The sequence below is a fragment of the Panthera pardus genome, unplaced genomic scaffold, assembly GCF_024362965.1.
Source record: "Panthera pardus isolate Hobbes unplaced genomic scaffold, ASM2436296v1 HiC_scaffold_11, whole genome shotgun sequence".
NCBI classification, from domain to species: Eukaryota; Metazoa; Chordata; class Mammalia; order Carnivora; family Felidae; genus Panthera; species Panthera pardus.
Genome location: NW_026526666.1, coordinates 41,022,314 through 41,094,402, shown reverse-complemented (window position 1 = coordinate 41,094,402; position 72,089 = coordinate 41,022,314). Strand labels below are relative to the sequence as shown.

Here is a 72,089-nt window from a genome sequence, read left to right as displayed (position 1 = left end):
GGGAAAAAGCTCTCAGTTTTTCCCTGTTGAGGATGATGTTAGCTGTGGGCTTTTCATAAATGGCCTTTATGATCTTTAAGTATGTTCCTTCTATCCCGACTTTCTCAAGGGTTTTTATTAAGAAAGGGTGCTGGATTTTGTCAAAGGCCTTTTCTGCATCGATTGACAGGATCATATGGTTCTTCTCTTTTTTTTTGTTAATGTGATGTATCACGTTGATCGATTTGCGAATGTTGAACCAGCCCTGCATCCCAGGAATGAATCCCACTTGATCATGGTGAATAATTCTTTTTATATGCTGTTGAATTCGATTTGCTAGTATCTTATTAAGAATTTTTGCATCCATATTCATCAGGGATATTGGCCTGTAGTTCTCTTTTTTTACTGGGTCTCTGTCTGGTTTAGGAATCAAAGTAATACTGGCTTCATAGAATGAGTCTGGAAGTTTTCCTTCCCTTTCTATTTCTTGGAATAGCTTGAGAAGGATAGGTATTATCTCTGCTTTAAATGTCTGGTAGAACTCCCCTGGGAAGCCATCTGGTCCTGGACTCTTATTTGTTGGGAGATTTTTGATAACCGATTCAATTTCTTCGCTGGTTATGGGTCTGTTCAAGCTTTCTATTTCCTCCTGATTGAGTTTTGGAAGAGTGTGGGTGTTTAGAAATTTGTCCATTTCTTCCAGGTTGTCCAATTTGCTGGCATATAATTTTTCATAGTATTCCCTGATAATTGTTTGTATCTCTGAGGGATTGGTTGTAATCATTCCATTTTCATTCATGATTTTATCTATTTGGGTCATCTCCCTTTTCTTTTTGAGAAGCCTGGCTAGAGGTTTGTCAATTTTGTTTATTTTTTCAAAAAACCAACTCTTGGTTTCGTTGATCTGCTCTACAGTTTTTTTAGATTCTATATTGTTTATTTCTGCTCTGATCTTTATTATTTCTCTTCTTCTGCTGGGTTTAGGCTGCCTTTGCTGTTCTGCTTCTATTTCCTTTAGGTGTGCTGTTAGATTTTGTATTTGGGATTTTTCTTGTTTCTTGAGATAGGCCTGGATTGCAATGTATTTTCCTCTCAGGACTGCCTTCGCTGCATCCCAAAGCGTTTGGATTGTTGTATTTTCATTTTCGTTTGTTTCCATATATGTTTTAATTTCTTCTCTAATTGCCTGGTTGACCCACTCATTCTTTAGTAGGGTGTTCTTTAACCTCCATGCTTTTGGAGGTTTTCCAGACTTTTTCCTGTGGTTGATTTCAAGCTTCATAGCATTGTGGTCTGAAAGTATGCATGGTATAATTTCAATTCTTGTAAACTTATGAAGGGCTGTTTTGTGACCCAGTATATGATCTATCTTGGAGAATGTTCCATGTGCACTCGAGAAGAAAGTATATTCTGTTGCTTTGGGATGCAGAGTTCTAAATATATCTGTCAAGTCCATCTGATCCAATGTATCATTCAGGGCCCTTGTTTCTTTATTGACTGTGTGTCTAGATGATCTATCCATTTCTGTAAGTGGGGTGTTAAAGTCCCCTGCAATGACCACATTCTTATCAATAAGGTTGCTTATGTTTATGAGTAATTGTTTTATATATCTGGGGGCTCGGGTATTTGGCGCATAGACATTTATAATAGCTCTTCCTGGTGGATAGACCCTGTGATTATTATATAATGCCCTTCTTCATCTCTTGTTACAGCCTTTAATTTAAAGTCTAGTTTGTCTGATATAAGTATGGCTACTCCAGCTTTCTTTTGGCTTCCAGGAGCATGATAAATAGTTCTCCATCCCCTCACTCTCAATCTAAAGGTGTCCTCAGATCTAAAATGAGTCTCTTGTAGACAGCAAATAGATGGGTCTTGTTTTTTTATCCATTCTGATACCCTATGTCTTTTGGTTGGCGCATTTAATCCATTTACATTCAGTGTTATTATAGAAAGATATGGGTTTAGAGTCATTGTGATGTCTGTATGTTTTATGCTTGTAGTGATGTCTCTGGTACTTTGTCTCACAGGATCCCCCTTAGGATCTCTTGTAGGGCTGGTTTCGTGGTGACAAATTCCTTCAGTTTTTGTTTGTTTGGGAAGACCTTTATCTCTCCTTCTATTCTAAATGACAGACTTGCTGGATAAAGGATTCTCGGCTGCATATTTTTTCTGTTTAGCACACTGTAGATATCGTGCCAAGCCTTTCTGGCCTGCCAAGTTTCAAAGGAGAGATCAGTCACGAGTCTTATAGGTCTCCCTTTATATGTGAGGGCACGTTTATCCCTTGCTGCTTTCAGAATTTTCTCTTTATCCTTGTATTTTGCCAGTTTCACTATGATATGTCGTGCAGAAGATCGATTCAAGTTACGTCTGAAGGGAGTTCTCTGTGCCTCTTGGATTTCAATGCCTTTTTCCTTCCCCAGTTCAGGGAAGTTCTCAGCTATAATTTGTTCAAGTACCCCTTCAGCACCCTTCCCTCTCTCTTCCTCCTCTGGGATACCAATTATGCGTATATTATTTTTTTTTAGTGTATCACTTAGTTCTCTAATTTTCCCCTCATACTCCTGGATTTTTTTATCTCTCTTTCTTTCAGCTTCCTCTTTCTCCATAACTTTATCTTCTAGTTCACCTATTCTCTCCTCTGCCTCTTCAAGCCGAGCCATCGTGGATTCCATTTTGTTTTGCAATTCGTTTAAAGCGTTTTTCAACTCCTCGTGACTGTTCCTTAGTCCCTCGATCTTTGTGGCAAGAGATTCTCTGCTGTCCTGTATACTGTTTTCAAGCCCAGCGATTAATTTTATGACTATTATTCTAAATTCACTTTCTGTTATATTATTTAAATCCTTTTTGATCAGTTCATTAGCTGTTGTTATTTCCTGGAGATTCTTCTGAGGGGAATTCTTCCGTTTGGTCATTTTGGAGAGTCCCTGGCGTGGTGAGGACCTGCAGTGCACTTCCCCTGTGCTGTGGTGTATAACTGGAGTTAGTGGGCGGGGCCGCAGTCCGACCCGATGTCTGCCCCCAGCCCACTGCTGGGGCCACAGTCAGACTGGTGTGTGCCTTCTCTTCCCCTCTCCTAGGGGCGGGATTCACTGTGGGGTGGCGTGTCCCGTCTGGGCTACTTGCACACTGCCAGGCTTGTGTTGCTGGGGATCTGGCGTATTAGCTGGGGTGGGTAGGCAAGTTGCACGGGGGGTGGAGGGGCAGGCTTAGCTCGCTTCTCCTTAGGTGATCCACTTCAGGAGGAGCCCTGTGGCAGCGGGAGGGAGTCAGATCTGCTGCCGGAGGTTTGGCTCCGCAGAAGCACAGAGTTGGGTGTTTGCGCGGAGCGAGCAAGTTCTCTGGCAGGAACTGGTTCCCTTTGGGATTTTGGCTGGGGGATGGGCGGGGGAGATGGCGCTGGCGCCTTTGTTCCCCGCCAAGCTGAGCTCTGCCGTCCGGGGGCTCAGCAGCTCTCCCTCCCTTTGTCCTCCAGCCTTCCCGCTTTCCGAGCAGAGCTGTTAACTTATGACCTCCCAGACGCTAAGTCGCGCTTGCTGTCGGAACACAGTCTGTCCGGCCCCTCCGCTTTTGCCAGCCAGACTCGGGGGCTCTGCTTGGCCGGCGAGCCGCCCCTCCGCCCCGGCTCCCTCCCGCCAGTCCGTGGAGCGCGCACCGCCTCGCCGCCCTTCCTACCCTCTTCCGTGGGCCTCTCGTCTGCGCTTGACTCCGGAGACTCCCTTCTGCTAATCCTCTGGCGGTTTTCTGGGTTCTTTAGGCAGGTGTAGGTGGAATCTAAGTGATCGGCAGGACACGCTGTGAGCCCCGCGTCCTCCTACGCCGCCATCTTCCCTAGAAGTTTGTACTTCTTAATCCCCTTCACCTATTTCTCCCATTTCCTTACTCTTTTTCCCTCTGGCAACCACCAGTTTATTTTCTGTATTTATGAATCTGTATCTGTTTGTTCATTTGATCATTTGTTTTGTATTTTAGATTCCACATATAAATAAAATCATATGGTATTTATCTTTCTCTGTCTGACTTATTTCACTTAGCATCATACCCTCTAGGTCTACCCATGTCATGAATGGCAAGACCTTATTCTTTTATTTTAAAGCTGAATAATACTCCCTTGTGTATATATATCACAGCTTCTTATCCATTCATCTACTGGTGGACACTTAGGCTGCTTCCATATCTTGGCTATTGTCAATAACGCAGCAGTAAAAATAGAGTGTACATATCGTTTTGGACTGGTGCTTTCATTTTCTATGGGTAAATACTCAATAGTGAAACTATTGGATCATATGGTATTTCTATTTTTCATTTTTTGAGGGTCCTCCATATTGTTTTCCATGGTGGCCGCTCCAATTTACATTCTCACCAACAGTGAGAAAAGATTTCCTTTTTCTCCACATCCTTACCAACACTTGTTGTTTCTTGTCTTTTTGATACTAGCCATTCTGACTGGTGTGAGATTATGTCTCACTGAGGTTTTCATTTGCATCTCACTGATGTAGTGATGTTGAACATTGTTTTGCGTGTCTGTTGGTCATTTGTATATCTTCTTTGAGAAATGACTATTCAGGTCCTTTACCCTAATCAGATTACTGGTGCTTGTTGGTGTTGAATTGTATAGTTTCTTTACGTATTTTTGATATTAATCCCTTTTGGATCTGTCATTTGCAAATACTTTCTCCCAGTCAATAGGCAGTTTATTTTTGCTTTTGTTTCCCTTGACTGAGGAGACGTATCTATAAAAATGTTACTGAGGCCAATGTCCAAGAGATTATTGCCTATGTTTTCTTTTAGGAGTTATATGTCTTCGGGTCTCACATTTAGGGCTTTAATCCATTTTCAGTTTATTTTTGTGTGGTGTAAGAGAGTGGTCCAGTTTCATCCTTTTGCTTGTAGCTGACAGTTTTCCCAACACTGTTTATTGAAGAGACTGTCTTTTCTCCATTGCGCATTTTTGCCTCCTTAGTTGTAGTTTAACTAATCATATAAGCATGGGTTTATTTCCAGGCTTTCTTGTTTCCCTGATCTGTGTGTTTATTTTTGTGCCAGTACCCTACTGTTTTTATTACTATGTCTTTGTAGTATATCTTGAAACCTGAGATTGGTAGTTAGAGGTGAAACGGTTATAGTAACTGAATCTTGTGGGTGGCAGACTAGCATGGGATTCAGGGACTCCCACTGTGGTAGGGTGGCAAGTGGACCAGAGGTTTAAAGCTTCTAGTGCTGTGAGAGCCAACAGCACTGTAGTATCTTTTCTTCCTGTAGGGTCAGGGTGCTTGGCTTTTCTTGAATTCTCTTGACAACTAACCATGTGCCTATGATTCCTACTTCTGTCGTTTCCATGCATCCAATCAGTTAGATACTCATTAACTGAAATAACTTGAGTAAAACTCTGTATTTTGCCAAAAACCTAAAGCACACACACACATACACAAAATTTATTCACTATTCCATCAACAGTATTCCTAGATTCTAACCAATGGTTTAAAGTGAAACCAAACATTTATGAAATCACGAGAGCAATATCTCTAAATTTAAGGTACGTAATGACACGGAAACCATTCTGAAAGTTAATGAATTGAATGATTCTCACCAAGGTTAATGACCTTATATGGAAGGCAAAAAAAATACTATTCATATTTTGAAAAATAATAGTAAGAACTGTGGAGTATAAAAAAGTTAAGTTCTAGACACTTTGAAATTTTAAATGAAGTCTTGTCAAAAATAATCAAACAAATTTAATATTATATTAGCAAAGATATTAAGATATTAAGAAACTGGAGAGTATAATTCTATAAAATACAATTCTAAAGGATCTTAAAATTTCAAAAATTATAAATTATCTATTAGTTGGAACAAATAAACATAATGTTCATACAGTATTGGATATATGACTTACACACAAAATTGTACTTTCCTGAATAAAGTCAGATTATATGAATCATAGATATAGGATTGTATGAGTCAGGAATAATCTTAATGACTAGTATTTGAGAAACCTAAGGAGATTCAAAGCAAAAGACACTCAGGTGCAATGTTCTCACTGCACATATTTTTAAAGTGCCAAATATTTGAGAGAAGACCAGAAAACAAATTTATAAGTTATATTCCAAAGCCACTGGCTAGTATGTAGTCTGAAGTTGCAACAAACCAATGATTATGACAATGTTGTTCCTCCTCTCTCCTTGTCCAATGGTATGTGTGATCTCATCCCATTTTATCAAAGCTGGCAAATTTTCTATCCAGCTATGTTCAACCCTACACTTATGGAACTACCTTGATGCAAACATTTAAAAAATAATTTTGTTGGGTGATCGAAAAAGGGTGGAGATTTAAATTGTTATGACCACCATCTGTAATTTATGTATGTTTGTGTGGATGTTTTCTCAAGGTCTGTGTCCTGCACTACATGGAAATCTCTGTGAGAACCAGCACCATATGTATTCTGTACACAACTTTCTTCTCAGTACCTGGCTTAGTAACCAGGCACATGCGAGAGTCAGTAAAGATTAAGTAAATTAATAATAATGGAAAATGGTTTAAAAAAATTTCTCTGTCTGCTTCTCCAACCCTGCCATTCCTTATCAGTTGTTAATTCTTTATTTCTTGACCCTACTGGTATAGTTTAGATACACTGGAATCTTCTGCAAGATAACATGGACTATATGAATAATACACATGAAGAGGTTCTTTAAAGTTTGACTTTCTAGAATAGCGAAATGTAAAGCTTGATCAGTATAATTGTCTCAAAATTTTATTCAATTTTCTTGGACAATTTTTAGGAGATTTAGTAAGCTAGAGTTTTGATGATTTGCTGCAGTAGGCATAAAAGCCAGGGTTATTTGTTGATTGGACCTAAATAGAACCAAAGATTCCAACGCAGGCCCTGCCGGCTGCAGTGACTTATTTTCAACATACCACAGTGTTTTCCATAACACGCTATTTACCACTGAATTGAAAATCAGACTTTGAATGATAAGGGAAACTTTTATTTATATACCTATATTTTCTATTATCATTCTCTATCTTTTAATTTTTAAATACTTGCAGGGAGCAGTGTTTGCTGATCTGTTGGAATATGGAATGCTTTTCTTTAATTTCAAAAGGTAAATATATTTATGATCATCTTGTAAAAAGAAAAGAGAGTTTTATTTATAATTATTTTAATATTTGCTATTTTGTAGGTAATTTCCATTCTAAGAAAATACATTTGTTGTCCATGGTACTGTCACTATTAATATATCCTTTTATTATTCTGACTGAATATTGTTTTAATATTTTACTGAACAAACTGTAAAAGTGAAGATTTTATTTACAGCACCTTCAAGATATAAAATCTTTAATTACCATCAGACCTAAATATTTATAAACAAAGCAATATATTTCTCTGTAATCTGTTTCTTTCCTCTTCTCCCTGTCCTTATCTGTCCATTTGTCTGTCTGTCTGTCTGTTTCTGTCACTCCTTCCCTCTCTTGCCTGGCTTTCTCATTATTTTATATTCTGACTAAAATTAAAACATGCTTTTTTATGAGTAGTTTTCTTTAAATCAAAAAGTGAAGTCATTCAGTGAGACTGATACTTAAGTGTTGTCCATTGCCACTTAGGTAAATCTCCCTCTATTTTGCCAAACAGGTTTAGCTGCTAGGATTGACCTGACCTATCAGGTTACTGGAGAAAACAAACTTAAGTCAGGCAAACAATGCTTTTATCTGCCTTATAAAAAAATTGTCAAAGTTTTGGTCTTTGAGCTGGCTTAAAAGTGTTTTTTAAATGGCAAAATTTTGTTTACAGAATCTCTGTTTAATTAATGTGTTTTATATAAATATTAGCATTAGTTCAGGTAATACAAACATGGACACACACACAAAAAGTCCAGTTCCTGATTTCCGACAAGAAATCTTTCCTGATTCCTGCAACTTTTTACTCTCTGGGGAGGGGAATGAGATAAAGGTACAGTATATAAGGCAGGTTAAACTGCACACTCTGTTTTAAGTAATGGCTATTCGGAGACATGTTAGGCAGTGGGGGTTGAGGGGTGAATCTTTGAACATTATCTAAATAAAACCTGGGATATGCATTCTACTAGAATTTCCAAAATCAGCTTGCAGATGGAGAGAGGAGGGGAAAGTAAGGGGCTGAACAAATCATGAAGTGATGGGCGACCTTAGGGAGCCCCTCAATTCTCTCATGTCTAACAGCCATGAAACACCATGTAGGTGTTTAGCATCCAGCCTTGTACGTTCAGAATGGAACCTTTGCATCTGGCTTCCAGATCTGATCTTCCTCAGTTTCCCTTTGGCTCGGGAAATGACACTTATATGCTTAAGCCAAAAATTTAGAAGTTGTTCTTTGTTTCTCTCCTTCTATTAGTCCCTTATACAATCCATCATCAGCAAGGTCTCCTGGCTTTACCTCCAAAGTATTTTCCCTATCTTTTCATTTATTTTTATCTTGACCATCACTACCCCATGCCAGTCCATCATTACCACTTGGATAAATAACCCAATTTTGCCACCTTCCCTCGCAATCCATCTTCTTCCCAGCACCCACAGGAATGCTTTTAATTTATCAAAAGGATCATAGCTTTCTTTCATTGGAAATCTTCAGTGGCACCCTATTACACTTGGAATTAAACACAAACTCCTAGACATGGCTAAGTCAGGTCTCAACTCAAACGATCCTTTTTCAAAGAGGTCTTCCCTGACCACAGGTATCTTTTCTCCCTGTAACTCTTTACTGCCCCAGGCTTGCTTTTATTAGCTTAGCAGAACTTACTGCGATGTGATGTTAGCTTGCTAATTTGTTTGTTCACATATTTATTTTCCATTTTTTTAATGTTTATTTTGGAGAGAGAGAGAGACAGAGGGAGAGAGAGAGAGAACAAGCGGGGGAGGGGCAGAGAGAGAGGGAGACACAGAATCTGAAGCAGACTCCAGGCTCTGAGCTGTCAGTGCAGAGCCCAATGCGGGGCTCCAACCCATGGACCCGGACCATAAGATCATGACCTGAGCTGAAGTTGGATGCTTAACTGACTGAGCCACCCAGGCACTCCTATTTTCCATTTTTATCCCACTGAAAATAAGGCTTCTTGAAAGTAGGAACTGTTTGTCATATTCAAGGTCCCCATCCCCAGCTTCTAAAAAGTTCCTAGCATCTTGCAGGCACTTCATATATGTTTGGCGAATGAATGATTGAATGAATAAATGAACAAACTTATAAAGGAAAGCAATTATCATCAGGTACCATCATAAATTAGTCAAAAAAGAGGTCCTGCCAGAAAAACCCAGTTCTCTTTGTGAAGTAGGTTTGCTAGATCCAAAGACTTAGGTCATGCTGTAGACGTAGGATATATGGATTTCAGGAAAAAAAAAAAAAAGAATAAATGCTTAAAAAAATATAGAGACAAGACAGAGAAATGTAAATTCACTTTATAATCATTTTGGATTCAAATTGTTCTGTTCCTAAATATATTATTTCATCAAATTGATGAAATGAATATTATTGAGTATTACTTTATGCTAGACTCATAAGATATGAGACATTCAGTATATTTGTGTCTAACCTAAGATTTGTGGAATCTAGCTTAATAATTGAATCAGATTGAAAATATCATAATAGGCTGAAATGATTGTCTAACCTTAACAGAAAGCAAATAAGGATTAATGTAGGAATTAGCAGAGCCCTACAATGTGGATTATACAAATGGTTTCAATATGACGGCCCTCAGAAAAAAACCCATCTGTGGGTATCACCCAGTTGTCTGTTCAAGAGCAGAGACAAGATGTAGGTGATAAAAATACTTCAGTTGCCTTCATAGTTTATACTGTGTCAAAAACAGAGGATTTGGTCATAAGAAGCAAAGGAAGAACAAAATCTAGAAAAGACCAGGAGTAGATTTAAATATCAAATTAGGATGCATTTTTCTAGTAATCAGATATAGGTTTTTGGAGAAACATGTTCCAGTACTTGTTGGATGACTATTTTCAGAGTAATTGTGAAGAAACTTCATGCTTTATATTGTATTCTGTACATTTATGGATTTCAGCAAAGGGTGTGCCATGTTGAACCCTTCAAAGATAAACAGGTAAAATGCATTGGAACACCAACACAATCTAGAAAATATGTACTGCCATAAATAAAGGAGTGTAGCAAGAGAACCCCCTTGTGGCCAGAGAATATTTATTCCAAATGAAGACTGCAGCTAGAACTGGATTTTTCCTACCACAGACCCAGTACACTTAAATCATGAGTTCATTATACACCATTCACTAATTTGATGTCATCCTATTTTCTGGTTTTGTTTGCTTTTCTTTTCTCTCTTTTAAAAACAATTTACTGAAGTATATAACATACATACATACAGAAAAGTATATGTCACAAGTATGTATCGTGCAGTGAATTACCACAACTTGAACACACCTATGTAACCAGCACCCAGATCAAAAATAAGAATATACCCAGCACCCAGCACATTTCCTTCATCCCTGCTTCTAGTCACTATCCCTGCAATGGCAGCCACTATTTTGAGGATTAACGCCACAAGTAAGTTCTGATTATGCTTGAACTTTGGGAAATCACCCAGTAGGTATTCTTTTTCCCTCTGGCTTCTTTTTCACTTAACGTTATATTTGTGGTGCTCATGTATGCATATTGTGTTGTAGATGTGGTTCTTTTGTTCTCAGGGCTGTACAGTATTCCATTTTGTGCATATACCATAATATATCTGTTCTATTGTTAACAGGCATTTGAGTAGTTTTTAGTCTGGGAAATTATCAACAGCAGTGCTACGAACATTCTTGTGCATGTCCCATAAGCTTATGAGAACACATAGGTAGTAGAATTGCTAGGTCATAAGCTATGCACACACTCAGCTTTCATTGATATTGCCTGTGGCCTGTGAGTTTTTATTTTTATTTTGAGAGAGAAAGAGAGAGAGAGAGAGAGAGAGAGAGAGAGAGAGAGAGAAGGGGAGAGAGGGGCAAAGGGAGAGAGAATCTTAAGTAGGTTCCACGCTCAATGCGAAGCTCGACACAGGGCTCAATCCTACAACCCTGGGATCATGACCTGAGCCAAAATCGAGTCCAATGCTCAACCTGACTGAGCCACCCACGTGACCTGCCTGTGAGTTTTTAAAGTAACTGTACCAGTTTCTAGTTCAACCAGAACTGCCACTGTGCCACATTCTTGCTAACATGTTGTTGGTCTTTTTAGTTTTTGGTGAATAGTGGTATCTCTTTGCGGTTTTACGTTTTCATTTTCTTGATGACTGACAAAGTTGAGTACCTTTGCATATGCCTATTGGCCATTTAGGAAGCGCTCATTTTTCTCTTGGTTTGTTTATTATGATTTGGGGGTGTTTTTGAAATATTCTGGAGATGAATTCTCTGTTGAATATAAGAATTGAAAATCTCCTCTCCAAATTTGTGGGATATATTTTCATTTCCACTGGTGTGTCATTTGATACAAAATCCTTCATTTTAATATTTTTCACTTTATCAGATTTTATGGTTGGCACTGTTTGCATGTTATATAAGAATGCTTCGTCTACGCCAAAGTCTGGAAATGTTGTCATGTAATTTTCTTCTAAAAGTATGATTGTTTTACCTTTCACGTTCAGATTTGTAATGCATTTGGAATTGATTTCGGAGTGGGATCAAAACTATTGTTTTTTTTCTGTAAGCCTATCTGGTTAACTCAGAACCATTTATTGAATAAATCATCATTTCTTATCTGTACTGCAGTGTGAGTTTGTCACTAATCAGGTGACTAAGCATGTGTGAGTCTGTCTCTGGACTCTCTTCTGTTCAATTGGTCAGTTTGTCTCTCTTTCATCAATAACACATTGTCATATTTATGATGGCTTTACAATAGTTTTATAATAATGATCCCTCAAGTTTTGTTGTTATTCTTCTGTTCCTGTTATCAGTTTATTGTCTCTTAGTTCCACATTTGTCCTTCATGCTTAGTCTCTGAAATGGAAATGGTCTCTTTAAATGTTTTTTTTCCCCTTGCCTGCCGGCTCAAAGTTCAGTTTTGTCAGTAGAGGGCGCCAGAGAGACATTGCAAGAGAAGGGTTTGGCTTCCTGGTTCTGCCACTTCTGAAACACGTGGCTTCTGTGGCGGGCAAGGCGGGGTAGAGAACAGGTCCTGCTACCCAGCGCCAGGGCCCTTTGGTGCCTGGTGGCCAGCAGCACCCAGAAGCCTGCTGCTTCCCCAGTATTCTCCTTTGAGGGGTTCTATGGTCGCGTGACTCCAGTGAGACACCTTTCTGAGCCTCTTTCCCTAGCCCTGTGAATTTCCAGCAGTTTTCACTGCCCCACCACAAGCACTCTTTTTTCCATTTTGTGAGCCAAGGTCATAGTAAGGTCTTAGACCTGCTGGGACATCTTCCTGTGTGTTCTGTTTCACCCTAAGGGTAAGATTATTCCTCACATCTGCTATCTCCTATAGTTTTTAGTTTTTTACTTCTAGCTAATTACTGTAAATAGTTCTTTGAATTAAACTTTCCTAGGTCAAATTACTGTGTGGTTTCTTTCTCTTGATTGTATCCAGGCTGATATAACATCTTTATAATAATGTTTTAATTAATTAATTAATTATATTAATTGATTAATTTATTAATTAATAATGATGTCTTCTATAATAATGGTGTATTTTTCTGTTTAGTTAGTTCTGTTCCTGTAAATCATATGATAGATTTATTCCTAAATTTTTCATGTATATTGATGTTATTGTAAAGAGTATCTTTTGCATTTGTTATTAATTTTGCGGTTGTTTGAGACAGAAATCTAATAGATTTTTGACAATTTACCTTTTATCCACTGAGCTTGCTAAATTCACATATGAATGCTAATAGTGTATTTGTATAATCTTCCTTATTTTTCTCATACACAATCATGCTTATGCAAAGAACTAGGTTTATTTTTTCCTTTCTAACCCTTACACTTTTTATTCCTGTATCTTGACTTATTGCATACCTAGATTTGAGACCTTTGGTACAATGTTGAATAGAAGTGGTAATAACAAATACTTTGCTCTTCGAAAAATTTTTCATTATAACACCATTAAATATGCATGTTGTGTTTGTTTATTACTAGATAGGCTGTTGGATTACGGAAAGTTTATTATATTTCTGGTTAAGTTTTTTTTTTTTAAATCACGAGTGGGTGTCAAATTTTAGGTATTTTCCCCTTGAATTGATAGCATCATATTATTTTTATCTTTTTTGTTCATTAATATGCCAAATTACATTGTGTTTTCAATGTAAAGACACCATGCATTACTACAATGAACCTGTCATTGTTATGTACTATCCTTTTTATTTATCGGTAGGTTCAATTTGCTAATACTGTGTTTAAGATTTTTGTATATATATTGATATTAGTTTATAGTTTTCCTTTCTTGTCGTATAATATCTTTGTCAGTTTTGTATATGGGTTATCCTGATGTCAAGAGTTTGGAAGTGAGGAAGTGAGGAAGTAAAGCAGATAGAAGGAAAATGAAATCTTTAAGGCAAGATAGTACTGGGAAACAAATGACCCCAAGTTTGTAGCAGGGAGAGGCTGCAGAAGAAGAGCAGGAAGAGCGATGAAGGAGAGGAAAACAGAGTCAAACCTTAATGTCCTTCAGGTGAGATAGCTCTGGCTCCCTGGTCTTCCTGACCAGCCACCCAATATGGGCGATGCTCACTGCTTTTAGAGGTGGGCCCCTTATCTAGCTACAGGAACATCTCAAGTGACAAAAAAACCCCACAAAACTTAGGCCATTTCAGTACCTGGGGCCTGGAGTACAGGGCTTAGGGCTTTTCTCCACACAGATCTGGCAATAATTTTATCCACTTATTGTTACTACCACCCTACGACTTGGGTGATGGGACTATCCTGTCTTCATATCTCTCCATCTTCCATTTTTCCCCCTGTAAACAGCCCCCCAAGTCTTTTTAAGATGATTTATTTCCATGTAAATATATAGTATTCTCAAAAATTTATGAGAATATCAGTATATTTTTATATATGTGTATTTTTTTTCAAAAAAATTTTAATTTATTTATTTTTAATATACATCCAAGTTAGCACATAGTGCAATAATGATTTCAGGAGTAGATTCCAGTTATTCATCCCCTATGTGTAACACCCAGTGTCATCCCAACGAGTGCTCTCCTTAATGCCCATCACCCATTTAGCCCATGTCCCCACCCACAGCCCCTCCAGCAACCCTCAGTTTGTTCTCTGTATTTAAAAGTCTCTTGTTTTGTCCCCCTCCCTGTTTTTATATTATTTTTGCTTCCCTTCCCTTATGTCCATCTGTTCTGTATCTTAAATTCCACATATGAGTGAAGTCATGTGATATTTGTCTTTCTCTGACTTATTTCACTTAGTATAATACCCTCTAGTTCCATCCGTGTTGTTGCAAATGACAAGATTTCATTCTTTTTGATTGCCGAGTAATACTCCATTATATATATATATATATATATATATATATATATATATATATACACACACACACACACACATACCACATCTTCTATATCCATTCATCTATTGATGGACATTTGGTCTCTTTCCATACTTTGGCTATTGTTGATGGTGCTGCTATAAACATTGGGGTGCATGTGCCCCTTCGAAACAACACACCTGTATCCCTTGGATAAATACCTAGTAGTGCAATTGCTGGGTCATAGGGTAGTTCTATTTTTAACTTAAAAAATTTTTTTTAATGTTTATTTATTTTGAAGGAGAGAGAGACAGAGCATGAGTGGGGGAGGGGCAGAGAGAGAGAGGGAGACACAGAATGTGAAGTGGGCTCCAGGCTCTGAGCTGTCAGCACAGAGCCCAATGCAGGGCTCAAACCCACAAGCCGTGAGATCATGACCTAAGCCGAAGTCGGACGCTTAACTGACTGAGCCACCCAGGTGCCCCTATTTTTAACTTTTTGAGGAACTTTAATACTGTTTTGCAGAGTGACTGTACCAGTTTGCATTCCCACCAGCAGTGCAAAAGAGATCCTCTTTCTCCGCATCCTCGCCAACATCTGTTGTTGCCTGAGTTGTTAATGTTAGCCATTCTGACAGGTGTGAGCTGATATCTCATTGTGGTTTTAATTTGTATTTCCCTGATAATGAGTGATGTTGAGCATCTTTTCATGTCTGTTGACCATCTGGATGTCTTTTTTTGAAAAGTGCCTATTCATGTATTTTGACCATTTCTTCACTGGATTATTTATTTTTTGGATAGTGAGTTTGATAAGTTCTTTATAGATTTTGGATACTAACCCTTTACCTGAATGTCACTTGCAAATATCTTCTCCCATTCCGTCGGTTGCCTTTTAGTTTTGCTGATTGTTTCCTTTGCTGTACAGAAGCTTTTTATCTTGATGAAGTCCCAATAATTCATTTTTGCTTGTTTCCCTTGTCTCCGGAGACGTGTTGAGTAAGAAGTTGCTTTGGCCAAGATCAAAGAGGTTTTTGCCTGCTCTCTCCTCTAGGATTTTGATGGCTTCCTGTCTTACATTGAGGTCTTTCATCCATCTTGAGTTATTTTTGTGTATGGTGTAAGAAAGTGGTCCAGGTTCATTCTTCTGCATGTTGCTGTCCAGTTTTCCCAGCACCACTTGCTGAAGAGACTGTCTTTATTCCATTGGATATTCTTTCATGTTTTGTCAAAGATTAGTTGGCCATATATTTGTGGGCCTATTTCTGAGTTCTCTATTCTATTCTGATCTATGTGTCTGTTTTTGTGCCAATACCATACTGTCTTGATAATTATAGCTTTGTAATATATTGTGAAGTCCAGGATTGTGATGCCTCCAGCTTTGGTCTTTTTTTTTTTTTTCAGGATTGCTTTGTCTATTTGGGGTCTTTTCTGGTTCCATACAAATTTTAGGATTGTTTGTTCTAGCTCTGTGAAGAATGCTGGTGTTATTTTGATAGGTATTGCATTGAATATGTAGATTGCTTTGGGCCGTATCAACATTTTAACAAAATTTGTTCTTCAATCCAGGAGCATGGAATGTTTTTCCATATTTTTGTGTCTTCTTCAATTTCTTTAATAAACTTTCTTTTCAGTGTATAGATTATTTCACCTCTTTGGTTAGGTTTATTCCTGGGTATTTTATGGGTTTTGGTGCAATTTTTTTTTCATATTTTTAACTGATGAAAGGTATACACAGCAGATCTTGTAAGTACCGTAGTAGCTCAAAAAAGATGGCCATGTTACTTCCTAATTCAGCCTATATGGTATTAATTCATCCTGTGGGTTTTCTGTGCAAGTAGCCTTTTCACATTCCATTGCCTAGTGTCTAATAACTAAATACAGATATATGTTTTTAAAGTTTATTTATTTTGAGAAAGAGATAAGTAGCACATGGGAGGGGCAGAGAGAGAGAAAGAGAGAATCCTAAGCAGGCTTAGAACTGTCAGTACAGAGCCTGACGTGAGGCTTAAACTCAGGAACTGTGAGGTCATGACCTGAGCCGAAACCAAGGGTTGGATGCTTAACCATCTGAGCCACTGAGGCATCCCATAACTAAAAATATTTTTAAAAGAACCAAAAGATTATTGTATTTGCCTTAAATTCTTTATTGCACCTAATCCTAACTTTAAGTTCAGTCATTGCCTCACCTAATCTCAATTCACATTGTTTTTTTTTAATTTTTAATTTTTTTTAAACATTTATTTATTATTGAGAGGCAGAGAGAGATAGAACATGAGCATGGGAGGGAAAGAGAGAGGGGGAGACACAGAATCTGAAGCAGGCTTTGGGCTCTGAGCCGTCAGCACAGAGCCCGACGCGGGTCGAACTCACAAACCGTGAGATCATGACCTGACCCGAAGTCAGATGCTCAACTGACTGAGCCACCCAGGCACCCCTCATTCCACATTGGTTTAATGTGCGTATAATCTATGTCTGTTTATGTCCCCAGAGTTTAGCACAAAGTTTGGTATACTGGTGCTCAATATATTTTTTTACTGAAAGAAGAAAGAATGGATGGATGAATGGATGAATGAATGAATGAATGAGTTAATGAGTAAATGCAAAAGGCTAAAAACTAGTCTCTTTGATTCTAGTCTTGTCCTTTGTTATAGTCAGAAATCTATGGTGGCCTCCCAATGGCCTACCTCCTTGTACAACTCCCTCCCCGTGAGTATGGCAGAAATCCGAAAATGATGGGATATCACTTCCATGATTCATTTATTGTCTTTAAGAAAGAGATTATCTTCAGTGACCTTGAAAAAATTAGGTGTAGGTGAGCCCTTATAAGAGAGGGAAATCTTTCTGAAGGCAGAGACTCAAGGCATGAAGGAGGTTTGACACAGAGAAGATTCTGCTGCTGACTTTGGAGATTCTGTTGCTGCCATGTTGTATAAGATGAATGCAAAAGCCATTGGCAAGAAACTGGGAGTAACCTCTAGGAGCTGAAAGTAGCTTCAGGCTGGCAATCAGTGAAGAAAAGGAGACCACAGTCTTACACTTACAAGGAACTAAATTCTGCCAATAACCCGAATGAGCTTTCAATCAGATTCCTTCCCAGAGAAAGATGGGACTGACGTAGTGTCCCCTCCCTAAGGAAAGAAATGAAACGAAACAAAACAAAACAAAAACCTCAAGGCAACCTGGTTATACGTGTACGTGACAACATCCCTCACGACCTTGTAACGTGAGACCGCTTAATCAGACTACATATTTGTGTGTTACCATATATGGGAGACAAAGAAGTAAAATGTATAAAAAAAACTACACCACATGGTGTTTGGGGCTCAATTCTTTGGGTACAAACCCAACTGAGTTGTGCCGGCACATAAAGTTGCTTCCTGGAGAGAAAAGCCTCCGTGTCACGACTCTGCAAGAATCCTGCTACAGGAGACAGTTGGCCAATACCTGGAGTGAGAGACCCTGAGCAGAAAATCCATTTGAACCTTGCTGGGTTTCCTGATCCACGGAAACTGTGCCATAATAAATGTGGGTTGTTTTAAAGCCTCTAGGTGTATGATTATTTGTTACAAGTCCAGAAAAACTAACTCTTCTTTCTCTGACATTCAGTTTTGATCATGCCGTTACTCTGCTTGGAGTCTTCATATTGTCTTCGTGATAAAATCCAACTTAAATAAAGACTTTTACAATCCTAATCAGCCCCCTTGCCTCATTGCCTGCCAGTTCGATGCAGTTCAATCCATTCCAGCCACGAAAAATGTGTGGAGGCCCCTGATGACACTACGCTTTCTCTTGCTTCACTTCTTTCTTGGACTTTGTAGGGGCCCCCGGTGGGCTGCCCCCAAATGTACCACAATGACATACTGATTATTTTGAATTGAAGCTACTTGCGAAATAGCCGGTGTAAGGACACTTACACCCTTAGACCTCTGACCCCCTGAAAGCAGAAAATAAACCTCTCGTATGAAAAAATATCCTCCCTGTACTAAGAAGTAAAAAGACATCCTTATCACCAGAGATAAGGACTTTAAAGTCAAGAAAGCAGAAGAAATAGACCTTGGTATGTGTATGTGTGTTTACTAATCTATAGCTACCTGGCCCAAATTCCACTTAGAATTCCTTACTAATTAAAGTTCCCAAACATCTGTTTTCTTTAGCCCATCGAGTTCTCACAAATTGATTGTCTTTTTGTCTAAATTGTATAAAAACTGCCTGTTTTGTCATTTCTTTGAGTCTCAATTTTATTATTGGGCCTCCAGGCACACATAATAAAACTTTGTTTTTTCCTTCTGTCAATCTGTCTCCCTTCAGTTTAATTCCCAAACCAGCTGGAAAAACCTTGGAGGAAAAGAAGGAAGTTTCTTCCTGACTATAACTTCATGTCTCAGTCTGAACTTTGCTTTGCTAGCTTTTACTAGTGCCCTAAGGCTGGGTGAGGCCACTGTCACTCCGGTCCCCAGGGGATCTTGTTTTTACTCCTCTTGCAGCATTTGGAACACTAATATACCTGTCTGTGTACCTGACCATCTCCCTGATTGCACAGCATACGATTTGAGGGCACTATTTTTATCTTACTCAGCATTATCCTTCTCCAGGGTCTAAGCCCTTGTTGAATGACTGAATGTGTAAATGGGAAAAGAAGCTGTGCACTGCCTTATAAATGAATTAGGGAAGAGCCAAATTTTCATCTGTGTGTTCCAGTGTAGAAAGATGGTTTTAAATACCAGCCAGTGCTGTCGCTCTGTTAGCTGAATTAACTTGCATACTTAAGTTTCATTTGCATGCTTTGAGAAATAAAGATACTAAGAGTGTTTACCGTGTTTGGAGAAGACACTAGGAAACGCGAGCAGTTGCACAGTGCCAAGCACATAGTAAAATGTGCAGAAATGTTGGCTATTGGTTTTATTGCAGTTTTTATTAATTATCATTTCCTGAGTGCCTACATGTGGGCTACAGAGGGGACCAAAGATCTTTCTGGTGGGTTTGGCAGAAATCTTAGTTTCTTTTTCCTTTTCTCTCTTTCTCTCTAACAAGGAAAAAGAAACCTAATGACGTTCTCATGCTGGCCACTGATTGCTGCTGAGTTTCACTTTCCTTTCTTTCAAACACAGATGCCACAGATCTCGGCAGAACCTTCTGTCTCCAAACTGTGGCTGCTGGATCCAGCTAAGACTACATTTAAGCTTCATCCAACTCTTAAAACCAGGTAAGTGATTTTTTTGCCATCTGATGCTTCCTAGCTGTGTGTAAAGAAAATTGCCTGTTTTCCTTTCTTTGAAAATGAATTCAGAGTGAAATGGCTGCTAATGGCTGCTAATGATCATACTTTTCTCTTTCATTTGTTGTGTTTTTTAATGAAAATTTTAAATACAGGGAATGCTAGAGAGTAAGTTCTATCAGATTCTTAAGATGATTTATCTAATTAGAGTAGTTTTTTCCTCCTGAAAAAACCAAAAGCATTACAGATAATGTTGAAGTTACCTGTGAATCTCTCCTATACTCCTTTCTCTTCCCTTCCTTGCCAGAGGGAAATATTATCCAGACTGCGGTATAATTATTGTTGTGCTTGTTTTTTGTGCTTTTGCCACATATACCTCTGTATCTGAACATGATCTCTAGTATTGCTTTGTGTTAACAGTTTATATGAATGCTATCATACTAAGTGTATTGTTCTCAACTTGCTTAGTCTTTTGAGCTTTATTAAGGTTGATACAAATAGGCCTAGTTCAGTCACTTCAGTGCTCTTTAGTATTTCATTGTGTGAATATGCCAAAATTTGTATATCCAGGCTTCTAATTTATCCTAAACAAAGCTGCCATGAATATGCTTGCTCCTCAAAATGATATATGTCCATCAAAACAATGTGAATATTACTGAATCTCCATATTTGGGTCAACTTGGTATTGCTGGCCCCTTGTTGGATGTAAACTGCTATCTCATTATTGTTTAATTTACAGCTCTCTTTCTAGAACAGTTGAACATTTTTTTCATGTGTTTATAGTTGATTTGAGTTGCCTCATCTGTGAATGTCTTCATATACTTTGACTACTTTTCTATTAGAGACAGTTTTTCCATTAGATGTGAGGTACACACACACACACACACACACACACGCACCGTGGAATATTACTCAGCTGTAAAAAGAGATGAGATAAGCCATTTGCAACAGCATGGATAGATCTAGAGGGTATTATGGTACGTGAAATAAGTCAGAGAGAAAAGTGCCATCTGATTTCCCTTATGTGTGGAATCTAGAAAAACAAAACAAATTAATAAAGAGTATGGGTTTATTTCTGTATTTTGCTTTTTCTCTTGGTTTTCTATCATGTTCTTTCATTTCCGGCTTTGTGTTTCTGATGAATGTGAGTCACTAAATCTAAAAACATTGTGGGGGTAGTTTGAAGCTAGAAAAATGTTCTCTTCATCCAGACAAGATTTGTTTTTGCTCCTGCCTTACAACTAGAGGCACAGGCAATCTTCATGTATGTGAACCCACTCAGAGACTGAAATTACCAGGAGATGGAATTAAGTCTGTACATTTTTAGGCCACCCTTTTTTCTTCCCTGTAGCTCTTCAAAATCCTTGCCCACAGCTTGGGAGGAAGATTGCCAAGGCACCCTCTTTCTTGCACTATATTCCCCTAGCTCTGTGAGTCTAACAAAAGTTTTGCCTAACTTCTCAGCATCTCAGGCACCTCTTCTAAAGTTCACAGACGCTCCTCAGGGAAATGTGCTCCCAAATGCCAAGCTTCCCTCTCCGTCTTCACTTCTTTTCCAAATCTTAGCCAATGACATAGTCTTCACTCCTTTGTTATCTCTTCAATGCTTTCAAATATATATATTTACAGTTTAACCTGTGTTCTAGTTTTTGAAAGAATTGAAAGAATTGGCATGATGACTCATGGTCTATCCTGCCACTGTGGGACCTCCATGTCTATTAACTCCTCTCATATTTCAATTTCTTGCTCTGTGAACTGTTTTATGTATAAATTCCCCTTTCCTATCTTCTAATTCATGGGCTGGCAAACCATGACCTGTGTACCACCCACTTGTTTTTGTAAAAAAAAAAAAACCTTATTGGAACATAATCATGTCCATTTGTTTACATATCATCTATGTTTTTGCATTACATTGGCAATGTTGAGTTAATTATGGCAGAGATTATATGTTCCCCAAAGCCTAAAATATTTACACCTGTCATTAAGAAAAAGTTAGCTGACCCGTGTTCTAATTTATTAATTTTAATTTTGCTTTATTCTTTATTTAGTTGCCCATTTGTCTACTGACTTAAAAAATTTAATGATATTTTAATGATATTTTTTATTTCTAAATTATCTGGGTTTTTTTTTTTCATATCTACCTACTATTGTTCTATCTCTGGTTTTTTTTTGTGTGTGTGTTTTGTTTTGTTTTTGTTTTTTTGTTTTTTTACATTGTAATCCAACCAACGTGTTTTAATTGGATCGGAGAAAAAAATAACGCACTGGAACTAGAAGAAGCAGAAATCTGTACTTTAAGCCACTGTGGTATACTAACTAGCCTCTCAACCTATTATTGTTTTTCTATCAGATACAGAAAATCATGGCAGTGACAACGAGATTGACATGGAATGAGGAGAAAAGTCTGCAAAAGCTGCTTGGAAACGTTTCCTTGAGACTTCTTTATAAGTCTAGTGTCCATGGACATACAAGTTTTAGTTTGCTTGATAGGTGCCAGCTTCAGGGATCTACTATAACAATTCTTTACTTTTATAATAAGATTATTGGGGTCTTTATACCTGGGCATTATCCTGCACCAGGTAAAGAGTTTACAGAGCCAATCCCCTCCTTCTGTTTTTCATTTCAAAGGAATAAAGCTACAGAAATGGCAATTGCAGTTCTAGAGGCAGAAGTGAAAATTGCTTCTGGGCAACTGACATTTTGTTCCTTTGATCAAGAGATGTTCTGTATAGATTCAAGCAAAACCAAACTTTCTATACATCCTTTGTTAAGCTCTGAATTAGGAGTACATATCTCCTCTGACCTCACTTATTTGGAAAATGAAGTCTTTCGAGTTGAAGGTATGTTAAATGAGATAATCCAACATTCTGGTTCTAGTCTTTCTTTGTATTTGTTGGTCATCACTGAGCTACAAGAACAAGGATAAATGAGAGGAACAGTCAGGTTTCATGCCATCAAATTACTGTTTCATAAACTGCAAAATGTAACCTGGGAAGAATAAAGGTTATGATGTATTACCCAGAAGGTGTAGACAGCTTTGAACAGAGTCAGTTGAGGAGTGAAAGTGGAGAGATGGAGATGGAAAGTGAGCGATAGCAGGGGTTTGTTTTGATATATGACCCCTTTTGGGTCAGCTCTAGGACCTCTGGGTATACTTATGTGAGAGTTTGCAGAGTAAGTTAATTATCCTCCCTAGAAGGGGGGTAATTTTCCTTTCTCTCTTCACTAGGGTTACCAACACTAACTCCTAACTGGACAGCTCGGCCCTGGTTTATATAAGCAGACTTGCTGCCCCACTGAAAAGGTTGACTTGGCATATTTAGCAAGACAAGTTAAAAACCTTATTATGCTATGTTTATTTCCTACAGGAATTAAGGATGATACAACCTATATGCTCAAGGTAACAAGAGCCTCAAAGTAAGTTAGGTTTTTGGACTATTACTCACTTTATTTAGAACACTTCTATAAATGACATTGGAAATTAAATAATAAAATAAAAAAATATAACTTGGGTGATAAAAATGAATTATAATATTATTTAAATAATATGTTTGAGGCAATTTACAGCAACAGCAAAAATAGAATGACTACCAACTGTGAACCTTTAAAAATCTACCTGACAGCAATTTGACTTTCTTTTTCACTTGAGCTGGCTAGATCCAAAGTTTTCCAGACAGAAATTTCTAGATGACTATTTCAGATAATTCCTTTGAAGCCTTTCCTTGGGAATAAAGTTTTGGGGGAATTTCAGTAAGTTTTAAAAGCAAACATCCGGGGCACCTGGGTGGCTCAGTCAGTTAAGCGTCCGACTTCAGCTCAGGTCATGATCTCGCAGTTCATGAGTTCAAGCCCCGCGTCGGGCTCTGTGCTGACAGCTCAGAGCCTGGAGCCTGTTTCAGATTCTGTGTCTCCCTCTCTCTCTCTGACCCTCCCCCATTCATGCTCTGTCTCTCTCTGTCTCAAAAATAAATAAACGTTAAAAAAATTAAAAAAAAATAAAAGCAAACCTCCTTTCCCCAATTTATAAATATCTGTATTGTATATATTTTATTTCTCCTTAATATAATATTATTACTGAGATAACACACATCTTCAGTGTTGCTGATATTTCTCTGACTTGTGTTGTCAAGGCTAATAGTTTAACAGTGATTTGGTTGCTGGTTAATGTTTAGCTTTATTAAGATATAGATAAATGCATTTTCTTCAAGCACAAAATGTGTAACCATAGACCATTTCACATCAGATGAGAGATGGGCATTAATACCCAAATAATACATAAGTAATTACAACATACTTGTAAAAGGAAGGAACGAAGGTCCAGGAGAATTGTGCTGTTGTTCCTCTGGGGGTGTGGCTGTTTTAAGTTCTGCATGTTATTTCACAGGCAGAGGAATCAGCTTCTAGCAGAGCTCAGAGCCTTCAAGCCCAAAGTAGACTTGATTTCAGAAATTTGTATTCTCTTGCTGGGTCCAGTTGGATCTGGAAAGTCTAGTTTTATCAATTCAGTGAAGTCTGTTTTCCAAGGCCGTCTGACTCGCCAAGCCATAGTGGGGTCTGATGACACCAGCATTACTGAACAGGTAAGTTACTCAAGGATTTCCTGAGGGTTTTGTTTTATTGATTACAATTATTAGATTTGTTCATTTCTTTGCCATTCTCTGGGAATGTTAACCTTCTCACCTACAAGCAATTAAATGCTAAATCAAATGTAAAACAGGAGTAAAAGCTGAATCTGAATTGCCTCCATTGAGTTGTGTTTTACTGAGAGGCTTTTCATTTTTATGCACGCAAGAAGCACTTATATTTAGAATGCTTAAACTTGTAAAATACAACACTAAAATTTAAAAAAACTTTGTGTAAGTCTTTGTCTGTTATATTAGAAATGTGTTTTTACTTATGTCCCGTATGGTTTTACCTGGATTGAAATTCTTTTCTCTTTTTTTTGTAATAAAAGAATGAAACCCTTTCCATTTTACAAAACCATTTTATAAGAAATGATCATGAAAAGCAAGGCAACAATTCACTTTGGTGAGTCAACCTTCAAAGGGTAAATCTATCAGTGCTCCTGTGAACACAATCCTATTTGTAAACAAATAGGAGTACTAATACCATTTTTAAAACTGTTACTCCAAAGACCTATAAATTATTGTGGAAAAACTTTCTCCCATTCTGTGCTTCTCAATGTTATACAATCAAACAAAAAAATTAAGGGGAATGAATAGGACATTTCATAATCAAACTGTATTTTTCCGTGATTGCTACAACCTAATATTGTTATCTTCTGATTGGAAATGTGCTGTGCACCGTCAGTACAAAATTTTGCATCGGACAGACGTGGCTCATTTTAGTTTTGTGTCACATTTAATAACTGAAAGCATTTTCTATGATTTTCAAGAAACACATTTTATTTCTTGAAGTTGGCTAGATTCTATCTACTTGGCTGGCTTCATCTTGATGTATTAGTCTAGCCTCAAAAGCCAAAGCAAGATACGGCAACAGCAGTTCAATACATTAAGCATTGATGGAAATGTTTCTGTTAAATACTGTGTTGGCAGTAAAGACCTAAATACAAATAATTGGTCTTATTACACAGGGATTTCAATGTAGATAATAAACAAATAAGTACTATTCACTGTGATAGGTGCTGTAGTACAGGTACTCACCAGGACAGGATTCATCTCCTTCCTTTTCACATTACTTTAAGAGAAGATGTAGATCCTGAAGTCCAAATGAAATGCAAATACTACTATATAAACTGAAGGAATACAGGACAGAATATTTATCAAGGAAACAGAATGTATTTTTTAAATGATTTATTTCTTATTTTGAGAGAGAGAGAGAAGGGAGGAAAGGAGAGAGAGAGAGAGAGAGAGAGAGAGAGATCTCAAGCAGGCTCTGTGCTGGCAGTACAGAGCCTGAGGCAGAGCTCAGTCTCACCAACCTTGAGATCATGACCCGAGCCCAAATTAAGAATCAGATGCTTAACTGACTGAGACACACGGGCGCCCCAAGGAAGCAGGAGTTTATTGCTCAGGGACCCTTCTCTTTGAAGAACTCAATTTGTGAAGGAAACAGATTAATGAAAACTATGAATGTGCCTACTGATACTAAAATTACACAATGCACTTTAAGTACGTGACTCTACTGCTTTGTGTAATTCCTTTCCAGTGGAGGCACCAGTAAAGTCCCATTTACTTAGATCAAAATATCCAGTGATATTGCTCCTAGGCATTGGACTTATGGACCAATGGGAGCTTTTGACTTCATTACAGATTCCTATAGGTCATAGAGGGGTTCTCTGCTTCCTGGTTGGGAATGGGAGAATTGTGATTCAAGTTGTTGTTTGGTATCTCGGAGTTAGCATTTTTCTTTGTGTTTCTGCCTAAATCTTCCATAGTTGTGCCTATTTGGAAGTATATTTGACCAATAAAGATTTTTCAGAGTTCTGAGAAATCCTCTTGGTATCAGATTGAGTGTGTTTATTAAGGAAAGACGATTTGTTAAAGCAGAGCTTCCCAAAGTGAGGTTTGTAGACCCCTGAGTGTCCCTGAGAGAATTTTATGGGGTCTGTGAGTTTAACATTATTTTCATAATAATACTAAGATGGTTTTGCTTTTTGTAGGGTATGGACATTTGAACTTATCATACAAATGTAGTTTTATTTGTTGCTTGGCACCTTTGCACAAATCAAGTAATGGCACCAAACACTGTTAGTAATCATTGTATTCCTTTCTACCACTCAGCTTGCAGGAAAAACAAACAAAATGCTTTCACTTAAGAATGTAACTGATGAATAAGTAACATGGATTTTATTTAAACTCAGCTTTTGAGAACACATTATTTTAATATTTTGTGTGATGAAATGGGAAGTACATATAAAGGGTTTCTAAGGCATACCAAAATGTGGTGGTTGCTGAGCAAAGACACTGGTGCAATTGAGTTGTGAGCTGAACTTTTCTCAGGTAACATCATTTTTAATTGAGAAGACAATTGGCAGGCTTGCTTATTCATACGTAGCTATTCAGTAGAAATTCATGGAAAATGCACTAACTGAGCATATCACTTCAAGAAAAACAACCAACCAACGATGTTTGTTGCCAATGGTAGCATTTGAGTTTTAAAGAAAATTAGAACTTTGAGCAGCTTGTATCTACCATTTTGAGCTTCATAACTTCCTAAGACTTAAAGACTTATCTGGTAAGATTAGCGGTGCTAGTAAAAAGTATGATGTTTTAATATTGTCCAGTGAAATGTGCCAATATTTGGAAGATCTAGGTAAGCCAGTGAACCAATATTTTCAAATAAACAAATGCATTGTGTTACTAAGCCATGCATGGGTACAAAGTGTATTCAAAGTGTAGGATAGATCAATGAATTTAATGTAACTGAGTATGAAAATATCACAGATTCCACATTACAGCTAACCTTTGAGAAATGATCACTTGTTAAGCTTTGATGCATTATTAATGAGGAATATCCACAATTTTCTGAAAGCTGTTAAATTAAATACTCTCTCCTTTTCTTACTACATATATACACGTGAGACTAGGTTTTCTTCATATACTTCAACCAAAATGATCTATCACAAAAGACTGAATTCAGAGGCAGGTATGAGAATCCTGCTATCTTCTATTAATCCAGATACTAAAGAGCATTGTAAAAAGTAAATTGATCCTGCTGTTTTTAATATTTTTTTGGAAAGTAATTTTTTTGTAAAAATGTTATTTGGGTTAACATGCAATAAATTCATAATTGTATTTTAAAATGCTTTAAGAAATATTTAAAATTATTTCAGTTTCTAGTATGTTAAATGTCAGTAGATATGATCTACATAAATAAAAATCTCTTCGAGATTCTCAGTAATTTTTAAGAGTATCAGGTGATCCTGAGACTAAAATGTTTGAGGACCAGTGTTAGATATTAACCACCCTGTGTTCTTCCTATTGTCATGTCTTGAATGCTTGTTGAAGAACGAATTTTTACATTTGATATACTTTGTTTTATAGTATAGGATTTATTCCGTTAAAGATGGGAAAGATGACAAATATCTGCCATTTATGTTGTGTGACTCCATGGGGCTACATGAGGAAGAGGGAGTAGGATTGTGTGTGGATGATATACCCCACATCTTAAAAGGCTGTGTGCCAGACAGATATGAGGTAAGAATTCTCCAATCTCGAAAACCTTTCAAATCATTTCCATCAATGCTCTTTGTTAAATTTTTACCCTATGAGACAATTTCAACTGTTATAAGGTGTTTTCAACATCAACCAACACTACTCTACTTTTAAATGAATAAATGTTCATATAAGTAAAGTAGAAGAACTTATTTTCTATGGCATCAAGAAATATAGGCTGGGGTGCCTCATTGGTTCAGTTGGTAGAACTTAAGACTCTTGAACTCAGGGTCATGAATTTGAGCCCCACACTGGGCACAAAGATTACTTAAAAAAATAAGGTAATCTCAAAAAAAAGAAAGAAATACAGTCAAAAGCAGTATTTTACTTATACAAATTTCAGAAAACGTTCAGGAAAAGATTGTTCCTATATCACTTTTACAATAATGTAAAATAAGTAGAAAAGTAATAGTTTAACCTCATGCACTTTTTTGATCACTTAGACAAAATATTGGAACATTTAACCACTTTTTGTTTAAGTGTGATATTGTTATACTATAAGTACTTACGTTTCACCACTTAAATGCCACCTAAATACCTACATCCAAAAGTTGGCTTTGCCACTAATTAGATGTGTACTCATAATGAAGTTACATATATGTCTCTGCAAGTCTTACTTTTTTATGTGTGAAATGTAGGGAATAATAAAGCCCATTTTGTAGAGTGCCTGCAAAGATAAATGAGAGAATGTACTTTAAATGCTCAAAAAGTCAACCATTATTATCACCTTTCTTTTAGGCATTGGGTGTGATACAATCAGCCTCAATTTCTAAACGTGACTTCTGTTGCTGCTCAGTTGTGCTTGATTGGAAACCTTAACTATGGACTCATATATTAAAAAAAATTATTAAAAACCTATTTTGTTACAGATGCTATGCTAATTGAAACACATAGTTAACTAGGAACGTAATTCTCATCCTCACAATTTACAGAGACATAAGATACAAGGAGGTGGAACAGAGCAGAGAGATTGGAGAACTTGTGAGCCTACTAACACCTTCGTTTTTCACAACAGAGAGGCAATCTACTCAGTTCAGCATTGAAACATATAGTTAAAAAATAATGAACCTGTGCTCGCTTCGGCAGCACATATACTAAAATTAGAACGATACAGAGATGATTAGCATGGCCCCTGCGCAAGGATGACACGCAAATTCGTGAAGTGTTCCATATTTTTTTGTTGTATGGAAACCAATTTGACAATAAATTTCATATACTGAAAAAAAATTACTAGAAAAGCACAGAGGGAAATAAAGTTACTTGATATTATTCGAAAAAAAAAAAAAAATGAACCTAGCCCTGTACTGTAGTTTTAAATCTATTTTCTTAATCCTAGAAAGATTATCATTCTTGGTATGAAGATGTTAACTTAGAATTTGGGATTTTTCTTCTGTTTCTCTTTAGTTTCTTTTTCTTCTGTAAAATTAAAGAAATTATGTTATTTTATTTTTTTAATTTATTTTTTTTAGTAATCTCTACACCCAACATGGGGCTCGAACTCATGACCCTGAGATCAAGTTGTGTGCTCTTTTTTTTTTTTTTAATGTTTATTTAGTTTTGAGAGAGAGAGAGAGACAGAGCTCGAGCTGGGGAGGGGCAGAGAGAGAGAGACGAAGACACAGAATCTGAAGCAGACTCCAGCTCTGAGCTGTCAGCACAGAGCCTGATGTGAGGCTCGAACTTATGAGCTGTGAGATCATGACCTGAGCTGAAGTCAGATGCTGAACTGACTAAGCCACACAGGCACCCCTAATTTCAGTCTTCTGACTGAGCTGAACAAGCACTCCTATAGCATTTTTTTTTATTTTATTTTATTTTGAATGTTTATTTTATTTCTGAGAGAGTGTGTTAGCAGGGGAGTGGCAGAGACAGGGAGACAGAGGATCTGAAGCGGGTTTGGTGTTGACAGCAGAGAGCCTGATGTGGGGGTCGAACTCACAAACTTGCAAGATCATGACCTGAGCTGAAGTCTGAGGCTTACTGGACTGAGCCACCCAGGTGCCCCCTATGGCATTTTATTTTAAATGGCATTTCCCATCCCCCCTCCGTTTTTCTCCTCTATTCATTAGTCCATTTAAGTATGCAAAATGTTTAAAGTCTTAAATGATGTGTAACCAATGTCAATGGTCATTTTTTTTTTTTTTTTCTGGAGACTCGGATTTGAAATTAGCTTTTTAAAAATATATTTATTTATTTATTTTGAGAGAGAGCATGTGTGCGTGGGCACTCGTGCACACAGGAGTAGGGAAGGAGCAGAGGGAGAAGGAGAGAGAGAGAATCCCAAGCAGGCTCCATCCTGTCAGTGTGGAGCCCAACTGTGGGGCTCCACCTAAAAGACCATGAGATTATGACCTGAGATGAAATCAAGAGTGGAACACTCACCTAGCTGAGTGACCCAGGAGCCTCTGAAGTTAACTTTTTAAACAAACATTGTTTGCATTTTTCTGAAATAGTTCCATTATGGATAATGTAAAGTATGGATACTTATAATTTTTGCCAAAACAATGAGGTGGTTTTTCTATACGAAAGATATAATAACATTACACTCCTAGTGGAGAGGAAGTATGGAAGGGGGATTACTAATTAACCTGGGGAAAAAGTGGCTAGGGGGAGGAAAGTTTTGGGTTGGAGGTTAGTGGTAGTTGCATTTCAAGCATGGATGTGTTTTAATGAAGTCAGCAAAGACTCTCTAAATGTTACCTTATGTTTCTATAACAGTTTAGCCCCCATAAATCAATTACGCCAGACCATCCTATGTTCATCGCCTCTCCGTCACTGAAGGACAAGATTCACTGTGTGGCCTATGTCTTAGATATCAACTCTATCAGTTCTATCACCTCTAAGGAGGTGGCAAAGTTCAAAGAAGTTCAAAAAGAGGTCTTAAGCTGTGGTGAGTCTCATTGTCCTTACTAAAAGAAACTTGTATTTTGAGGGGCACTTGGGTGGCTCAGTTGGGTAAGTGTTCGACTTCCGCTCAGGTCATGATCTTGCAGTTTGTATGTTTGAGCCCCAAGTCAGGCTCTGTGCTGACAGCTCAGAGCCTGGAGTTTGCTTTAAATTCTGTCTCCCTCTGCCCCTTCCCCACTCGTGCTCTGTCTCTGTCTCTCAAAAATAAATTAAAACATTAAAAAAAATTAAAACACCTTTTATTTTGAAATAATTATAGATTCACAGGAAATTGCAACGAGCATACAGAGAGGTCCTATGGACCCTTTACCGAATTTCCTGAGTCCTAGATTGGTTACTGGCAACAGTAGACAGAGATCATTTACATATTTTTTTGTCACGTGTGATTTTCCAGTGGCTTGATAGTCAAGTCACCTCCTCATATTACTTGACCTGACCAGGAAGATCAAAACCAGAAAATTGCCACTGTTATGTGTGTGTGTGTGTGTGTGTGTGTGTGTATAGCCCTGTGTTGTTTTATCACATTTGTAGATTTAAACGTAGTTAAGTGAGTCACCCTCATTTATGGTCTGGGTGCTTTTCAGTCTGTTGCTTTCTCACTGGATGTCAGGGCGACTGGGTTTGTGTGGGGCCCTTTAAGATTGAGATCTGTGTTGTTTATAATTCTGTGATTCCCCTGGTCTTAATCCCCATTGTTTTTCAAGACCAGACATTTTGTCTTTCTGGTGTCAGCCCCCAGCATTGGGGTGCCTGATGTGGGGCACAGTCCCTTCATTCCCTTGAGAAAGAGTTTGTATTTTTTTGCATCCCACCTGATTGTGAGGTCACTGCATCTGGAGTGGGATCCTGGGCAGTGTCTCTGCCTCTCATACCCTTCTGGATGCACTACTTTTGTGTTTTTTTTTGTTGTGGACATGCTAGTCATCTAGTTCTTAGGTCCTTTTCAGAGGACAGTGATTCCATACGTAGCTGTAAATTTGTTGTGTCCATAGGCAGAAATGAGGTCAGGGTCTTCCTATGTTGCCATCTTTAACTCATCCTCCATGGGAATTTTAGAATTACCTTGTCTATTTCTACAAAAAATCTTGCTTGTAATTACATTACATTAACCACATGTATAATTACATTAACCACATGTATAACAGTAACCACATGTATAAATTTTGGGGAGAATTGACATCTTTACTCTGCTGAGTCTTCCAATCCATGAACATAATATGTCTCTCCATTTATTGAGATCTTTGATTTCTTTCACAAGTTCTCCACAGTTTTTAACATTCAAGTCCTGCACATGGTTTATTAAATTTATACCTACATATTTAATTTTTTAAAAATGATATCATATTTGAATTTTGGCTTCCAGATGCTTATTCCTGGTACATCAATTTACAATAGAATTTTGTATGTCAATCTTGTTTCTTGTGACCTTGCTGAACTCACCTATTAGTTCTACAAAAGTTTTTTTTTTATTCCTTGGGATTTTCATACCATCTTAAATAGGGATAATTTTGTTTTTAATCTGTATGCCTTTTATTTCCATTTCTTGTCATATTTTTCTGGCTAGAAGTTCCAGTACTGTGTTGAATAACAGTGGTGAGAGCACATACCCTTGTGGTGTTTTGATCTTATGGGGAAAGTATTCAGTGTTTCACCATTATGATGTTAGCCATATATATATATATATATATATATATATATATATATATATATTTTTTTTTTTTTTTTTTTTTTTTTTTTTTTACAGCTGTGCTTTGTCAATTTGAGGAGGTTCTTTATTCCCAGTTTTCTGAGTTTTTTTTCCTTCTTGTCCTGAATGGATGTTGAATTTTATCAAATAATTTTTCTCCATAGATTGATATAATCATGAAAAAATTTTCCTCTTTATCTTCTTAATATGATGGGTTACATTGATTTTTGAATCTTGAGCCAGTCTTGTCTCCTTAGAATAAATCCCATGTATTATGAAACATATTTTTTTCATATATTGCCAAATCCTATTTGATAATATTTTATTAAAAATTTGGGGCGCCTGGGTGGCGCAGTCGGTTAAGCGTCCGACTTCAGCCAGGTCACGATCTCGCGGTCCGTGAGTTCGAGCCCCGCGTCAGGCTATGGGCTGATGGCTCGGAGCCTGGAGCCTGTTTCCGATTCTGTGTCTCCCTCTCTCTCTGCCCCTCCCCCGTTCATGCTCTGTCTCTCTCTGTCCCAAAAATAAATTAAAAACGTTGAAAAAAATTAAAAAAAAAAATTAATGAAGGATATTGATTCGTATTTTTTTTTCCTGATGCTTTGTCAGGTTTTGGTGTCAGGGTAACACTGGCTTCATAAAATGAGTTGGGAAGTGTTCCTCTTCCATTTTCTTGAAAGGATTGTGAAGAATTGGTGTTAATTTCTCTTTAAATGTTTGGTAGAGTTTTCCATTGAAATCATCTGAGTCTGGAGATTTCTTTTTCAGGGGTTTTTAAAAAACCAAAAATTTAATTTTAAAATAGTTATCAAGCTATTAATCTATGTCATATTAGGTGAGTTGGGATAGTTTGTAGACTTTAGTTCATTTCATTCCATCTAAGTTGTCAAATTTATGTGGATAGAATTGTTCATAGCATTTCCTTATTATTCATTTTATATCTGTAGGGTCTGTAGGGATATCTCTGTGACCTTCCTGATATTGGTGATTTATGTCTTTTGTTTTTCTTTGTCACTATTTCTTTTTTTTTATTTTATTTTATTTTATTTTTATTTTTTTTATTTTTGATTTTTTAATATATGAAATTTACTGTCAAATTGGTTTCCATACAACACCCAGTGCTCATCCCAAAAGGTGCCCTCCTCAATACCCATCACCCACCCTGCCCTCCCTCCCACCCCCCATCAACCCTCAGTTTGTTCTCAGTTTTTAACAGTCTCTTATGCTTTGGCTCTCTCCCACTCTAACCTCTTTTTTTTTTTTTTCCTTCCCCTCCCCCATGGGTTTCTGTTACGTTTCTCAGGATCCACATAAGAGTGAAACCATATGGTATCTGTCTTTCTCTGTATGGCTTATTTCACTTAGCATCACACTCTCCAGTTCCATCCACGTTGCTACAAAAGGCCATATTTCATTTTTTCTCATTGCCACGTAGTACTCCATTGTGTATATAAACCACAATTTCTTTATCCATTCATCAGTTGATGGACATTTAGGCTCTTTCCATAATTTGGCTATTGTTGAGAGTGCTGCTATAAACATTGGGGTACAAGTGCCCCTATGCATCAGTACTCCTGTATCCCTTGGATAAATTCCTAGCAGTGCTATTGCTGGGTCATAGGGTAGGTCTATTTTTAATTTTCTGAGGAACCTCCACACTGCTTTCCAGAGCGGCTGCACCAATTTGCATTCCCACCAACAGTGCTCTTTGTCACTATTTCTAAAGGTTTGTCAATTTTATTGTTCTTTTCAAGGAACCATGTTTTTGTTTATGTTTTAAATTGTTTTTCTGTTTTAGTTTGTTCTTTGATTTCTGCTCCTTAGGGTTTCTTTCATCTTCTTGATTTGGATATAATTAGCTTTCTTTTTTCTTGTTTTTAGAGGGGAGGAACCCCTTCCCTTCCTTTTCCTTCCCTTCCCTTCCCTTCCCTTCCCTTCCCTTCCCTTCCCTTCCCTTCCCTTCCCTTCCCCTCCCTTCCCTCCCCTCCCCTCCCCTTCCCTCCCCTCCCCTCCCCTCCCCTCTCTTCCCCTTCCCTTCCCTTCCCTTCCTTCCCTTCCCTCTTTTAACCTTTTGTTCCTTTCTTTCCCTTTCTTTTCACCAGTTCCAATTAGCATTCCTTAGTTGTGCACTTCTCCAGCAGCCAATATAGGCTATTTGAAGTAAAAAGAAAGCCTAGAGAACTCACCACCATATTTTTCGTTGGATCCTGTGGTCCTTAGCCAATTTCTGTTATTTTGTTATTCTCTCCACATTTCAATGTTTGTGTTTGATTTATAAATAATGTCTAGTGTTTCTAGTTGTATTTAGAAGGAAGAATAGGGAAAAGTATATTGGCTCCATTTGGTCCAGAAGTGGGAGTCCTTTCACTGAATTTCAGGAAAAAAAAAAAAAAGACCCAAATAAACACAACCAGAAATGAGATATTACAACTGATACCACAGTAACACAAATTATCATAAGAGACTACGATGAACAATTATACACAAACAAAATTAGAAGAAATGATAAATTCCTAGAAGCATACAACCTTCTGTTGTATCCTTCATGAATCATGAAGAAATAGCAAATCTTGACAGACCAAATATGAGGAAGGATATTGAATCAGTAATCAAAAAACTCCCAACAGACAAAAGTCTAGAAACAGGTGGCATCACTGGTGGATTCTACTGAACATTCAAATAAGAATTAACAGCAATCCTTCTCAAACTATTCCAAAAAGTAGAGGAGGAGGGAACTCTTTCAAACTCATTTTAGAAGATCAGCATTACCCTGATATCAAAACCAGGCAAGAACACCACAAGAAAATAATATTACAGGCTAATATTCCTAATAAGCAGAAACATAAAAATCTTCAACAAAATATTAGCAAACTGAATTCAATGATAGATTAAAAGAATCATATACAATAAACAAGTGGGATTAATTCCAGAGATGTAAGGATGATTCAACATTCACATATCAATCAATGTGATACACTACATTAACAAAATGATGGATAAAATCATATCAATAGATGCAGAAAAATCATTTGACAAGCTCAACATCCACTTATGATAAAAACTCTCAACAAAGCGGGTAGAGAGGGAATATCTATATCATATATATGACTCATATATATGATTCATGTAAGGGGAAGATACTAAAAGCTCTTGTAAAGAACCTCAGGGATATTCTTGAATGGCATTTGGAAATCTTAGTTTTATAATATTTTTTCCTGGGGAAGCAGGTGTTAGTAAAGAGGCTTTTGATTCGGTTAGCTGCCTATTGGGAGAGGGCAAGAAGTCCTTAGTAGAACTGTGAAATCAGTGTGCTTTGTTTTTACAAATACTCTCACACAATCTTCACTTTCTGGGGTCTTTTTTGCTCTTCAATATCCAGCAACCACCCTGCCTCCCACCCCACCTTATCACTTTAAAACACACTATTTGGAGTGGTAGATGATTGCAACATGGTGTGAATTCAGTTGCATTTAGAAATTATATCTCACGTTGGAAGAAAAGATCATTTCTCCTATTAGAAGAACTTCAGGTTCCATATTGACATTTACTGGGGATATTTCATTCTCTAAATCTTCACCCCACAGAGAGTTGCTTTCACACATACTGAATTGCCTTGTTGACACATTACTGTTTATGATACAAAATCACTGATTTATCTCTTTGATATAGGTACAGCACTTGTGGTCTTGCTTACTAAAATTGATAAGTGCAGTGAAATTCTTCAAGACAACTTTTTAAACGTGAATAATTCTATGACGTCCCAAAGCCAGGTAAAGAATATATTTCTAACCAGGAATTATTGTAATAGTGTTATATTATGTGTGTGTGTGTGGGGGGGGGGATGTATGGGTGTTGTGTGTGTGTGTGTGTGTGTGTGTGTGTGTGTGTGTGTATGTGTTCACACTACAAATGTGAACAGGCAAATGAAGAAGTGGATCAATTGCCTGATTAATTCAAGTTTATGTCCTACTTTAAAATAATAATTATCTGCATTATAATTATATTCAGAAGATAATTTATCAAGCTATTGCTTTTTCAGTTTCTTTCTTGAATTATATTTGAATTTAGTCCTTTTTCAGATATGAGTTATGCTTATTAATTTTTCCACAGATAATAGAAGTCAGCAAAATGCTAGATATTCCTATTTATAATATCTTTATGGTTGAAAATTATTCATCAGAGTTGGAGCTAGACCCTTTAAAGGACACTCTGATCCTGTTTGTCCTGAGGCAGATGTTACGGATAGTGGATGACATTTTAGAGGATTTGCCTCTTGAAACAGGTAATCTGGCCCCTTTTCCACTCTTGTCATAAAGCATTGGTATTTTTTGAAAATCCCTGAGTTCTACCTTACTGGGCGGCTGGTGCCCACTTGCTTGCTCTAGACCTGACAACCATGTTAGGATATGTGCTTTGTTTCTATTCTTTTCCTTTTGTTTTCAGGTAAAATTGTCACAGCTCTACATGTGACATCAGTTGCTTTGATTTTGATACTTGGCCCAAACCTGGATTGGCATGCCCTGGTTAGAGTCAGTCTCTGCTGACAGCCTCTTTATGACTTCTGCTTTCACTCATGTTTCACCTTCGGTCCCTGACAGCATCTAACTGACAGTTTCTTCTAGGTCCTCAAGCTGAAAGGACAATCCTGAGCACTGGTGGGCCAAGATATGCCCCACTGCAGACCACCCTCTGGATTCCTGCACTATTTATGATTTTAATTTCTGTGACACCTTTTAAACCTCCCCAGCAAAATTAACTGTCTCCTTATGTATTTGTCTATAGCTCTGTATTAAAAGCTCTATGTGAGTACTAATACATTGAATAATAGTTTAAACATGATTACATGGATGTCTAGTTCCCTAAATAGATTGTGAGTTCTTCAAGAAGCAGGGTTTGGATTTTACGCACATTTGTATGACAGAGTTTAGCACAGTGCCTGACAAGGAGTAAGCGCATCCCTCCCAACTTCCCCAGAGTGATAACATGTACTTAAATTTTTCCTCCTTACAGGGAGGAAGGCTGGAAGAAAATCAAATGCCAGAGACAAGAAATGGACATAAAGGAGGGAGAATGTTTCATTTATCTCTGGATGAAGATATGAATTTAAGGGAATTAAAAAAAGCAAATATTTCTTAAGGACTTACGTGCTATTTCTGTGAAAAACAAACAAACAAAAACAAAGCTTCTTCCTTTAATGAACTCATGCCTGATTTTCATTAATTGAATTCCAAACCATCCTAGCCATGTCTCCCAAGTAGAGTGATCAAATGAGGCTACTTACTAGTGAAAGGCAATAAGAAGGTTGTCTTTAAAAAAAAAAATTATGTTTATTTACTTTTGAGAGACAGAAAGAGAAAGAGCATGAGTGGGGGAGAGGTAGAGAGTGAGGGAGACACAGAATCCCAAACAGGCTCCATGCTCTGAGCTGTCAGCACAGAGCCCGACTCAGGGCTCAAACCCACCAACCATGAGATCATGACCTGAGCTAAAGTCCAGCACTAATGGACTGAGCCACCCAGGCACCTCAAGAAGGTTGTCTTTTACAGGTATTCCCAAATGATTCTAAATTCCTCTGGGTAGCTGTGAAGTTAGGACTAGCAATAAATAAATAAAGAATTTCTGAAGACAGGTTTTAGGTTTTTTCTTCCATAAAACCCTAACTCTCTTCTCCAAATTTCTTAGTATTTTTCAGATGAATATGCTTTGATTCAATAGTTACCTATATTAAAGTAGTCGAATATACTTTTAGTCAGAATTATTGTCTTCTTTGGGAAGTCCTGGGTATTATCATGGCAAGAATTCCTTAGGGATAGTTGTGGAAAAACAACTATTTCCTGAAGCAAAGCTACAGGTGAAATGGTGCCCAAATGAATGTTTGATAGCGTGATTCAGAGCAAGAGATAGATGGTATCTTTAAAAGAGACAGAGGAGTAGGATGGTGACAGATATTGAGGAGTAGAGCCAGAAGTAGATGTTGGGAACAAAGAGTTCCAGCCGGGATGGTTACGTCATGGACGTAGGCAGCAACGGGTCCAAAGGGTAGTATGTGTTCGTTTCCATGTAGTCCACGATACAAACAAGCCACAGCTGTAATTGGGTAGAAGACTGAAGGTGATTGAAGACCCACCGTTGTCCTTTACTGACTATAGGGCCATAACTCATCAATCTTCATGTGGAGTCAGCAAAAATCTGGTCAGAGGAAGGTTTTGCTACATGCAGAAGTATATTCAAGATGGAACTTCCTTACTCTGTTTGAAGGGTAGTGTGGAATACCTCATGAAGGAGATGGGGACCCTGAAAGGAAGAAGAGTAATGGAGAGATCAAGAGAGATAAACCATAAGAGACTTAACAGTGCAGTAGTTTATACTGGAAAGTTGCTAGGAGAGTACATCTTAAATGTTCTCACCACATGTGCAAAAAAGGTACTTATTTGAGGCAATGGATGTTTTAACTAACCTTATTGTGGTAACCAGTTGCAATATATACATGTTATCAAATCATTACACTGAACACCTTAAACTTACACAATGTTATATATTAATTATATCTTTTTTTCCCCTGGGGATTTTAATTTATTTATTTAGTATTAAAATCCACTGATTCTTGACTAACACATGAAGTCTGAAACAATCAACTTTCCTGAGTCTTATTTCTTTATATTTTTTATTTTTTCAATTTTAATTTTGGTTACTTTTTTTGTAGTTTCAAACTTTTATTGAATTCCAGTTAGTTAACATATAGTGTACTATTAATTTCAGGAGTAGAGTTTAGTGATGCATCACTTCCATACATCACCCAGTGCTCATCACAAGTGCCCTCCTTAATCCCCATCACCCAGTTAATGCATCGCCCCATCCACCTCCTCTCTAGCAACACTGTTTGTTATCTATATGTAAGAGTATATTTATACAATTATATCATAATAAAACTGGAAAGTAAGTAAAAGTGGCTGTTTCTGACAGAAGTTTGTAGCATTATACAAATTCACCCAGCATCCACCTTAATAAAATACCAAGAGTCATTATGGTAGGTGATGTGTAAGCCTGTGTCTCTTTTAGAAAGCTAATTTTATTTTATTTTTATTTTTTAAAAAAATTTTTTTAATGTTTATTTATTTTTGAGACAGAGAGAGACAGAGCATGAGCAGGGGAGGGGCAGAGAGAAAGGGAGATACAGAATCTGAAACAGGCTCCAGGCTCCGAGCCGTCAGCACAGAGCCCGACGCGGGGCTCGAACTCACGAACTGTGAGATCATGACCTGAGCCGAAGTCGGATGCTTAACCGACTGAGCCACCCAGGCGCCCCTAGAAAGCTAATTTTAAAGATTATCATGTTGCTTCTTCATAAAAAAGGCAGGCCCAGGGGCTCCTGGGTGGCTCAGTCGACTAAGCATCTGACTTCAGCTTAGGTCATGATCTCACCATTCGTGAGTTCAAGCCCCATGTCGGGCTCTGTGATGACACCTCAGAGCCTGGCACCTTCTTCAGATTCTGTGTTCCTATCTCTCTGCCCCTTCCCTGCTCATGCTCTGTCTCTCTTTCTCTAAAAAATAAATAAACATTAAAAAAAAATTTTAAAGGCCGTCCATATATAATATGGTGAAATTGAGAGACTCAAGTAAGCCCCAGATGCTTCAGAGACCAGCTGAAGAGTAATCATCTTGAAGTGACAGAACTCATTTTAATGCTAAAGTCACTACTTGACAGCAAAGCTGGTTGAAGCCTTCATGGTATTCCTAAAAGCTGTGGGAATTTGGAAGTTCCCAAATCCCATCCCAAGGTGATGAATCTCTGAGCCAATTAATGGAGGACAGTAGATTTAAGATCTAATTTTTGCCACCAATTTAAGCAAGATGGAAACTTGCATGCTAATCACAATTTTTTTTTCTGATGTTGGAGAAAATGCAGACCACTGGGGTCAGCCAGACAATAGAATTAGAATTATGGCTAATATCCAACTGCATGCCCCCTCACTCCTTTCCCAACACAGCTCACATAATGGATTTGAGCTGTTCCAGACTCCAGGACAGGAATGATAGTGGAGGTGAAACTGCAGGTAGAGATTGTAGGAATGGGAATAGAGATGGGGAAGAAGAATAACAAGCTATGTTAAACAATGTTGTAAAGATGGTATTTATTTATTTAGAGAATGTGTGTGTGGGCATGCGCACATGCATGTGAAAGCAGGGGAGGGGTAGAGGGAGAGGGGGAGAGAGAGAATCTTAAGACATGGGGCTTGAACTCACGACTGTGAGATAATGATCTGAGCCAAAATCAAGAGTTGGGATGTTTAATAGACCGAGCCACACAGTCATAATTTTTAATTTTTAAAGTTTTTAAAACAATAGATTTCTTTTGCACATTTCATGATAACATCTATCTGACAGTAATTTAAAAAATGTAAGAGTGCCTGGATGGCTTAGTTGGTTAAGCATCCAACTTCTGCTCAGGTCATGATCTCATGGTATGTGGGCTTGAGCCCCCCCCCCCCCCCCCCCCCCCGCCGTTGGGCTCTGTGCTGACAGCTCAGAGCCTGGAGTCTGCTTCAGATTCTGTTTCTCCTTCTCTCTCTCTCTCTCTCTGCTCCTCTCCTACTCACTCTGTCTCTGTCTCAAAAAAATAAACAAATAAATAAACATTAAAAAAATTAGAAAATGCAAGGAACATATTTAAGCCTTTGAACTTGTTTGTCTTCCATTTTGGTGTTGAGTTGTGGAAGCAATTCAAATTTGAATGGACTACTACAATTTAAATAAGCATACTAAGACAAATACATGTGTGGTATTCCAAGTGTATGAGACTCTCCTGTCTGGCAGATAATCAGTTAGTGTTTCTGTTCTGGTTGTTAGATATAGACAGAGGGGGTTTCAGGGGGAAAAAAGTAACTTATCTGCATCATAAGACTTGGAATATATCAAATGGACACTATGTGTGGTTAGACAACCCCTTAAAATAGCAACTTTTATATTTTTTCTGTACTTCTTTGCATATAGTTCTTCCCCTATTTACAGAATCACTCACATTGTCCTCCTGAGAAGATCGTTTAAACCAAAGAGTGAAGAAAAAAAAACCTGAAACAATGTTTAGATTTTCTTTAGTTTCCATAGTAGACCCCTGAGAGTCCAGACCATGAAAGGACCTGAACATAGAATTTATGGAATTCTATGAATTAAAAAGGTAACAGAGGAAAAAAATAGAGGGAAGTTTACTTTTCCCATTTCCATAGAAACTGCAAAATAGCCCCCCTGCTGGGAAGTAAAGGGGAAGAGAAATTTGGCATAACTTTGGTAGAAATATGAAAGAGGAACAGAACTGGGGGGCCCACAGGAAGTGTGTGGTCACACCAACACAGGTCTCTGCATGGGACTTATGACACCTCTGAACTCATGTGGGGGGCTGGTGTCTTCCAAAAGCTCAAGGAAGGGAGAGCTGGAAGTAACCATTTGTTGAAGGTGCTGGTTCATTCAAATGACATACTTTATGGTCAAGGGCTACCTAAATTATTGGATTATTTGTATGTGTAGGAGGGTGTGGGGAAGGTTTGAAACTGCCAATTCTACAGGGTCTCTTAAAAGAATATGAGGCAAGTACAGACTACCAAATGGTCTCTGCTACCATCTCCACATCTTGTTTCTTTATTATTAAGGAGCTAGGCCTTTCTATTTCCATTCCATTGATGATACAGGCAACTTGTCAATTACTCTAACATTCCTGGCTTCCTTAATGAACTGACAGCTGTTTGCCAGGCAATGTGAGACAGTCCTGCTTCAGTCTGAGTTCTTGAGGCAGTCTGCAAAATGACAAAGAGAGAACCTCCTGCTGTTTTGAGCCTGTTGGGGAGCAGTGGGACCTGACTGAGGAAGGTGTTCAGATGGTGGTGACATTGTCCTTATACTTACTGGTCTCCAAAATCCTTATGTCCTACCCCAGTGTTCTCTGTTTGAGATTGTTGCTCCTCTGTCACAGCTTATCAGAAATCGTCACTCTTTTTTGCTGCAACCTGTCTTACCACCAGTGGTATAGAAAGCAGTGGGCCCTGATGAAAATAAGTTGATTGTAGAGAAGTGGATGAATCTGGGGCATGTGTCCTGGAGTCAGATTAAACAGCATGTGTGTGTGTGTGTTTGTGTATGTGTGTGTGTATTTCAACATACAGAAACTGACTAAATTTTTCTTTAAAAAAGTCCACTTAAAAATCTGGCAAGCTGTTAGCTTTTCTTTTCTCTGACTTCAGTTCTTTGGCTCTCATATTTTTATGTGACTTTACTTCACAAATTTAAGCGGATCAGCTTGTGCTCCCTGGAAGAAGGAAGCTGGCACTCTGCCGACTGGGCTGGGCCTTACTAAGTTTCAGTTTCCTTTTCTCTGAGTCACCGAAGCCTCCACATTGCTGAAGAATTTTTTGCTCCTATCGTGTGTCTGCTTAGCTGTCCAGACAGAGCAGCTACGCTCCACTTCAGTCCTTGTACAGATTCTACAAACAGGTAAATGAGTTGCTGCTTTCCACTTTTCCTAGCCACTTGCAAATTATAGTCTTCTTTTTTTAATTAAAAGAAATCCTTTAGAATGGAAAACTAGTCAATGATTTTTCTTGCTGTCTGTTCATCCTTGGTTTACTCTTTCAATGTATAATGTAAAGTAGAGAAGAGGAACAAATGCAAGCTTTGTGACAGTATGTGTTACCCATTTTTCAATACTTATTGGAAAATGTATTTGATTTTCTGCTAGATCGAGAAGTATGGCGGTGAGAACTCGTTTGACATGGATGCAAGAAAAGAATCTGCAAACTTATTTTGGAGGAAAACAGTTTACCCTTCTCTATAAAGCTAGTGTTCATGAATTCTCTGCATATTATTTGTTTAAGAGATGCTGTGATCAAGGGCCGATTGTGGTGGTGATTTATAAGGAACACTATGTTGTTGGCGCATATATGAAAACAAGTTGCAAGAAAGAGGAGAAAATTCCCATCGTCCTTTTTGCTCTTGAAGAGAATACAATTTCAGAATGCAAAATAAGCTCATATGTACCAACTGAATTGTTTCATGATGGTAGTAGAGGAAGGAATGACTTAGAATTCCACATAAATATGAGGAAACAAGTGATGACTCTGAACTTAGATACAAGTGAAAAACTTCGATTACCTCATATGCAAGCTTCTCCCTTTCAGGAATGTGAAGTTTTTCGATGTGAAGGTAGGTTTAATTAGATAACTTATATAGAGTTCTCTCCTGAATGTTCGGAGGATTTGAGGTGACCCATTTCTTTAAGGAAGAATGTCCTTGTCTCTGGGTGACCCAGACTGAAACCTGGCCACACATTGTTTGCTGAGACACAACCACGGTCAAAAGGAGCATATACAGAGTTTTCTGGAGGGTGTTTGTGTGGGCAAAGGGTAGGGGAAGGGGAGGAAAGGTAGAAGAAGAAGAGAGAGAGAGAGAGGGAGAGAGAGAAAGAGAGAGAGAGAGAGAGAGAGAGAGAGAGAGAGAGAGCAAACTTGAAGAGGGCTGCTCTTGGAATGAAACCAAAGCTTGAACTTCTCTTGATTCGTTCTAGATCCTGCAGTTTCCCATTATATCCATTATATCAAAAGACCAAAATTAATTAATTTATTTTTCTTCCAGAGGACATTGTTTCCAATATCTGCTGTTATAAACAGTGCTTTTATATAATATCTTCATGCATATAACTGTGCACACAAGAAGTTACTTCTTTATAGTAACTTCCTGGAAGTGGGATTGCTGTTTAAGAAATATTTACATTTGCAGTTTGACAGACACCTCTCAAAAGCTTCAGTTGTCTATACTATTCCCAAGAGTGTTATAGAAATGCCTATTTCCCTGTCTTCTTGCCTTTATTTGATATTATCAAACTTTAGAATATTTGTCAATTTGATGGTCAAGGAGGGCTTTTCGTTTTCTTTTTTGCTTATACCTAATTACACGGAAGTCTGTGTGTATCAACCATTTACATTTCTTCCATGAAATAGTTATTTATGTCTATCCATTTAAAAGAAGAAACCTGGGAATAACTCTCTGAGTATTTTCATGTTCCAAACTAATTGTCTGTGGTCTTCATACTTGAATTATTGTCAGAGTATGTAATTCTTGAATCACATTTTATTGTCGGGGATTTTGTAATGTTTCCACAGCATTGATATTGCTGTGGAAAACACAGGTACAGACTTACTTATTTGTCTTTGTTGTTTCTCTTTGAATGATTTGATCTTTTTTCCTGGCTGCTCCAAACATTAAAAATTCTTTTGTTGATGTCTGGTAAATTTAATTGGATATGTCATGATATTGAGCATCCTGGATCAGTTAAGTAAACTTTTTATTGAAGTATAACACATAAACAGAAAAATGCACAATTGATAAATGTACCAATTAATAAACTTTTATAAATTAGACGCACTAAGGTAACCACTACTTAGATGAAGAAATAGATTATTACCATCATTTCAAAAGACTCCTTGCTGATTCTTCCTGGTTATTGCCAGCCAAAGATAACTATTACTTTGGCTTGTGTTGACACTAATTACTTCTTGTTTTTGAATTCTATATAAATGGAATCATATCAAAATATGTATTCTTTTTTGTCTGACCTCTTTCATTCAACATTACGCTTGAGGGACTAAACTAAACAAGGTAATGGATTCTAAAATCAGACCTCTACGAATCAGGTATCTCACCCAGTATAAAGTTTTACTAATAATTTCAAAGATAAAGATAATCAGAAGTCTCAGAGAAGGCAGAAAGGGTACAGGAATATTCTATGTGGCTCCTAGATCCTTCTTTTGCATATTAGACATATGCTTTCTGGCTAAAAACAACCAGCAGGATTTTATTTTAAAGTTTATTTGTTTACTTTGAGAGAGAGAGAGAGAGCAGGGGAGGGGCAGAGAGAGAGGGAGAGAGAGGAACCCCAGCAGGCTCCACACTGACAGCTCAGAGCCCAGTGCAGGGCTTGAACTCATGAACCGTGAGATCAAGAGCTGGACACTTAACTGACTGAGCCACCCAGCCGCCCTACCAGCAAGATTTTTAAATGAAGTTTATGGGCCACTTTACATATTGAAGAGTGGTTAAGTTTTGGAACATTGGTATGTCAGTGCTATGGATTGAATGTGTCCCCACCCCCCCCAACTCCCTCACCAATTCGTATGTTGAAACCCTAACCTCTAATGTGACTATATTTGGAGAAGAAGCCTCTAAGGAAGTATATAAGGTTAAATGAAGTCATAAGAGTGGGGCCTTAATTCAATAGGATAAGCATTCATATAAGAAGGGGACACCAGAGGGCTCGCTCTCTCCACATGAACACACGAGAAGAGGTCATGGGAGAACACAGTGAGATGGCGGCTACTACAAAGCAAGAGAAGAGTCCGTGGAATTAAGTCTACCTTGCCAGACAGTGATCGCAGACTTCTCAGCTCCCAGAACTGGGAGAAATACATTTCTGTTGTCCCAGTTAATGGTATTTTGTATGGCAGCCTGAGATGACTAAGACAAGCAGCCTACATGACATTTCCCATGAAGATGTGCCTCATAAATCCATAGAATCTGTATTTATTTATTCTAATTAATCCTTAGCCAGGAACATCTTATTAAGGGCATTCAAGAGGTACATCCTTTCCTTGTAGGAAACATCATTAGTCTATATACCAGGAGATAAGATTATTAGCAAATTTTTAAGGAAGTTAGGCTGGGTCATTTTTCTCTTTTTTCCTTGAGGGTGTTACTTGCTACAGTGAGTGAATGTATCTCAGGCCAGCTGCTTTAACTCCTACCTCTCTACTGATTCATCATATTATTGTATGTTGCACTAATTTGTTCCTTTTCATTTTCATATAGGATTTCATTGTAATGATTCCATCATACTTTTTCTTAATAAAATTACTGCTGGTGGACATTTTGAGTTTTCTAGTTTGGGGCTATTACAAATAATGCTGCTATAAACAGTCTTGTACATGGTTTTTTGGTTCACATGTACACATATTTTTGAAGAATATAAATATAAAACTTCAGGGTCACTGGAAACATATATGTTTGCTTCAGTGGACACTGACAGAGCTTTCCAACATAGTTATATCAATTTTACCCACCACAAGAAGTGCATGAGAGTTTCTGTCACTTCTAAATTTTTCCCAACACTTTTTATTGGTTATATAGTATGTAGTCATTTAGGTATGTGAGCTGTAGCATGACATTTTGTGAATTTGGCTTTCTTTGATTAGACTAGTCTGTAATTTATTTTATAGTTTAAACCAATCCATTACTATATTAATTTACCCTTTTCTTAATTTACAAAATTTGTCTTGTGTTTTTGTTAATTCCTTCTTATATTTCTAATTCCTTTCTTATATTTCTTTATTCTTTTCTGTTTCTCTTTTTTATTTTCAAAACTTTCCTTCTTTCTTGCTGTTAATGAAATGTATTTTTAGCACAAGATTGATATAAAGTGTTTATATTTTTGTTATTGTCAATATATTTACAATTTTGATTTTTAATTTCTTGTTAATGTTAAGAGAGTGATTTGTAAAATCCCAAGAGGTTGGTTTTCTCTTTGCTTACACTTATTCTTTTCTAGTTTTATTATATCATAGTAATTGTAGGTAGTCTTCAGTATTTTTACTTTGGTAATTTAAAGAGGTTTTCTTTCCATACATATAGCCTTATTTATTTATTTTATAAAGAGAGTGAGAATGCATGGGGGGGTGGAGAGAGAGAGAGAGAGAGAGAGAGAGAGAGAGAGAATCTCAAGCAGGCTCCATGCCCAGTGCAGAGCCCAGTGCAGGGCCTGATCCCACTACCTTGGGATCATGACCTGAGCTGAGATCAAGATTCAGATGCTTAACTGACTGAGCCCCCCAGAATCCCTATATATAACCATATTTATGAATGTTTCACATAGTATTCCTCTTTGGTAGTGTAGAATTGCCAGCAACACTCCTCCTGTTCCTTTCAGTTTTTTTAATCTAAATTAAAAAAATGTGTATTTATTTTTGAGAGAGAGACAGAGACAGAGACTGAGTGGGGTGGGACAGAGACAGAGGGAGACACAGAATCCGAAGAAGGCTCCAGGCTCTGAGCTGTCAGCACAGCTCAGGGGCTCGAACTCACAAACTGTGAGATCATCACCTCAGCCTAAGTAGGACGCTTAACCTACTGAACCACCCAGGTGCCCCTCATTTTAAACCCACCACCACAGAATGTTTCTTCACAGGAAATAAATACTTCTTCACCTAGTCTCATTGGTTCAAATAAAATCCTCAGCTGACTCCTGAACCACTCACTGTGCTCTGATTGGGTAGGGATGAGTTCTACATTCTCTTCAGAGCTAAGTAGAAAATCAATTGGACTGGAAGTTCCAGGAGCCCCAGTTGCAGATACTAGGTTTTGGAGAAAATCTGGTGTCTGTGGGTTTTTTTGTGTGTGTGCCTCTGTATATTTTCCCTTTCAGACCTATTGCATTATGGAGAGGAACTATCTTAAAGTATTCCCACTCTTTCCCTGGCCTGTCCATGTCTCTTCGCTTTGCTTCTCTGATTCAGAAAGTGTCCCAGTTCTCATTTCTGGTGATGGAGCAAGCCACATACTACTGCTGGGTAACTGGGTAAGAAAAGATTTGTAGACAATCTAGTCTTACAGTGCCCACCTTGCCTCTAGCTCTAGATTCTGCAAATGACATGTTTAGGAGATTTGCCATAATTTTTTCCACTTGCTTTCATTATACTGCACTGTTATCATGGAAAAGCTATTTTTGTATTTTTCCCTAGTGAATGCATTGACATTCATTCAGTCAGCCAGTCATTCAACAACTTGTAATTTTCATTTTTCTTTGATTATTTCCCTAGATTTGTTGGACAGAAGGACTCTGGAAGGAATTAATGAGTAAGTCAATGTTCTGTTATTCTGTTAATGATCTTAGACTTATTCTAAGTTCTGTCAATAAATCGGTAGCACAAATTATAACATAACTTGTGGATTGTGAAGAATAAGCTGTAACTATATTTATAATCATAAAACTATTTGATAATACTAATGTTAAAACAGAAAGAACACCGAGGAGGGGGAACATTCCTAATGCTTTTACATAAGTGGAGGAAACTAATTATTTGACTGCAAGTCTACACTTTTGCTTAGAATTTTTGCAGTTACCGTTTCCACTACTTTAGGGAATCGCTTTGGAAGTGGTGGTCGGTAGTTGGAGAATACTTATAGAGCTTTAAGAACATGCCAGAAATTATTACTTCCATAAACTCCAAAAGTCACATATTATGCTGTGTTTTTCAAAGTTTATTACCGGTAAGTTATTTTCATGTTCAACATAGCTCATATTTAGCACTAGTTTTGTTTGGTCTGGTTGCTTAAATCTGAAAGGTTGTATGTCTGATTGACTTTAGTTACAAGTGTTATTTTTCTTCTTTTTCAGTAGGATGTGAGGTAGAATAGTTTCATGCCCTTTTAATAGGAAAACAAGTTGCTAATAGAAAATAAATGATAATACATAAGAAAAGAAAACAAATTCTAGAAAAATTTATGGTAAGTTCTTGTGACCTACCCTCATTCAATTGTTAACATTGTCTTGTCTGTACAGGCTCCACGAGAGATTATTGTCAGCCGTGAACACTTACAAACCACATAAAAACCTCGTTCCCCAAGTGCGAATTCTGCTGCTGGGTCCGACTAGAGCTGGGAAGTCTAGCTTTTTCAACTCAGTGAAGTCTGTTTTCCGAGGCCATGTCACACACCAGGCTCTGGTGGGCTCTGAAGCGACTGGGGTATCTGACACGGTATGTCCATTCAGGGCCACTCAGCCTTTGCTTCTTTGGTCCAGTTAATTGGGTTCGAAGTCTTTTGTGATCAACTTCATTACATGTAGACTTTATCTCTGTTTGTAATTTTTAAAATCTTATTATTTTTTAGTGTTTATTTATTTTTGAGAGATAGAGACAGAGCACGAGCAAAGGAGAAGCAGAGAGAGAGGGAGACACAGAATCCGAAGCAGGTGCCAGGCTCTGAGCTGCCTGCACAGAGCCCAGTGCAGAGCTTGAACTCACGAGCCGTGAGATCATGACCTGAGCCGAAGTCAGATACTTAACCGACTGAGACACCCAGGTGCCCCTCTGTTTGGAATTTTTAAAAAAGTGTACTCTTAAAGTTCCTTTTTCTCATCTGTAGTACAGGACATATTCCATTAAGGATACGGTGGATGGCAACTTCCTGCCTTTTGTTCTGTGTGACACAATGGGCCTGCATGAGAGAGGAAAAGGGCTGTGTGTGGATGACATAGCCTACATCTTGAAAGGCCACATTTCTGACAGATACCAGGTATGATTGGGCCAATCACTGAAATATTATAATTGATATTTAAAACGTTTATTTTTGCTCACTCTGGACAGCAGCAAATGCCGATCTAATTTGATGCATCATCTTTTATTTTCTTCAAGTGTACTCATTCAAGATCGTTTGCTTCTTCTTGATATTTTATTTTACAAAGAATTAAAACATGCAAACAACTCTTCTATCATAGCTGTTATAACAACTCTGAATGCTGTTACACATTCAGCTGCCTTGGGCTACATGAAACACAAATCCAACTAACATCAATTTACTAACATTGGTCATTTTTCTTATGTAATAGGAAGTCTGAAGGTAGGTGGCTTTGTGTCAGTGTGGAAGCTCTCTGAGGTTATTAAATTCAAGGGTCTTTCTAACTTTCTGTTCTGAGACCCTCAGCATGGGGTGCTATGGATTAAGTATTTGTGTCCCCCTAAAATTCACAGGCTAAAGCCCTAATCCCCAGTGTGATGGTGTTAGGAGGTGGGGCCTTTGAGAGGTGATTAGGTCATGAGAGTAGAGCCCTCATGAATGGGATTGGTATCCTTGTAAGAAGAGACCTAAGAAAGATGAACTTTCTCTCTGCCATATGAGGACACAGTATGAAGGTGGCTGTCTACAGATCAGGAAGGAAGCTCTCATCAGATGCTAAATCTGTCAGCACCTTGATCTTAGAATTCCTAGCCCCCAGAATTGTGACAAGTAATTTTTGTTGTTTAAGCTACCCCACAAGGTAATTTATTATAGCAGTCCAAGCTAAGACATGGGGCTTTCATCATTATGCTCTCCAGATGTTCATACTGAGCCTTGTCGGTGTTCCAGGCAAGAAAGAGGAGGAGATTAAAGTGAAAGCCACTTTAGTCTATCAATTTTTGTTTTAACTTTCTAGTCCTTTTATTTTATTTACTTATTTTTAATGTTTATTTATTTTTGAAAGAGAGAGAGAGAGAGAGTGCAAGTGGGGAAGGGGCAGAGAGAGAGAGGGAGACACAGAATCTGAAGCAGGCTCCAGGCTCTGAGCTATCATCACAGAGCCCGACATGGGGCTTGAACTCATGAACCGTGAGATCATGACCTGAGCTGAAGTTGGATGCTTAACTGACTGAGCCACCCATGTGCCCCATAACTTTCTAGTCCTTTTGATAAACATTTAAATTTTGAATTAATCATTAATTCACCTTGTTCCAAATGATTAGTCAATTGGGTCAACATCTTTTGTTGAATGTCTTTGCATCTTTTCCCTACTAAATATAGGGATTGGTTTTTATATTCTCTAGCTTGTTCTATTGATGCATTTATCAATTCTTTTATGATATTCATTTTGTTACCATATCACTTAATTGTTTTAATTACCATAGCAATCAATAATGTCTTAATGTCTCACTGGACAAGTCATATTCATTATTTCTTGTGTTTTTTTCTTGACTATTTTCACGATATACTTTTCCAAGTGAGCCTGTTTGTGTTTTTTTTTTTTTTTGATTGTTTGTGTTTGATTTGTTGGTGCTTTGATTAAAATTACATTAAAATTTTATACCCAAAGTTGTTTTACATCTTTACGTATCCGGTGTTCTTATCCAGAAACACGGCATGTTTTATTGTTCTATTCATGCAAGGGCTTTTCATTCTTTAATATAGCATTATCTTGTAGAGGTAAAGCTTTTTAAAAAAAATATTCTTTTTTTTTAAAAACAACTTTATTGTAGAGAATGTTAAATCTATGCAAAAGGAGACAAAATGATTTAATGACTTCTCATTTACTCAGCTTCAACAATCTTTGGCTCATAGCCTATCATCTCTGTCTATTCACTTTCTCTTCTCCTACAGTATTTGGAATCAAATTTAACATGTCATAACATTTAATCCATAAATGCATAATGCATAATGGATTTATCTATGTAAGGATATATACCTTTTGTTATAGATAGCTGTATACCCTTCTCATATCTAAAATTAATCATTGTTTTTTAATTTATCAACTATTACCCAATGTCCAAGTTCCTAATTGTTGTATAAGTATCATGCTTTTAAAAAATTTGTTTAAGTTTATTTATTTTGAGAGAGTCAGAGACAGTGTGAACAGAGGAGGGGTAGAGAGTGAGAGGGGGAGAGAGAGAGAGAGAGACAAAGAGAGAGAGAAGCCCAAGCAGGCTCTCCACTATCAGCTCAGAGCCTGACACAGGGCTCGAACTCGTGAAACCATGAGGTCATGACCTGAGTTGAAATCAACAGTCAGACGCTTAACGAACTGAACAACCCAGGTGCCTCAATATCATGCATTTTAAAAACAGCTTATTTGCGAATGATTGAAATAAATTTATTCAGACTCTTAACCTGTACATTCTGCCTCTATCTCTTTTGGTGTTTTTCCTTGTAATGTGTTTTTTTGTTTGTTTGTTTTTCTTAGAAATCCCATTGTTCTGTAGACTTCTCCATAGTCTCAACTTTGCTGTTTGCATCCCTTGATGCAGTTTCCTGTGGTCTTTTGTTTTCTATGCACCCTGAAAATTGGTAATTGAGTCTAGAAGCATGTTCAGATTCAGCTTCCACTTTGTAGAGGTGCTGTGCTCTTCCATGAGGAGACACACATTTTGTTCTATTTGATTCTTTTTGCTTTTCTAATAATGCCGATATTCATTAACGTTCAATGCCTAGATTCATGTGTTTATTAGGGTGTGAACATGTGATATTCTATCTTCATCATTCTTTTTTTATTTTATATTTATTCAATGAGGAGATAAATGTCTCCTCATCTACTGTTTGATTACCTGGTGGCACAGTTAACATGGGAGAGGCAGGATTTTTTTTCTTTACTACAAGCTTCTGAAACCATAAGGTGGTTTCTTTGTATCTGCCAATAATGACCAGTGATTATTTTATTATCATTATGAACCCCTGAACTGAACATATTTAATGTGTTTCAATCCTGTGCCATTTTCTCCATACTTATATTACATTTAACATATCTGACCAGTGGGAGCCTCTACAAGTTATATCGTGAGTCCTTTTGACATGAACCTAAAAACCTACTATATTCCTTGATTTCTGGTATGAGAGATGTCCAAGCCACATATTATATATTTCTAGTGCCTGATTTTGAGTCAATTATTTCTCTAAGATGTCTTGGTTTGGCTTATTAGAATTGTTATTGCTACATGGTTGGTCATTGATTCTTGCCATTTTTGGTGGACAGAGGTAAGTAATAGATCTTTTTATGATAAGGTGCATTATAAATTCATATAGAAACTTCTCTTTCAAATTCAGTACTAGGTAGTTTTTACTTAATCTTCTTCTGTCTTGCTTCTCTATCTGCTTTCTCTCAGGGTCTCTATTCTAAAGGACTCCAGAGATGACAGAATGTCATGTCACAACTCATTTGCTTTCTCTCACAAAATATTCACTGTGATCTCAGAATAAAACTCTAATAGTACCGGGGTGCCGGGGTACCTGTCGGTTAAGTGTCCAACTCTTGATTTCAGCTCAGGTCATGATCTCACGGTTTGTAAGATCGAGCCCCATGTCAGACTCTGTGCTGGCACTGCAGAGCCTATTTGGGATTCTCTCTCTCTCCCTTTCTCTCTGCCCCTCCTCTGCTCATGCTCTCTCTCTCTCTGAAACAAACAAACAAAAAAACAAATTCTAACAGTACCATAAACAGTTTAATCATAACCACTTTTAGTATAATATTATAGTATAATATTTTAGTATAAATATAACATAATCATAATCAAAATCAGAAAGAGTTTAAAATTTGAACCAGATTATTTATTTATTTAATTTTTTATTTATTTAAAAGTATTATTGTATTTTACATTTAGGGTGTATCAAGTAGTAGGAGTATACAAATTACTGTGCTTTAAAGTCAATCAGAAAAAACATACAATCAGAAATGGTCTCTCTTTGTGTAGTGAGGACCCCCAAATGGAGGTAAAAGTTCATTTTGTTGATTTTAATTTAGGGATGGGTTTTTAAATTTAATTATGTTTTATATTTATGTTTATAATTTATATAGCTCTCTTTTTCCTCTTTGAATATATTTATCTTACACTAGACATCTCCATTCATTTTTATTACCTACCAGACCTCTATAAACACATGAGTTTGTGACTGCTGCTATATACATTCTCCAAGCCATCATAGAAAGTACACCAAAATTCTGATCAAAAGTATGGAACCCACACTTAGTGGTCAACTAAAATTTGCCCAAACCACATACAATTTATTTTGGTGTACTGAAATATAGTTTTAAACTCAACTTTACAAAATAATGTATATTCAAAGAATTCATTTTCTTTCTCTGCCCCTTCAAATACATTTCTCCCCTTTTCTTATAAGCAACCATATAAAAATTTTTCATTTACTTTCATTTTTTTACTATATAAGAAATACTTACAGATTTGTGGTTCCCCTCTTTTTAGAGAAGTCATGAAATACTCTCTGCTATTGATATATTAGAATTTTGCCACTACAAATAGTGCTGAAATTAATAGGCTTGTACATACATCATTTTGTATTTTTGCCAGTACACATGTGGGACAGATTCCCAGCAGAGGGATTGCTAGTTCAAGAGTAAATGCATCCCATTTTGAACTATTTTTCATCCCTGGTTTCTGTGTGATGATACCGGATTTCTTTCTGTATGCTCTCACCTCCGCCTTTGCCCACATTGCTTCTATCTAGAACACCGTCTGCCATACCTTTATTCCTTTTATCAAACTCCATGTACTTTGTAGCTCCCAGATTATGTGTCCCTCTGTCACAGAAGCTTTACCTGACTGCATGAAAGGGTTGATAGCTACTTGCATAGACTGTCTTCTCTGCCAGATTGTTATTCTCATAATATTAGAGACTTGCACAGTGCCTGATACATCGTATGTGCTCATAAATATCCATAGAATTAATGTGTTGCATTTTGTTTATCTTATAGTTTAACTCCATGAAACCAATCACACCAAGTCATTGTAACTATATTCACTACCCGTTGCTGAAGGACAGAATTCATTGTGCGGCATTTGTGTTTGATGTCAACTCTGTTAAATACATCTCTCATGAGATGATAGCAAAGATCAAAGCAATTCGAAGGCAATTGATAAAGTGTGGTGAGTCTCATTCCACTTTACTACTAAGGGTAATGTATTAGACTATATTGTAGAACGGTTTCAGAACAGGATGAAAAACTTAAGAAATTGCATATGTGAATCTTCCCTGGCCCATCAGTGTAGTTCAATCAAATCCAGCACTTGATAGTGTTATAACTTTGTGCAAGTGAGTTAAACTCTCTATGTCTTAACTTCTAATCTATAAAATTAATATGATAATAGCACCTAACTCAGGGATTTATTATAAGGATTAAACAAATCAACATATATGAAGAGTTTGGCACAGTTCTCATTACCTGCTACCACTGTATCCTAGCACGAATTTATTTACAAAAAGTTCTAGATTTTCCCTTGAGCCTTAAGTGATTAGAAATGGAAAACAGTATTTCAGTAAGAAAAAGCATCAGGGAAGTAAGATGTTCAGTAGGGAAGGGATAGTTAAAAGTCTTAGGAGAAGGTAAATAGGATTAGAGAATTATGGTGTCCCATTCTGTTTTTTCTTGGCCTTATCCATTCTGTCTGGGAAAGAGCAAGTCTACCACACTTCTAACTTTGATTAAATTAGAAGCATGGAGTGATTTACTTGCTCTCTGAAATTTAAAGCCTTGTAAGGGTGGTGTGCAGGGCGATGCTTGCTAACATTGTAACAGAAGACCAACTTATTTGTGATGCTTTGACACATCTGTTGCCTTCTTGAGGCCTTTTCTCCCCCATCTTGTTTATTAGGTGTCTTTTCTCTAGTCTCCATGAAAACAACTGTTTGGAGAGGAAATGAAACCTATCACCAACACTGTAGCATCAATTTTAGTTATCTCGTCCAAGAGGTGGTTTCATTTGAAGTCTCATACCACGGAAAGCCTTGAAGGGAATTTCCTATGTCAGAGGAATTCTGAGTACTAATGAGTAGTTAGAGGGGGGTATTTTTGAAGGGTGATGGCCCTTCCCAAATATCTGGAATTGCTTCATTGGTAGCCTATTGCGTAATTGATAACTGATTAACTGAAAAGTACTGATGCTGTCTATAATGATCAAAATGACACGTATCTGTTTGACCTAGGTATGCCACATGTGGTTTTGCTCACTCATGTGGATAGCATGCAGCTGATTACAAAAGGTGACCTTACAGACATATACAGATGTATTCCTGTGAAGCACAAGGTAATGATGTCCTTCTTTGTAGACACACTTTCTAGGATATGTCACTATAATCGCATGATATTACTGTGTGTAAAAATAAAAATGGACACCTACTGAACTTAAGAATGAAAACAATTACTTGGATAATTCAAAATCATATCCCAAGATTTAAAAATTAAATATATATTCATCCTTACATGGACACAGATTATTCCATTTATTATAATTTAATTCAGTTAGGTTCAATTCAACAAATATTTATTGATTACCTTTCATAATCGAGTCAGTGTGCTAGTCTCTAACCAGACACAGATAATTAAAACAATTTCCTTGCACTCAAAAGCTTACAGTTTTATCAGTGGAGGTGAGGGGATGGAGGAGTCAGAGGAGAAAAAGATGACAGAGTATGATTATGACAATGTCATGAAGTGACTCAAAATAAAATTGAAAGATTAAAGGAGGAAAATATTGTGTTAAAGTGTATGGGAAAGATTTCATTACTGGAGTGTCACTGAGAAATAGCTTTCAAAGAGAAAGAGGATTTCAGGAGGTGAAGAGACTAAAAGGCGAAAACATTCAGGCCATGAGGATAGCATAAGTCAATACAGCAGTGTCTAGGGGGAGCATGGAGTCATTCAGTTTAGTGGAGGGCTGAATCCTTGTAGGGGGAGATAGAGTATGAAAGTTATATTTGCATGAGGTGACTTTACTTAATGATGTGCATTATGGGGAATCATACCAATTTTTTCTCTTCTTTTTAAAAAAAACTTTTAATTTAAATTCCAGTTAGTTCACATACAGTGTAATATTAGTTTCAGGTGTACAGTATAGCAATTCAAGACTTCCTATACATCACTTGGTGCTCACCCTAACAAGTGCCCTTCTTAATCCCCATCACCTATTTAACCCATCTCCCCACAGGCCTCCCCTCTGGTAACCATCAGTTTGTTCTTTATAAATTAGAATCTGTTTCTTGGTTTATCTCTCTCTTTCTCTCTCTCTCTACCTCTGTGTGTGTGTGTTTCCCTTTGTTCATTTGTTTTGTTTCTTAAATCCCACATATACATGAAATCATATGGTGTTTGTCTTTCTCTGACTGACTTATTTTGCTTAGCATAATACATTCTAGTTCCATCCATGTCATTGCAAATGGCAAGATTTCATTCTTTTTGATGGCTGAGTAATAGTTCCATATATATATATATATATATATATATATATATTATATCTTCTCTATCCATATATCTAGTTTGATGATATATTCATATATATTATAGATCCATATATCCATATATATGGATCTATAATATATATCCATATGTATATCCATAATATATATCATATTTTATATATATACATATATATACATATATATAAGATATACTATATCCATATAATATATATATACATATATATACACACATATCTTGTATATATACATATATATATACATATCTTCTTTATCCATATATCATTTGATGAACACTTGGCTCTTTCCATAATTTGGCTATTGTAGATGATGCTACTATGAAGAGTAGTGGTGTAACCAAAGTAAAGCTTCATAAAATTTAATTTGCCACCCACATGCAGAATAAATCAGAGTCAAAAGGAACCTGGACTTGGGAATACCAGTTGGGAGGATATAATGATAGCTAATATTTGTTGAGTACTAAATATGTGATAAATTTTCTTATTCAATACTTATAACAACCCTGTGAGATGGGTACTGTCATTACCACATTTTATAGATGAGAAAACAAAAGCACAGAGAGTAAAATATTTGCTAGTGTTTTTGACAGTGCTAAGAAGTAACAGAACCCTATTTTGAATCCGGGCAATATCATTCCATAGATAAATTAGTTTAAGCACAAATTGAACATCAATATTAAACTGGTCTAGGAAAACTAGATTAATCCTGAGAATAACTTTTAATAGGAAACAGGGAAATTATAGACTCCAGCATAAGGGCATTAAAAATGCTTCAATTTCCAAGTACTTTATACAGAATTATTAGTTCCTTTCAATTTCTAATTCATATGGAATCTACTATGTGTATTCTTGATGAAAATTAGCAGTGATTTTGAAGACTCCTTGTGAAGTTCTTTAAGAAAGTACTTTTTGGGACCAGATCTCTATCTTCATTTTCTCTAACAGGAACACTATTGCCAAGCTCCTGCTTTTTGTTATTGCTTTCACAATGTGTATTGACCTAAAATAGTATTTGTCACTGTTTCTGTATTGCAGTTAGAGGCAGTCCACAAAAAACTTGGATTTGCTCTTTCTGATATCTTGGTGGTTAGTAATTATACCTCAGAGTGGGAGTTGGACCCTATAAAAGATGTTTTGATCCTCTCTGCGCTGAGACATATGCTGTGGATTTCAGATGACTTCTTAGAAGATTTGACCGCTCGAGGAAACAAGGATTTACTGGTGTAAATACTTGAAGGTATCAGCTGTATGGCTACTCCCTGCTTGGATCTATTGGGTACCTGGCAGTTCATTGTGTCTCTATGGATCACTGTCCTGTGAATAGTCCTACTCTTTAACTCACTGGCCAGATGTGTTTTTCTTTCCCCTCACTTTTCCTGATTTCCCACCCTTAGGGTATATCCCACAGATTTGTACTACTTCTCTTTCTCCTGTCTTAAGATAGAATCTTTGAAATGATGCATTTCTGTCATTTGTACTGTTTGAACATCCCAAGCTGTATCCTTGCCCTCTTCTCTTGAAATGCGTTTTTTGCTTGGGACCCTGATATGGATTGGATCAACATTGTTTCTGATCAGATGTGATCTTTGGTTATATGCCTCTTTTACTTTTTAAATTTTTTAATGTTTATTTATTTTTGAGAGAGCATGAGTAGGGGAGGGGCAGAGAGTGAGGGGGGCAGAGGATCTGAAGCAGGCTCTGCACTGACAGCAATGAGACTGATGCGGGGCTCAAACTCACAAACTCATGAACCGTGAGATCATGACTTGAGCCAAAGTCAGACGCTTAAGCAACTGAGCCACCCAGGCGTCCCTTGATTACATTCCTCTTTCTTGGTACCTACATTTCTGCCTTTTTCGACTTGACTTTTTTTGACATGTCTCCCTCCTCAGAGTTTCTCTTAATGCCATGTAGTCAGGATGGTCTTAATGCCCATGGCAGATGTATGTGCCTTTCAGATTTATGACCTCAGATTTTAGCATTACATGCAGTCTCTTTCAACCTCTATCAACAATATGCTGCACTGTTTCAATCAAAGATCAGACAGAAAGAAGTTTCAATCTATACTCAAATCTTATTTTAGTTTGTGAGAAATCAAATTAGAATATAATATCCTCTTTATTCTCTCTCACTTGCAAACTACTAAGACATTCTCATGCTACTACTAACTCCGCCATCTTGTTTTCTCCATTTCTTCTCTTCTTGATGGGCACATGCTCTCCCAAAGGGGAGATTGGAATATTCCTTTTCCTTCTGGTTGCTTTTCCTTAAATAAACCATTACGAATATTTTGTTTCTCTTTTATCAGAGATTGGAGAAAAGGAATTATCAAGTATGTAAAAGGAGGAAACAAATACGTGAACCCTTCACATACTAGTAATTTTTATCTCATCATTGAAGAGTGAAAATTGAGAAATAAGAAAATACAGGAAAAAGAGAAATAGATGAAACAGAAGGGGCATGTTTTATTTATGTCTGGGATGAAGATGCCCTACAAAATAGTAATACCTGCCAATAACTAGGAGCAGCAAGATTTAAAGCCATTAATTGTAAAAAAAAAAAAAGATTGTGATTTCTTTTGGATTTATTTTCTGTATCTGTGGAAAATGGAAGTTTCTTCTTGTAAAACTTGAGTTTAACTTCAGTGTGCGTGTGTGTGACTTTGGAAAAGTTTATTTTAATATAACTTGTCAGCATGTTCTCATCCTCACCCACATCGTCTTATTTTGCCTTCTTATTTTATTTCTAAAGTATTTGAGTGCTTCCTTCAGAAGCACATATACTAAAGTATTTGAGCTTCTCTTTGGGTCTCCAGTTAATGTATTCTTTCCCCTACAGATATTTGTTTGTTTGTTTGTTTGTTTGTTTAATATCTGAAACTGTCTTCCAGGATGTGACTATTAATATTAGTAAGAGTTCTGGAGGATTAAGACTAACAAGGACTATATTTGATTACTCTGTCAATTACAACTATTTTAGCTACAAGTGACAAAACTCAACCTGAATTACATGAATAAAAAATAATCAAACCATAGAAAAGGCTGGGGTTGAACCAAACTGCCTCAGAAATGGTTGAGTCTAGGGATTCAAAAGGTATTCTCTCTCTCTCTTTCACTCTCTCTCACACACACAAGTGCACACACATGTGTATGCACACACACACAGATATACACCCTCTGCTTCATTCTTTGTGCTTATTGCTGTCATTCTTTCAGGTTAGCATTCTTGATAAATCTTAAACCACCTGAATCCAGGTTTCAAATTGACATTCACTTAGCCTCATGACCTGAAAAGGAAGAGGATTTTCTTTTCCCGTGTCATTGTGAAATACTCCAAAAAAGGACTGCAATTGATTTAGCTCAAATCGTATATTTGACCTCTGGGAACAATCACTTCTCTTTTCCAGAAGAGAATTAAGTCATAATTGCCCAGGAAGAGTGATATATTACTAGAAGAAGGGAGTATGGAGTGCCTGGGTGGCTCAGTTGGTTGAGGGTTCGACTTTGGCTCAAGTCATGATCTCGCAGTTCGTGAGTTTGAGCCCCGCATCTGGCTCTGTGCTGACAGCTCAGAGCCTGGAGCCTGCTTCAGATTCTGTGTCTCACTCTCTGTCTGCCCCTCTCCTGCTCATGCTCTGTCTCTCTCTGTCTCAAAAATAAATAAAACATTAAAAAAATTTTTTTTAAAAAAAGAAGGGAGCTTATTATGGACATGACCACTGTTGGATTAACTGAGCTGGAGAGGTACCACAATATGTATCTTATATTTAGGGAAGTCTTACATCTAGTTTCTCATTTATATTATAAAGAATGTCTTATTAATAAGTCTAAAATCATTAATAATTACTTTAAAAATCCTTTTATTAAAGTAATGTATACACATAAAAAGCACACAGTTCACAATTGTATGGCTCAGTACATTTTGATACTTAACAAACCAATGAAACTAGAACTCAGATAAGAAACAGAACATCCTACAAGTCCCCTTTATGCCCCAGATATCCACTATTCTGACTTCTAATTGTGTAGATTAGCCTTGTGCTTTTTTATCCCTTACATAATATCATGTACTATTTACTCTTTTGGGTCTGACTTCTTTCATGAGATAGTGTATTTGTTTGATTCATATTATTTACATAGGTAAAGATCATTTATTCTCATTGATTCTATTATTCTAATGTTAATGGGTGGCTCTAATAATTTCCTTATAGATCAACAATATATTCTATATAGGTTGCATTAAGCTTTTTATGATTTATAGCTATATGGAAACAAACCATATGATTTTGGGTGTTTCTGATTTTGTATTATAATAAAGATTTCATAATGTGAACATACCATGTTTCAATTTGTAAATATAGCTTGAAAATGAGAAGTAGCATCATGAAGAAGTTGACATTATCCTAAAATTAACAAAGTAGTGTTAAGGGTCAAACATATCCAAGACTTTCGTTAAGAAGAACAAAGTGGGAAAACAGGTATAAAGAGATATATCAAGAAAATGTAAGTTGACTTTGATGCATTGATAAATTAATGGAACAGAACAGAGAGTCCAGAATCAGACTCAAGCATGTCTGGACATTCGTTCTATGATGGGGTAGCATCGCAGATGAATAGAAAAACAAACAATTCATAAATGGTCAAGGTCAATTGGTCATCCATATGGGGAAAAAAGCTCTGAATTCCTCACATCATAACCAAAAGTCTACTTTAGGTGGACTAAGTTTCTAAATGCTAAAAAGCTTTTAGAAGATAAAATAGAAGAGTACTTTTATTCCTTGGGAGTGAGAAAATATTTCTTAAGTCATATTTCTTAAACAAGATACGAAAAGCTTAACCTCAAAAGAGGTGAAAATTCAGCTACATTGAAATCAGTAACTTTTATATTCAATAAATCCCATTAAGGTAGCGAAAAGACACAGCAAGGTGTGGAAGAACATACAGCTAGCAAAGAACTAATGAAAAGATGTATAAAGAAATTCTACAGATCTCGAAGAAAACTGAAATATAAAAGAAAATGAACAAAAGACTTGAAAAGGAACTCTAAAGAAGAAGGAAATTATAATATCCAGTACAGAAGATAAATGTTCTATATCATTAGTAATAAAAAATATTGAAACTAAAGTAATCTGATTCTTTTTTACTTTTACTGAGATTTAATTGCCATATAAAATGCATATAGTAAAGGTGTAAAATTGGGTGAGTTTTGACATATGAATACATCTGTAAAATAATCTTGACAATCATGATACGAAATCTTTCTATCACTCCCTACCCCCCTAAACTACAAGTGCCCTTGTAATCCATTCCCTTTATTCCACCTCTTGTTCTGGTCCTCAGACAACCACTGGTCTGCACTGTGTCACTGGAAGTTAGTTTTCATTTTTTAGAATTTATGTAAATGAAATTTTATAGAATATGTTCCTTTGTGTCTGGCTTCTTTTATTCAGCACATTTTGAGATTCATCCATATTGTTGCATGTATCAGTAGTTCTTTCTTTTTATTGCTGAGTAGTGTTTCATTGTGTGAATATACTACATTTCTTTATCTGTTCACTTGGTGACAGACTTTTGGATTGTTTCCAGTAAAGGTGAAGATATGCAGGCAGACCTGATGAACTGGCAATTTGACTCCCAATTACGTATCTTAGGGATACTTTTTATATGTGCATTTAAATACATGTATAAGAATTTTTATTGTAGCATTATACATTATCATCCCAAATCAGAAACAGCCCATCAACAGTACTGCTCATCAACAGTAGGGAAGATAACAAATTGATGTATACTACATAGAGTATTTCATTTCATGTAGGAAAGAAAATTAAAGAACAGTTACTATATGTATCAGTATAAATATTGCAAATACAGTATTGACCAAAAGAATAAAGACATGAATTAATGTTTACATTGTGAATAGATTTATGTAAATTTAACAAAATTTCTAAATAAGAGAGGAAATGATGACTATAAAAATGAAAATGGTGATTACCTTTCAAGGGTATGGGGTTGTGAAGAATCAGGGGCTCACCTAGTGGTTCTGTAGGAGCTAAAATGTCCTTTATTTTGAACAAGGTGGTGGTGAAATGGATATTTGCTTTATAGTTATTTTTAAGCTGTGCATTTGTATTTTGTGTACTTTTCTACATGTGTTGTATATTTCACAATTAAAACAGAAAAAAATGAGAAGTAATGTCACACAAAAACTTTAGAATTAGACAAAACTGGGTCCAGTTCTCTATTCTGCTACATAATTTGTGATTTTTTAAAAAATCTCTCATTTCTCCATCTTACAGATGACAACAACACTATATTCATAGGTATGCTGTAAGACCTAGATTAGATAATATATATAACTAGATAATCAGTGTAGGTACTTAGAAACAGACACTCAGATGCTGATGGACATTACCAATCTTGTATAACAACAAACTGATAAGTTACTATGTCTCTCTATTATAATTTTATTGTAGTTGAAAACAAAGGTAAGACTTGGACTTGGTAGCTCATGAGAAAAAAAGAGACTGAAAGTCAAATTATCAAAGTTTTTGTTTTTGGCTGTTTGATAGGTGGTTTTAAAGAAAATATACCTTTGGCTTCAAGAGCATGCTGTTATCTAAAATTCAAAATTTGTAATAGCAGATAGAAACATATTAAATGGCTTGGTCATGTATGCCCCCTACTGGCCAATTCTCTACAAAGTAGAAATGATGCTGAAGGTTGAATTTGGAAGCTTGAATGAAAACTGCTAAAGCTTCTAATTCTTTTTTTTTTTTTTAATTAAAAAAATTTTAATGCTTATTTATTTTTGAGACAGAGAGCTGGGGGAGAGGCAGAGAGAGAGAGAGAGGGAGACACAGAATCCGAAGCAGGCTCCAGGCTCTGAGCTGTCAGCACAGAGCCCAATGCCGGGCTCGAACTCACAGACTGAGAGATCATGACCTGAGCTGAAGTTGGATGGTTAACTGACTGATGCACCCATGTGCCCTTACAGTTTCTACTTCTTAAAAAAACTATCACAACAGAAAAAGTTTTAAATGTCTAATTTTGTAAAAGGTATGCAAAATTTAAATAGAAGATAATTTTCTCCTGGTGTTGAAAATGTGGTAGTATTTGGAAATGCTGAGTTCTGTTATGTTTTGTTATTTCTGGCATTATGCTAAACTTATTATTTTTTATCTTTTTTTTTTAGTTTATTTATTTTGAGAAAGAGAGAGAGAGAGTGTGAGAGAGGGGAAGGACAGGGAGGGAGACCCAGAATCTGTAGCAGGCTCCAGACTCTGAGCTATCAGTGCAGAGCCAGACGCGGGGCTCAAGCCCATAAGTCACAATATCATGATGTGAGCCAAAGTTGGACGCCCAACTGACTGAGACACCCAGGTACCCCTAGACTTATTATTTATGCATATTTACATTTTAAGGTAACATTAATGTGTTTTATTTTAGCATTTTTGTTAGTCTGCAGAATAGAAATTTGAATATATAATACTTACGGCTTATGATGATCAAAGAACACACAAAATGGGTACTTTTGCCTTTTGCTTTTTCATAAATGTGATCCCCAATTACATTACTTTTGGATAATGAAGTCTTGAACCCACTTCTACATGAGTTAATTTGCACAGGCAAATCCTAGTCCAGTGGAACAGGAGAAACATTATACTTCAAGTGTCATGTTCTCTCAATTTTAATTTCTATTTGATTTAGGATTATTATATATGAAACAAGGGTTTGCAAGTTAGTTATTATAGTAAATTGCCACAAAAACATTAAATTAAATATGACCTGTTTCCCTGCCAATGCTGCCTTCACAGAGATTAACAGTGGATTCCTTTCAGCTACATAGTACTGAGTGCAAACTTCTTAGGGTGGCATTCCTAATCTGGACATATTTGATCTCAAACCGTAAAACCAGAGCTGCACTGAGTGACTTACTCTTCTTTACTCTTTTATGCATCTTCCTTTCCCCACGCCTTTGTTCATACTTTGGGGGCAGTTACTTAATTTCTATTTGCCTTGTTTTCTCATCTGGTACATGTGGCTACTTTACCTACCTCAATTGTTTTGAGGATTAAATGAGAAAGTATAGGTAAAGCACCTTTTAAAAAGTGTCTGAAACAGAGTAAACCATAAATAAGTGTCTATTACCATTATTCATTTCCCCCTGACCGTCCTTCTGTAATATTCCTCCCCCATTCCCATCTACCACCTACCAGTAAGGAATTGTTTTCTCTACCATCTGCATTCTGTTGGCTTTTTGTAGATACCATCCAAGCATTATCACACTATATGCGAATTGTCGAGCTACATGGCTGTGAGCACGGCACACTGCTTCTTGTGGGCAGGAGTCCAAACAGTACAGTTTCTGCACATAAAAGGTGTCCAATAATGTTTTGGGATATTAAATAAAGTGATTAGAAAACATAGGAAGGTTGATGGGATGTGTGCCTGATTCATGTAATGCCAACTGAGAACAGCAAAAAGAAAAAAAAAAACCCTATTTCTAAATGTAGGAAACCAAAGTAGGAAAAGGCAAAGAAAGGCAGAGCTGAAGCCATTACTCCTTTTAATAGTCAGTCTTAACAGGTATCTGCATTCATCAGACTCCCGCAGAAAATAGAAGCAACTCCAGGTCTTTTAAGCAATGTAGTTTAATGTAGAAATTTGGCTATGCAAATGATGGGGAAGCTGAGAGGTCAAAGGAAAGACAGAGAAGCAAACCATAGGTTAACCAAGTAAAGGAGACAAAACTTTACCTCTACCCATCTTAACTTTTCAGCTGGGACTCTTTATTTATTTTTTTAATGTTTATTTATTTTTGAGAGAGAGAGAGAGAGAGTGTGTGTGTGAGCATGAGCAAGGGAGGGGCAGAGAGAGAGGGGGGCAGAGGCTCCCAAGTGGGCTCTGTGCTGACAGCAGTGAGCCCTATGCAGAACTGGAGCTCACCAACTGTGAGATCATGACCTGAGCCGAAGTTGGATGCTCAACCGACTGGGCCACCCAGGCACCCCTCAGCTAGGGCTCTTTAACAAAAAGTTGGATCAGGGGTGCCTGGGTGGCTCAGTCGGTTAAGCATCTGACTTCAGCTCAGGTCATGATTTCACATTCCATGAGTTTGAGCTCCACGTCAGGCTCTGTGCTGACAGCTCAGAGCCTGGAGCCTGCTTCGGATTCTGTGTCTCCCTCTCTCTCTGCCCCTCCCCTGCTCATGCTCTGTCTTCTCTGTCTCAAAAATAAATAAAAACATTAAAAAAAAGTTAAAGAAATTAAAAAAACAAAAAATCGGATCAGCAAGACAAAAACAGTTTATTAACACATACACAGTGCCCATCATGTGGGACAAACTTCAGTAACTCCAAGCTGTGGCTTAGAAAAAGATCTATGCATCCCTAAATTCACTGCAGCATTATTTACAGTAGCCAAGATATGGCAGCAACGTAAGTGCCCATCAATGGGTAAATGGAGAAAATATACATGTGACAGAATATTACTCAGCCAAAAAAAAAAAAAAAAAAAAAGAACAGAATCTTGCTATTTGTGACAGCATGGTTGGACCTAGACAGTACAATGCTAAGTGAAATAAGTCAGAGAGAGAAAGACAAATACTGTACCATATGATTTCACTTATACGTGGAATCTAAAGACAAAACAAATGACCAGGCAAACAAACAAAAAAAACCAGAAACAGACTCTAATACGGAGAACAAACTGGTGGTCAGAGGGGATGGGGTGGGGGATGGGCAAATAGGTGAAGGGGATTAAGAGGTACGAACTTGAAGTTATAAAGTAAATAGATCACAGGAATGAAAAGTACAGCCTAGGGAATATAGTCAATAATACTGTAATAACATTGTGTGGTGATGCATGGTGACTACACTTGTGGTGGGCATTGTGTAAGGTACAGAATCACTGAGTCCCTATGTTGTACACTTAAAATTTATGTAACTTTACATGCCACCTACAAAAAAAGAAGTTACAACACCAGCTTAGGTAGCATTTATATCCTACCTTTAGGCAGAAAAGGGAAGGGGAGAGCTTTTCTTGCTTCATTTTTTTTTTTTTTTTAGAGAGAGAGAGAGAGAGAGAGCTAGCGAGCTTGAGAAGGGCAGAGGGAGAGAGAAGGGGAGGAGAAAGAGGGGAGGGGCAGAGAGAGAGGGGGCAGTAAGAATCTCAAGCAGCCTCCACGCTCAGCACAGAACCTGACTGAGGGATGGATCCCATGACCTTGGGATGACCTGAGCGGAAATCAAGAGTCAGACGCTCAACCAACTGAGCCACCCAGGCGCTCCTCCTGCTTCTTAATTGCCTTTAGCTCAAAATAATTTTTATGTCAAGAAGCATATTTTGGGGTGATGTATTCTAATTTCCTTCAACTAAAACAGGAAGCTGCTACCACCCTTAAGGCAGAAAAAAACAGCATGACAAGAAAAAGTTCCCAGAACTAATTGGCCAAAGCTCTATGGAGGAAGCTAATCTAAGTGGGGGCTTCCTAGTAACAAGTGAAATTGCTCAGGGTGGGGTTGTCCCATGATAGCTAGAGTCACGAAGAAGACACTTTTGCTGCTAGAGGTAATACCCAAGAGTAAGACAGGAGCAGATATACCCCAAGATCTCGCACATCTGCCCTCCCATCTCTAGTGGGTACCTCCTATTGGCCAAACCCAGACATAAACCAGCTGAGGTGGGAGTCTGAGAAAGCAGCTTGCAGAAGTGGGCTTTTCTGTAATATTGAGTAGAATTGGGCACCTACCTGAGGCACAGATCTGGAGGCAAAGATGCAGTGACCACTTAAAACCCCTTTTCTTCCCTCCAACTTTCAATCCAACCTCTGGTCTTCTCTCCATTCCTAAACACAGGATAAATGTTCACGCCTTCACTACTCTTGCAGCATAGAATGCAATCTCTGTGTTTCTTCCTACCGGAACTTAATAAATGTTCAAAGCGCAATTTGACTGCATTATATAGCTTTTCTCATGCCATCAGTTACATAAAGTACCCCATTGGTACTTTATAGTACTTTGATTATATTTCTTTTGTAGCAATAATTTTTGCTTTACAGTATAGTGATTTATGTATATGTCCTTCTCTCCTAATATTAAAAACAGTTTTGGCTAATGCTTGACTAAATATGCCCCCTCATTCAACACTTTTTTTTAGTGCCAAATGTGTGGACTGTGAATTGTGTCCATAGGGCATTACCTGAGGTGGTCTGCCTTCACCTGCTTATGGTGATATCCATTAGTTCAGAGACAATAGGAAAAGAACTTTCATCCTGAGATATGGGCCGATGAAAACTACAATGGATGTCAAGATTTTGCCCTCACTGTCTTTGGATAGTCCATTGCTGGAATAAACCCAATTTAGTTAGAAGAATAAGTACATGGAATTTTTTTTAAGATTTTTTTTTCCCTCCAAAGACAGAGAAGATTTCTATCTCTTTTTCAAGATAAGGCTATAGAGAGTAGGAAAACTTCAAACTATATATTTCCCAATGTTTCATCTTATAAATTTCCCAGTATTATGAGAAGAGGTAATTCACCTGTGAAACAACATTCTCTATTAAGCATCCATGTGCCACGGACTGTGCAAACGTTTCAGGAGGGTTAGTTCTGCACAGAGTTTGGTTATAATGATCCCTGGGATTATTTTCAGGAATGTGGACTGGGGCTATCAAGGGTCCAGTTTAGATTAAAAAGATACCATCTAACTGAATCACAGCAATGCCAAGGACATGCATTTCAACATATAGGCCTTAGTTAGTCATTCCAAGATCTCAATATCTAGAAACTTGCAACTATTTTGTAATTTCCGCAAATTTGAGATACTATACTTCAAAGTCTCAGACAATGGACTTTTGAGACTCCCTCCTGTACTGTTCTAATTTTGCTTCTTTCCAGGCATATTTTGTTTTAAAAATATTTAGCACTCATCTGGGCTACATTTTCTATGCATTCCATATTTCTATGCATGGAAAAAATGCTTATTCTGAAAATCATGTAAATTGTAAGTTATAAGAATGGACTCTTATTTGTATTCAAGAATATTGATTTCTTCCATGGTTCAAGATTAAGATTCATGAGATTCTCTGTGGTGCAGAGTATTGTTCCAGATTCTAGAGTCTGAGGATGTAGGATTAAAATGGGACTTTGGATGCAGGGATTCAACATTTTGCTTTACTGTTAAGTAGCTCTGTGATTTGAGGTTAATTTCTTTACTTCTGTAAGATTTACGTTTTTTTTTTTTTTTTTGTAAAATTAGGAGCTTGGACTTCACAAGATTAATTCCAAGCTCTTTTCCAGCTCTGAAATTCTATGATACTATGATTTAAATATTTGCATATATGGGGCAGATACTTAACACTCTACAAAGTGCACACTTCTGACACATGAGGTTCTAAGTGACATAACTTGATTTTGAAAGTATCTTTGATGAGCAAGTGGTAGAAGAAACACATAAAGACATTGGCAGCCTGTAGGTTACAGACCATCCTTCTGTGACTTTCATCTTACTTTTCCCTAGTTTTTTATTCAAAACAAGTTTTACCACAATTTGCAGTTGAGCAGAATCAAAGTAGGATACAAAAATCAATCCATGTTTTTCCTGTTTCGTAGATCATTTAAAATTACAAATGATGTGCCAAGTATCTATAATTGGTCCCAGTTAGCCATTTGTGGGCTGAAATGACAAGACGGTGTGTCCAGAGGAGTGAGAATATCATTTCGTTACTTCAGGCAGGTGAAGTCTGGCCAAGAAGAGACAAGCTCATAATCTTCAGTGAGACCTGGGTAGTGGGGAGGGTATGGGAATAATAGACCGGGCAGATAGGAAGGAACAGGAAGATCAGTGGTAGCCAGGACCAGAGAGACTGGGAGCACTCGTGACCTGAGGAAGAATCACGTGAAGGCAAGCCCTAAAGCTTCCACAGTGATTGTTGATCAGAATGATGGCTAGGTGGCTCTGTTCAGCTGCTAATTTCATGTTTTCTCTTTTTTGCTGTTAGTCACAAAATGAATCGGTTGCATTAACAGCCAGTATCAGTCGTAAAAACACATTAGCTGTTATTTTTCTCTGCACTGCGTTTATTATTGTTGTTTTCCCTTAATGCCAGTTATTATAAATACATTGCAAAAATTTAGAATAATATACAGGATTATAAGACAAAGACTCACAAGGGCTAATTGTAACCCGTGCACTCTTTTAAATCATCATTTATTAATTTATATGACACTTCAGGGTGATCAAATCCCTTCACCGAAATCAAAGATAAGGACAGTGGAACTAAGCTTAAAATATCTAAAGAAATAGGTTGTTTACTTCATTCTTCCCAGGTGCCTGGCAAAAAGTATGTGGATATGCAAACAGGTGGAGAATCAAGTAGAATCTTGGCTCTATAAGTCACCAGTGAAAACTGCCTACATTGCTAAGAGTGCTTCCTAAAAATGACCCATTAAGAGGGGGGCTCTACCTAGGCTTCCATGGGTGATTTGCTGTTCTAATGTGGTGCTTCCTACCTGGAGCTGTAAAAAAGCATCAGAAAGGGCACTGACGCTTAACTGTTCAGTGGATTTTCAATCAAAGTTCCAAAGTCATTCAACAGGAGAAGATAACCTTTTCAAAAACAGTCCTGGAACAAATAGATAAATAAATACAGAGGAAGAAAGAAACTCCAACCCTTGCCTCACCCTACATATGAAAGTTAACCCCAAATGGGTTCTAGAGTTAAATAAAGAGCTGAAATTATGACATTACTAGAAGAAAGTTTAAATGAAAATCTTTATGATCCTGGATTAGGTAAATATTTCCCAATCAGGACATAAAATCCATACAAAATAGAAATTGAAAAATAGACTAGATCAAATTAAAAATGTTTTCTCTTTGAAATACTTATGTAAACAAAGAGCTGATAGACAGAAAAATAAGCAAAGACCCATCCAGAGCATACAAAGAACTCTTACTCAAAGATAAAACAATTTTAAATAGACAAAAGATTTGAACAGATACCTTGCAAAAGTGGCCAGTTACATCATAATCCATCACAAAGGGTGACCAACACCAGCAGTCATGGGGAAATGCAATTGAAAACACAGCACTGCCTATGACTCTCTTACAGCAAAGCGTGCTTTCAGGAAATTAACATTGCATTGAAGCTTACTACGTCCATAATTTGGGAAAATAAGGATTGTATGGTCACCTAGAAGACGAAAGCAAAAGTGTAGAGAGATAGAGGTAATTGGGTTCCGACTATTTCGTCATGGAGCTCAGTATTCACACAGAAACGTGATTAAAAGGGACAAATGAGGGTATCCAGTGGCAAGTCAGACATGAGTAGCCATTACGGATTCATACTCTCTCAATGGCATTTCACCTTCCAAAGATCTCCTTGGGACAAAATTCCGTTCTCATGTAGGTCATAGTTTGGACTCTTTTGTCACATAATTGTATTATCTCTACTATAGCGAAGTGAATCCCTTTGACACTCTGTGAAAATATAATATACTTTATATCATAAAGACATCTCTCAGGATTTCCAGCCTACGGTCACTTTTTCTTGGAATGGAGCAGACAGATTTATCATTTGGCAATCCTAGTAGAAAAAGACTTGAGACGATTATTTCCTTTTAAAAAGAGATTAAAACATGGTGCTACTTCTGGTTTTAAGGGAGTAGCTTGCGAACTTCCTGTCTTGAAACAAACAATAAAACCTGGCTACAATAAAAGAAATCAATAAATAAAAACAGCTATTTAAAAGTCCTGGAAAAAAATAAAAGCACTGGAAGGAACCAAGGCAACCAGAAATAAGAAAGAAATAAACCTTGAGGTGAGCTTCTCTTTCTATGCAACTTTTACCCCTTGAGGCACTTGCTGATTAACAGGTTTGAAGGTCAAAATCTACGTAAAAGAGGCTTAA

At 37.2% G+C, this 72,089-nt stretch overlaps 2 protein-coding genes and 1 non-coding gene across 3 annotated transcripts; all 3 read left to right on the top strand.

Moving 5' to 3' along the window:
- The first annotated feature begins 19,482 nt into the window (after window positions 1-19,482).
- IFI44L (interferon induced protein 44 like) lies at window positions 19,483-39,316 on the top strand. The gene is made up of 9 exons (XM_019413912.2): window positions 19,483-19,615; window positions 21,978-22,467; window positions 22,996-23,044; window positions 24,012-24,207; window positions 27,634-27,786; window positions 30,523-30,694; window positions 36,068-36,168; window positions 36,509-36,680; window positions 37,409-39,316. Exons 2-9 carry the CDS (start codon window positions 21,990-21,992, stop codon window positions 37,456-37,458), a joined length of 1,371 nt encoding a protein of 456 aa, XP_019269457.1. The 5' UTR covers window positions 19,483-19,615; window positions 21,978-21,989; the 3' UTR covers window positions 37,459-39,316.
- LOC128775946 (U6 spliceosomal RNA) lies at window positions 28,875-28,981 on the top strand. The gene has a single exon (XR_008420924.1). It is a non-coding gene; the product is annotated as a U6 spliceosomal RNA (small nuclear RNA).
- A 1,965-nt stretch (window positions 39,317-41,281) lies between the features above and the next one.
- IFI44 (interferon induced protein 44) lies at window positions 41,282-61,514 on the top strand. The gene is made up of 9 exons (XM_019413913.2): window positions 41,282-42,882; window positions 43,127-43,590; window positions 48,252-48,288; window positions 48,995-49,190; window positions 49,579-49,728; window positions 54,665-54,836; window positions 55,894-55,994; window positions 58,218-58,419; window positions 59,491-61,514. The coding sequence occupies exons 2-8, from the start codon at window positions 43,137-43,139 to the stop codon at window positions 58,407-58,409; spliced, it is 1,302 nt and encodes a 433-aa protein (XP_019269458.1). The 5' UTR covers window positions 41,282-42,882; window positions 43,127-43,136; the 3' UTR covers window positions 58,410-58,419; window positions 59,491-61,514.
- The last annotated feature ends 10,575 nt before the right edge of the window (window positions 61,515-72,089 follow it).

What these genes read in the sequence shown, in the direction of transcription:
- IFI44L (XM_019413912.2), top strand. Translation starts at nt 21,990, where the DNA reads ATGGCAGTGACAACGAGATTGACATGGAATGAGGAGAAAAGTCTGCAA. An exon ending in ACACCAGCATTACTGAACAG is followed by an intron (nt 24,208 to 27,633) that starts GTAAGTTACTCA and finishes TTTGTTTTATAG; the next exon opens with TATAGGATTTATTCCGTTAA. An exon ending in AAAAGAGGTCTTAAGCTGTG is followed by an intron (nt 30,695 to 36,067) that starts GTGAGTCTCATT and finishes TCTTTGATATAG; the next exon opens with GTACAGCACTTGTGGTCTTG.
- IFI44 (XM_019413913.2), top strand. Translation starts at nt 43,137, where the DNA reads ATGGCGGTGAGAACTCGTTTGACATGGATGCAAGAAAAGAATCTGCAA. An exon ending in TGAAGTTTTTCGATGTGAAG is followed by an intron (nt 43,591 to 48,251) that starts GTAGGTTTAATT and finishes TTATTTCCCTAG; the next exon opens with ATTTGTTGGACAGAAGGACT. An exon ending in GTATTCCTGTGAAGCACAAG is followed by an intron (nt 55,995 to 58,217) that starts GTAATGATGTCC and finishes TCTGTATTGCAG; the next exon opens with TTAGAGGCAGTCCACAAAAA.